General features: G+C 45.1%; 1 long non-coding RNA gene across 1 annotated transcript; it reads right to left on the bottom strand.

Annotated features, from left to right (window-relative positions):
* Window positions 1-12,311: 12,311 nt before the first annotated feature.
* Window positions 12,312-35,873, bottom strand: LOC103656500. The gene is made up of 3 exons (XR_005838901.1): window positions 34,313-35,873; window positions 14,080-14,232; window positions 12,312-12,396 (listed from the first exon to the last, which is right to left on the bottom strand). It is a non-coding gene; the product is annotated as an uncharacterized LOC103656500 (long non-coding RNA).
* Window positions 35,874-72,089: the final 36,216 nt, after the last annotated feature.

Below are 72,089 nucleotides of genomic sequence, written 5' to 3'. Positions count from 1 at the left end.
ATTTCTGTGATATATGACAGAAATGGTGGCTTTGAAAGCTGATATCCAGGAATACCTATGGACAGATATTTTTCAAGACAGCATCCTGTGGTGAACATTTGGCTCATTGTGAAATTGGGGTTTCTGCTGAGATCATTTAGAAAATCATTACAAACTCTAATGGCCGGTGTTGGAGGAGTTTCCACTGTAAACCCACCAGGTATATCATCCACAAAATAAATGATCTGGCATCAGAGAGAGAGCGAGCCCACACCAATGTTCTGATGCTTGTGCCTCCTTTTTGTGGTCTCTTTCCCTTGCCCCCAACCCCCTTCATCCGTCACTACCCCCACCCCCACTCAGTCCTCTCCTAAGGCCAAAGGACTTTTGGGGACTGGGGGGCACATCTGGGACATGCATTCATACCTTGTATAGTGCTGGGAATCAGCATGTTTCTCCTCCAAGGAGAACTTGAACTTCTTAGGAAGACCTACTCCCATGAGGGGCCCTAGTGCCCATGGCCATGATTTTCTAAGACCTGGAGGTGGAGCTGGGAGGGAAGCACATCTGAATACCTGACTTGAGGCAGGTAAGGAGTTGGAGGGATAGAGACAAAAAAGAGTCATGACAATATCCCATTTTTTCTCTCACACCTCCGTGGAGAATTTCTGACGCTCATAAAGAGAACTAATTTTACAGGCAGCAGAGTGACGGGACAGAAGTAGGTGTTGTAGGGATGTCCCCTCATTCAATGAACAAACTTGTAAAGGGTATTGCTCTTCTCATTTCATCACTGAAGAAGAAGCTGGGACTCAAAAAGGAGAATTTTGTCAGTCAGTCTTACAGCTTGTCAGCAAGGGGCAGAGTTCAAGTGCTGTATCTGCCCTGTATCCTGAGCCCATGGGCCTCCGAGCACCCCTGCCTCCTCGCCCGCAGCAACTCTTTCCCTGCTGGGAGCCCCCCCCCCCAACCACCACCACAGCAAAACACCTGGCTTCCTCATTTCAAGTGCTCACAGAGAATGCTTCTTGCTTCTGATCCCAATTGTCTCTCAAGAGCGGAGGTATCCCGAGAGGCAGAATCGTCTTTGCTTTCAGAGAACTACTGAATTCTTGCCAATGATCAAGATTCTCCTGGCAGATGAGGGAGTGACGAGCAACCAGCTGAATTTCTAGTAGCTCAGATCAGTAGTTGCCAGGCCCCTGAATCTATCTTGGTCTGGACCTGAAACGATGCAAGAACACGTTGTGGAATGCTTTGTTCGTGGAAGCAGCGAGAACTTGGGAATGGTAGGTCTACAATGGGCTCCATAGCCTCCCAGAACTTCTCCCATGTTGCAAAAGTATTTTCCCTCTTTATCAAATTCCAGCTTTATCCACCAGCCTTGGATACAATTAAAATGGGATTATACTTATCTCTGCTATTCCAGACAGACTGGCAGAAGTTCATTCAATAAATTCAAGATGGCAGAGAGGCCGTCTCTTTAGAATCTTTATCCTGACAGCACTATCGCAATAACAAAGTCAAGTTTCTGCAGCTGGAGACAGACTAATCCCAGCCCAGCTCAGCTTGCTTCTGTCTGCCCTTGAACAAATGGGATGAGAAAGGCAGGAGGCGGTGGGGGTGGGGTGGGGGTAGCTGGACAAAGGAGAGCCCAGCTACTTCCTGAGTTCTTCAACAGATAAAGCCGTGTGTCCCTGAGAGTCACCATGGGCCTGCCCTACCACCACAGCCACCATCCTCCCCGGATGGTGCCACCCCCAGCAGAGACTGGCTGAGGACCTGCTCAGGAGGGAGGGGAGGCCGGGCTCCGAACCCATGGCTGAGAGCCGCGTGCATTAGCACTCAGCTGGAGAGCAGTAAGGGACTTGCAACCGCAACTCGGGCTTCAAACCAGGACCTCGTTTTCCACTCCTCCCTGCCAGGGTCCCTCAATCATAATCTTGGACACCCCTGCGGAGCCCGCCCGTCTGTGAAGAGCTGTCTGGCTGTGGCCGATTTCATGGGGCTTTAGGAGTGTGGCCAGCAGCACGGAGGGCGAGTCTGTCTCTGGCAGCTGAACTCCGATGGAAAACACCCCACCAGCGGTGGCTTCCCGGGGCCACCAGGCCTTGCCTCAGGTGCAGGCTGTGGGGGGCAAACAGCCAGCTTGCTCAACTCACCCAAAAAGAGGGACCTTCTGGCCTTAATCCTGACCATCTTGGGGGTGGCTGGAACCAGGCAAAGCTAAAGCAGAATTGGCCACCGGGTGGGAACACAGATATTTTGTCCTTGATGAAAAAGAAAATCCCTCTGAAAAATCTCTCCTTGCTGGCAAAGGTGTGCAGCTATCTAGGGCCTTTTCTTCTGGGCCATTCTGAAGCAAAACTTCTAAAGTCCTATAATTTGGTACCAAAGAGGCAGGGAGAACATGAAGCCCAGGAATTAAAGAAAAAACAAAAAACAAAAAAAGAAACCCAGAAGCTAGATACTTTTTCTCAAAAGCAGGGCTTTGCGCACTTTAACAGGCATATGAATTAGTGAGACTCGTGTCCAAATGCAGATCTCATCCTGCAGGGGGTGCCCAGGATCCTGTCTGTCTCTTTCTTTTCTTTTCTTTCTTTCTTTCTTTCTTTCTTCTTCTTTCTCCTCTTTCTTTCTTTTTTGTAAAGATTTTATTTATTGAGAGACAGCACACAGGGGGAGGGGCAGAGGGAGAGAGCCCAATGTGGGGCTTGATCTCACGACCCCAAGATCACGACCTGAGCAGAAACCAAAAGTCAGATGCCCAACTGCCTGCGCCTCTCAGATGTGCCCAAGATGCTGTGTTTCTAACCAGCTCCCACGCGAAAACAAGGCTGCTGGCGCTCAGACCGCACTCGGAGTGGCAAGGGTCTCCCGTACGATGGTTTTGAGCGCAGACCACGTCAGCAACCACAAATGTTCTATGACATACATTAATATCCATTCATTCGTCATCCCTTCATTCTTCCGTTTACAGACCGTGTATGATGTGACTTCTGTGCTAAGCCCCAGGCAAAGAGGTGACCAAATGTAGATCTCCGTCTACCCAGAGCCCTCGTGAACCCTTGGACCAATTTACCCTGCGCGTTCGGCGTGAGAAGTTCTCTGCTCACAGCGGGTCGAGCACGCGTTGTTGGCTGCACTGCTCCCGCAGGGTGAAGGAAAGCAGGTGTCAGCAAAGAGCCCTGAATGTGCGGCTCAACAGGAAGTACCGAGTGAGGCAGCTGCTGTACTTGGGGCTGGACGGAACACCTGTCAGATAGGGCCCCTCCGCAGGTGATGGGGCTGGAGGCTTGGCTGCAGAGGAACTACTAGAAAGAGGGAAGGGAAGGGAAGGGAAGGGAAGGGAAGGGAAGGGAAGGGAAGGGAAGGGAAGGGAAGGGAAGGGAAGGGAAGGGAAGGGAAGGGAAGGGAAGGGAAGGGAAGGGAAGGGAAGGGAAGGGAAGGGAAGGGAAGGGAAGGGAAGGGAAGGGAAGGGAAGGGAAGGGAAGGGAAGGGAAGGGAAGGGAAGGGAAGGGAAGGGAAGGGAAGGGAAGGGAAGGGAAGGGAAGGGAAGGGAAGGGAAGGGAAGGGAAGGGAAGGGAAGGGAAGGGAAGGGAAGGGAAGAGACTGGTAAAAACTGACAGAGACAAAAAGGAACTCCCACCCTGAGGGAGCTATCTTAATTATACGACATTTTATTCCCTTTTTGTGACTAGGAAAATGCCATCTATTCATTGTAACGTAACTGCAGTAATGAAACATAGAAAACAAAAGTGAAAGCCTCCGCACATCCCGGCAAGAACAGGAAGAGTTTTGTATATATTATTCTATACTTTTTCCGTATGCAAACAAGTACCTCCGAGACCCAAGAGAAGCAGCCTAAGGGCCAAATTTCCTTTATTCACTAAGCAGGATATCGTAGGCTTTTCCACAGGTCCATTCTTTCGCTTCTACTTCAGTATTTTTAAGCTTTCCATTGTATTTTATGGCTTCCCACAATTTATGTCACCAATTCCTTATTAGTGACCATTCGTACCATTTCCTTTTTTTTCTCTAGCAAATAATGAAATAGCAGAATCTTTGAGCATATATCTTTGCATGCTTGATTTCCATAAAATAAATTCTCAAGCGGTATTATTGAGAGAAAAGAGACAGCCTCCAATATTGCCAAGTCGCTGGTTACGGAGGCGCACCGATTTAAACTCTGACCAAATATATGACATTACCCGCTGCCCAGATGGTTTCATCTTTGTTAAACTAATAGGGTCTTACTATCATTGTAATTTTGCATTCTTGTATCTTCCTGAGGCGATGGCCCAGGAGCATGTGATCAGTCACTCTGATTTCCTTCTTTTGTGACCTGTCTTTGCTAGCTCCTTGCTTCTCTTTCTGTTCTGGAGTGTTCTTTTTCAGATGGGTTTATAGAAGCTTTTAATAGTCAGGGGATATTCAAACTTTTTAAATTGCCATCTATGTTTTGTAAATATTCTCTCCAAGTTTGAGGAAGCATGAAGACAAAGTCAAGTGCTCGGGCTTTCAAGTTCAAGCCCCAGCCTGTGCTAGAGTCCTGTATGGAGGGCATACAAAGAAGAATGCCTAGAAAATTCTTACTCGAGGGCCTGGGCTTAAGAAATGCTTCAGAGAGTCGCCTTCTGGAAGAGCTGCTTGGGATTTCCTTTATGGTATCTTCCGTACATCTACTGTTTGGGTAAAAGTCCTCTTTTAATATTTTCTGCTCTTGTGACTGAGTGAAGAAGGGTCTTGTTTGCCCAAAGATTATAATTATATTCTCCTCTGTTTACTTCAGGCCTTTCCTTTTTCCTTCCTTAAGAGGCTGTGTCCTCTGCTCTAACCCCGCTCCTGCACACACCCTCCAGGCCTGGCCGCCCTCCCTCCTAGGCCTGGCCTGCTCCCTGCTCACACTCCCAGCTGGAGAGAGCCGCAGCCCTGCGCTGAGCCCGCACCCCACCGGCCTTACTGCCCACTGCCAAGCCTGTCACTACCCAGGCCTGAGACCCTGACTTCATAGTCCCTCCTCTCGCTCTGCCGCCACTGAGAAAATAGAAGCAGTGGGGAGCCAGGCTATGTCCCACCACCTGAGACCCACCCAGCTGCTGTCCGGTGACCGTGGCCACTCAGCACCAGGGGCCATCCCTCTCTGCACCCCACAGCCCTGCACCTCTCCAGAATCTTCAGTTTCGCCCTCACTACTGGACCATCCCCACGCATAAAAAGCTGTCTTTTAAAAGATCACCCATCTTTTCTTTTTTTTTTTTTTAAGATTTTATTTATTTATTTATTTGACAGAGAGAGAGAGAGAGAGAGAGACAGCCAGCAAGAGAGAGAACACAGGCAGGGGGAGTGGGAGAGGAAGAAGCAGGCTCCCAGCAGAGGAGCCTGATGTGGGGCTCGATTCCAGGACCCTGGGATCACGCCCTGAGCCGAAGGCAGACGCTTAACGACTGAGCCACCCAGGCGCCCCCCACCCATCTTTTCTATCGCAGCTTCTCCAAAGTTCTCTCTCCCCAGCCCAATGGGATAGAGCTTCCCTCTCCATACCCACCCTGCACCCCAGACACTCGACCCGCCGCATACTCTCGTCTTCCCTCATGCGCTCAAACCTAGCACCATCCCGCACAGCCTGTCTTTACTTCCTGAAACCCTCTCTTCATTTGCCATTGGGTGATTAGGTTCCAGGTGGTTCTCCTCCTCTCCAGTAGCTCCTTCTGAGTCTCTGCAGATCCCTCCTCTTCCTAACTGCTTGCTACATATGGAGCGGCTGGGCTTACTTCCTAGCCAGCTTTGCTTCCTCGTGCACATCTAATTTCCTGATTTTATACCCTGTACGTGATTGCACCCCCCTAAATTCACATCCCTAGCCCCAGTTGCCCCTCAAAATTCAGACCCACACATTCAGCACGCTACCGTCTCCACCCCGATGCCTAACGGCTATCTTGGAGGTAATATGACCCAGACCATGATCACCAGGCACCGTTGTCCAGCTTGTGCACAGCCTAAGGCAGCCCGCCGGGGGGGCAAGAGGGTCTGAAATCCTGCCCATGTCAGGTTTGCTAAGGCCTGGGCTCTGGAGTGGGCTCTGTCCATCTGCACTGTGCAAGAGGTACCTTCCTCTACAAGGAGTGCCCTTTCTAATATGCACCAAGTTTCCATACAAGTTGGCTGTGGCTGTGGCCGTGGCTAAGATACATCTTTTGATTTCTCCCCAGCTCAGACCCACTAAGCGCAGTATGTGGCACCAGTCCATTGGGAAGGAAGAGGAGAGGGGAGAAACAAACCGAAAATCTCACCTCTTCATCTCTTTGCCTTATCCAATCCAATTCCCAAATGTATCGTGAATCTGACCTCTGGTCAGCTCCGCTTCTGCTACACTAGTGATCTCGGTGCCCATTAGCTCAGGGCTACCCCCGGCCACCAGTCCTGCCTCTCTGCCCAGACAGAAGCTTCCTAAGTCACGAACATTACTTCACCACTCACCTGTTTAAAAACTGTCAGTATCATCCGAACACAACCAGAATCAACCCCAAACCCTTGCCTGCAGATTACAACTTTTCATTTATTTATTTTTTTTTTAGAGACAGAGAAAGAGCACACACATGCACGTGTGCGAGTGGGGCGGAGGGGCAGAGGAAGAGGGAGAGAGAGAATCCTAAGCAGGCTCCACACTCACCCAGGACTCCACGTCAGAACCCTGAGATCGTGACCTGAGCCGAAATCAAGAGTCGGACGCTTAACCAATTGAGCCACCCAGGCACTCCAGATTACAACTTTTTAAAATTAATTTTCTTCCTCTGTAACTCTAGGCCCACAGCTCCAGCCACCCTGGCTCAGATACACTGTGCTCCCTGCTGCCTCAGGACATTTGCACTTGCATACCTTCTCTCAAATCTTCACACAATATTCTCCTTTTTAATGTTCAAGTCTGAGGTATATGTCACCTTCTCAAAAACATCCTTCCATGACCAAACTGGCTGAAACAGTGTTCCAGTGTCCATTTCTCTCATTTATCTGCTTCACAGCATCTCTCAGTCCCCAAATCACCATATCCACCTCTCTGCTTCCTTGTGGACAGCCTGTCCCACCATCTCCCCACCATGTCCATTTTGGAGGTCTGAGATCTTTCTGTCTTATTCCCAGGGCAGCGTTGGGAACAGTCCTGGTATACAGTAGGCGCTCAGTGAGCTGGTTAAGTGGCCTGGGAGGTAAAGGTGGTGTCGGCTGAAAAAATCACAGGTAGAGAGAGGAAAGGAGAAAAGAACAGGAACTGAGAGAGGGGAAGGCAGCAAAATGGAAGAAGGGGTACAGGTTGGAGGAGAAGCGGTCCACATGGATCAGGCCAGGAGAGAGAAGAGATGAGTGCAGGAGATGAGGCCAGAATCCTGCTGAGCACGCACGGGCCCTGCCCCATGTGTGTCCCAGACTGGGTCTCCCGAGCACGTTACTAAGGGGTGCAGTCTTGGGCCCTGAGAAGCAAGTGTTCGGACAGGCCAATGGCCACCGGCACTTACTTCTGCCTCCAGCCCAGGCGGGGGCCGGAAAACAAGATTGGCAACAAAAAGGCAAGGCTGTGAAGAGCTGGGTTTGTGCTGGGCCTCACATTCCTACCTCACTGACCTTCCAAAGGAGTTTGAAGCAAGCCTTGACATTCCTTCCACATTCCTCAGGTCCCCTGGATCCTTCTGGAAGCTTCCAGAATAGAATGCAGGGCCACTGGGGCATTTACATGGCAGGCAAGTGTGCCAGCTGCCGCAGCTGCGACTTGCCTCTCGCATGGGGACAAAGCAAGGTCAAGGAGTCTAGTTAGGAAGTCTCCCTACAGCTGTTTTCTCCACATGCTTGTAATTTCTTAGTGATGGAGGAGTGGAGGCCTTCTACCAGCTGAAAGTGTGTCTTCCTCTTGTAAAATGAAAATGTTTCCCGGTTGTCTTCAAAAGTATATTCCTGACAGGACAACGTAGGGATGGGGCCCCCTGCCTGAAGAGACCCCCATGTGAGATCTCTTTGCCACGTCCACGGTCTCTGTAGTCCCCTTCACTCTGGCATTCGACCAGTGTTAACCTACTGGACACTGGCCCTGCTCAGACTTGGAGGTTATTTTCCTGGGAGGAGGGACTGAACAGGGGAAGGAGGAGGGAGATGGGGACAGGTGGCGGAAACATAAATGCTCAGCCTTGTGCTCAAAATCCACCCCCACCCCCAAGAGGTTTGTGGGGGCTGCTTTCTCCTTGGATTTCAGTCCCCAGGAGCAGCACCGCGATCACAGACGCTCTGCTTGGAAGCCAGCATGCCCCGAGCGTGCTTATCTCAAAACCATCTCGGGCTTGTTTCTGTGCCCTCAGAAAACAGACTGTCATAAGCAGGCGTAACAGGACGTCAACAGGCCTGTCATGGGGGGGAGGGGTATGGGGGCAGGGCTGTCTGCCAACTTTCTGTCTGTTGAAAATAGCTGGGCTTTGCCTGAACAGGGAATTTCGGAGCACAGTATGTTGCAAAGCCCACCTGGATAAACTCGCCGAGAGAGTTCAGAGCGTCTCCCGGTCCGTTTCTCCCCTCTGTCAACCACAGGTTTTATGCATTCACATTTCTTCTCCCGGGAGCAGCAGAACTCTGGGTTCCTTTGAATTGTATGTGAAATCCTGCAGGACCTAGTGAGCTGAAGCTTGGAAACGAAGTAGACACAAACCCTAACCTTGTATGGTCTTAAGCGAGGGCAATGGCTCGCAGAACACTGAGCAGTGACTGCCCGGACAAAACTGATGTGGGTGGCAGAGACTCAAATCCACCGTGCCGCGGGCCACGTGGTTTACGAAGGCGAGCTCTGCTAATTGAACCATGAGGCTCGGCACATGGACCCCAGCCCAGCGCATAAATTTAGCCAGCCTCTCAATCCTCCTTCTCCACGCGTGTGCTGCTGCAGACTGGGGGATTCTCCCCCTCCCAGCGCCAAGTTGGAGAGGAGAAGCGATCAGCGTTGCCTTGCTCTGGAAGATCATCTGCTGCGCCATTAGAGGGCCCGAAGGGTTAAATCCAATCCTTGTCTTGCCTTGCCTGTCTCGAAGGTCAATGCCACATTTCAGAAGAGCTCTCCTCTGAATTCCAGGTTGCCAGTGATTCAAGAACTTAACTGACAGTTAGTTGATATTTATAATTTGTGCACATTTTCCCTTACTCGGATTCAAGGGAGCTTGGCATGAATATTCCCTTGTTCATTCATTGGATCAGCTCATCTGTCTTCTGAAGTGTAACGGGTCTCCCAAGTCACTGGTTCCCGGTGGCTGTGGACCCAACAAGGTCTGTCTCTGGCGTCCGTTTCCCCATTGGTGGTTTGGGTGTATTCAGCTGATCTCAGTCAGGGGTTCCCTTTCTCCTCCCCTGCTCCCTAGGGAATCCTTCTAGAAGCTGTGTTGTCTCTTTCCAGGAGAGTGATGTTCCCAGAGAAAGGGGACAGTCCCTCAGGGCAGCACACGTGTTCAGGGTGAGAACTGTGGCCACCTTACGTGTTGGTCCCCTCACCTGCGTCTCCTGCTCCCTTGACCTCCAACGTCCCATGACATGGACCCCCACATCTCTCTTAGATTACCTTATGCCTTAGTTTACATCTCACAGTATCTGTTAGCTCTCAGACTCACAGCTGCATCAGGGAAATGCTGAGAATAAAATTATTTACGCATTTGGAATGCAATAGGGCTTTATGAGGGAACCACAACACATCGTCTATTCCGGTCCTTTGGGATAAAGTACAGCCACTGTGTGGAAAGCTTTGGGGAGGGGTGGTGTAGGAATAGATGCTATCTTTCACGTTCAGGCTGATGAACAGAAAGAGACGTGTATTGTGTGTCCTAAAATGTAATCAGTAGACACACTAGAAGGAAGCAGGGCTCTTTGGAGGAATGGCCACCTCCAAGTCTAGGCAGGAAACCTACAAGAGGAGCTGAGACGTCGTGTGCTGTAATCAGATAGCAGAGACTTTGGGTCCTATGAAAAGGCTATAGGAGCCAACATGAAAGAAGTCCCATGGGCCAAAGATGGAGCCATATAAGAATAAAAAAGATTAGTGAATACAGTTGCTTGAAACACATTGAATACATTAACAAAACCCAAGAGTTCATCATCATCATTATCGAGAGACAGTCTGTCATCCCCCACTAAAGAAGCCAAAAAAAAAAAACACCAACTAAACAAAACAAACAAAACTCTTTAGACACCACTGGAGTTAGGTAGGGCACCAAATCCTTACTTTGAAAATGAGCACTTAAAGGGAAAGAATTAAACCCCTATCCAGCCTTTCTTGTATGAACTATATTGGAGGATAATGAAATAGCCCTCATTGATGAGGGAAAATCACTTTATGGCAGGAATCTAATAAATGTGAAAAGGTAATGACTTTTTAAAAACAGCCTGTTGCAACCTCTAAGGAAATGATTGCTCCGACTACAGTCGCCCAAGATGAAGGACTGGTGAGGAACTTGACAGTGGAAGACTCGGGTCATTGCCATCTGCCCTTGTCGCTTGATTGCACATCACCCTAGGTGGACAAATGGCATTGGGCACCTGCTGATGAGACGCCACGTGAACCGCCAGCCTATGAAAGTTACAAGACAGGTGCATCCAGACCAAGTCAAGCTTCTCAAGCCAACTTCCCTAGGCAGGAAAGACTAGCCTAGGAGAAAGTAAATAACACCCAAGAAAGGAAACAGACAAACTGAGAAAGTGGGACCTTCCACAAGACTTTCGAGTGTGTTTGATATTTTCATAATGTAAAACCTAAAAATTAAGGGGATTTAAGATGAGTCTTTTCAAAAGTAAAAGTGATACTGAGAGCTAATTGTTAGAGTATCTAGGTTTACGCTTGGCTTTAAATATTAAATTAGAAGCTGTTGGCATTGACTTCTCAGCATTTTCTTTTACGATTTCTGGTAGGGAAGATCCTATAGTGACCAAAACTACAGTAAAAAATTAGAATTCTAGAATATCACTAAACATGTTACCTATTGAATAGTTTATAAAGCTAATGTATGACTTTATAGGCATAAATACCTGTTAAAAAAAAAGTTCTTACAAGACCACACAGATGCTTGCTGGGACAGAAGAGTGAACTGGGAGAGCCTGTGAGAATCCCTTACAGACACTGGTGTCCTCTGTCCGAGGGGGACTCGTGTCTCACTCCTGCTGAACTGCAATGCTGCAGGGGGAGCTTGGTGAGTGTTCCTGGGTGCATGGTGCTTGGTGCGTGCTGTGACGCCCCTGAGGTTTCATAGGGAGAGAGGACTTGCTCTGGCTGCTGGAATATGAGCAGAAGAGGCCCGTGTCACTTCGGGGTGGAAGCATTTGCGAGGCAGTGCCTGCTTCTCCGCCTCCCCTTTCCTCTGCCGCACCTGGAGCTACCAAGAGATACCTCTGCCCACCGGCAGGGTGTGCTAGATGTGAGGGATGGCAGGGAAATCTCTCTCTGTGTCTCTCTTCCTCTCTCTCCCCCCCAATCTCTTTCAGTCTCTGTCTCCTATGCCACTGAGATACGGAGGATTTTGTTACTGCAGCATTGCATTTCTGATACCTCCTAATACAGAGTGCAAATGGAGTTTTTAAAAAGTCCTTGTGTTTGTTCTGCTTTTTGTCCTATGTATTACTACTAGAATAACATTACTAATTCATGACGGTTTACTCTGATCAGCACTTTGCACACACAGCCCTCTTCCAGTCTTACCACAAGCTATGTGTGAGATTCTATTCTTAGCATCTCATTTCATATTTGGGACACACAGAGGCTCAGAGAGGTTAGGTAGCTTGCCCAAGATCACACAGCTGGTATCAGGCCAAGCTGGGAACAGACCCAGGCAGCTGAATTCAAGAGAACAGCTCTTAACTACTAAGCTATGCTCTCTTTTTACTGTATGAAAATCCCATCTCTTGTGTTTGCAGGAGTTCTGTTCCTGCTCAGATTGGTTGGTTAAATACTGCTTAAAAACAAACTTTGTTTAAGAAAGTAATTCAATGAAAAAGGAATTTTGAGGCTGAGTCTTTCAGGTTTACCATTTAGTGTCCTTGACTCAGGGTACAGATCACTGTTTTCTTCTCTGTAGCATCTGTGACACTTTTTTCCAAGAATAAATACCAAAACTCCTTGCAAATTGCTCTGTTTATTAGAGCAAAACTTGCCTTATGGATCACTTCTAACTAGATAAACAATCGCATTAAAGCATCTGAAAACTTCCCAGAACTTTCTGTTTGAGGTTGAATCCATGGGCAGCTTTCTTCCAATAAAGACTGCTGTGTGTAGGAGGAACTGGCCTTGACTTGACCCCCAAACTGGCAGGATCCTTCTTGCTTTCCATCTTCTTGGAGCTACATCTCCTGGGCGTACTCCGTGTTGGGTGCTTTACTAAGTGATTCACGTGTGTTCATCCTGACAGGCACCTATGAGGTGGGACCTGTTATTACTCCTTATTTCACAGTTGGGGAAACTGAGGTATGGGGTGATTAAGTAACTTTTGCAAGGCCACAGAGCTAATACGTAGCAAGGCCAGAGGTTGACCAGGGAGTCTCACCCCGGAAATAGAACTCTTCACCGTGAGAACTCCCTGCCTCATCCCTCACCTATATTTCCAGGGATCCTCCCCCTAGCCACCTGGAATAAAGCAATGGGTACCACAGCTCCCTTCAGAGCCCCGTCACCAACTTCTTTCTTGGGTCTCTCACTGGGCTTTCTCCCCGAGGTTGAATATGAAATTCCTGTGAGAATTTCCCAGCATGACTATCTCAGAGCAGATGTGGGCAACTAAGACAGTGGTTGATTCACTAGAGGTGCCCATAGATACCCCACAGGGAGGGCCTTCCCTTGCAAAAGCCAGCCCCAGTGGACCCAGTGAACTCCTGTCCTTTCTGATCCTTTCTGGGAGTCCCAAAACATTTCTTTTAGCAGTATGCTTAATTTGGGGTCAGAATTGAAAGGTCCAAAAGGACTGGAATAAAAACAGCTTTCTCTGAATATCATAGTAAGGCAAGTCTTTTCCAAGGGAGCCCAAGGCCTAAGACAATTTGCAGGAAAGTTTTTCTTTTCCTGCCCCTCATACATTGGGATAGTGCTGAACCCTGACTAAACTTAGTATAAAAGACAGTCTTGAAGAAAAAAATAGGATATTAAAGAATAGCTTGAGGTGATAGGTACTGTGATGGGCCTTCTAGGTCCTTCTTCTATGAAGGACCTGTCATCCTGCTGCTGGGAGTGCTGGTAGCTGAGCAGCAGCTGTCAGCCACTTCGGGGATCGCCTCGGCTGCAGAGAGAGTGGCCTCACCCAAAATCACACCCTTTCCAGGGTAGCCCACATCCCGTGGCTGATCCATACAGGAGGTCCACAAGCCTGATCACGTTGGTCCAATTCTAGAGAACCATTGTAGCTCCCTGTGGGTTGGGCCAAAGGTGACAATGGAGCTTCATTGCAGCTTGACTTCTCCTTCTGCCCATATCTGCCCCCTCCCATCCACGGGGGTTGATCTCCCATAAACATTCTACATGCTGGCCTCTGTCTCAGAGTCTGCCACTCCGAAGGCCTGATACACTGGGACAGCCCCAACCTGTGGCAGGTAGGATATGTGAAGCAGGTAGGAGCCAAGGTTGCCCTCACGACAAGGACACTGACCTGAGCCTGGGCCTGGGGGCCACACCTGCCAGAGCAAAGGATGCCATTTGACAATTGCACAGCAGGACCATATGGACCCACATGCTCCTGGTAGTGGCCCCTCTATCGTTGCCTTGGAGAAAGTAGTGAGAGGCTTAAAAAGAGTGAATTTCCCCGATTTCCAGTATGCTTTCTGGTTCCAGCTCCAGCAGCCCACTACTACTATTACAATCTGTTAGTTATTCTGGCTTCAGTGGGTTCCCCAGTCCCCGGTGCAATTGGAGTGACTTGTTCTGCCCCCAAAGTCATGGAATCAAAACAGGATCCTTTGTTTGCAGAACTTACTAATGATGGCCATGAGGCAAGATTCGAGGAAGGCACTATATATGTCAAATAAAGCTTTGCGCTTCCTACATCTTTCTTGGATTTCAGAGTGTGTCCTAACTTTATATATACCTCTGGAGTCATTCTAGGCACCAACCTGGACCCTGGACTGTCAGTTTCAGCCACCATCAATGAGAGTGGAGGAGGAGGAGGTCTGGAGCACAGATCATTGCCACGGCTGGAATCACAAGGTTCTTCGTATAACTACACACGTAGAGCTCTCCTCTGTTTCCATTATTAAGAGGTTCTTCTGTAAGACACAAACCACTGGTCACAGCTAATCAAGAAAAATATGCACGTCCTTTGCCAACAACAGCTGCCCACATAACCATTACTCCTAGTCAAATGCTATTCCCTGATCATCTCTCTGGACAGATCCCAGGAAGCAGTTGGCTGAAGAGAAGCTCTGAGAGTCTGAATCCGGGTTCCAGTCTGTCCAGGTGACGCATCGAAATAGACGCCATCCAATAGACACTTTCCCCTTCCACCCAGGGAAAGTCTCAGCCACTCACTTTGCTCCCCAGTGGCGCCTTTTCCTTCCATCCCTCTCCCTCTCTTTCTCTATTTCTTTTGCCTTCTTTCCCTGTTCTACCAGAGGCAGGGGAGTTGAAGATTTGTTTATTGGCACGCTCACTGCCTTGTTCTAGAAAGGCTTCTTAAAAGAGTGTACAAAACACAACAAAATTGTGTAAGTGTAAAGTGGGTCAACAGGAGAAGGGGAAGTAAGAAGTCTTAACAACATAAGGCTCAAGGAATAAGACACAGAAAGATTGATTCAAGCCAAGCCAAGCTCCTGTGTTTCATGTTTCCATGTTCCGGAAGCATTTGCAGCGGCTTATGCTACCTCCTCTCTCTGACCATGTCATTATCCAACACCTCGGCCATAAATACCATTTACACACTGATCATTCTATAGCAGAGACTCCACCCATTATCTAGAAGCCTAGTGACAGATGTTATTAAGGGAGATGATGCACCTATGAAAAGGTTATGTTTCCCACATTCCCCTGCAGCCATGTAATTAAGTTCTGGATAATAAGATGCAAGGGGGGATGTGAGGAAGTCTCCTCAAAGGGCACCGAGTCAACTGAAGGCGCGGCCTTGTGCCTTCCCCCACTCTCCCTGCTACCTAGAGTGTGGAGTTAATGGGGAGAGGTCCACGGCTCATCCTAGACCATGGATGGCCTTGAGGAGAGCAGCCACATGCTGAGTGTGATGAAGCAGGAAGACAGGTGTCTGGGTCCTTCATGGCACTGTGGGGCCCCATAGCAGCCCTGACATGCCCCCTCCAGATGACAGCTAAGTGGGAGAGAAATAAGCCTTGTCATTGTTTGAGCCACTGATGCTTGGGATGGTTGGTTATACGTAGCCATGCATAATTCTAATCTCTCTTTCTCTCTCTCTCACATCTTGTCTCTAGCTCTAATCTTCTCAGCTGCATATCTGACATTTCTTCTTGAATGTCAAATAGGCATCTTAAACTGAGTAAAACCCAAACGGAACAAACTTTTTCCTCCTTTTCCTTCCCTACACTTGGCCCTTCCTGAGTCTTCCTGGTCTTGAGTAAGTGGTACCTCCATATGCCCAGTTGTCTTCCTTGGTTCCTTTTTACTTCATTCTCCCATATCAGCAAATCCTAATGGCTCTACTCCAAAACCCAATCCATGCCCATCTGCTTCTCACCATCCCAAACCCAGCTCTTGTCATTGTAGCCACTGGAGTCTTTCACCTGGAATATCCCACAGCCTCCCATCGGCTCTGATTCCACTCTTTCCCCAACTGTCCCTCCCCCACAGCCACCAGAGTGACCTTTCAGGAAACATATATCAGATCCTATCAGTGATCTGCTAAGACCCTCTTGCAGCTCCCATTGCGATGAGGAGGAAGTCCTAACTCTGTGCTATGACCCACAAAGCTCCAAGGGAGCTGAGCCCAGCCTACCTGTCACCCTGCTTTCCATGAGCTTGGCTCTTTACCCTATCATCCTTAATCCCACCAACAAACACGCTGGGAGTATTTTTCAGGAATTTCCACCAGCCTACCCCTACCCGAAAGCCAGTGAAGTTATCTCCAAAGCTCAGGGGCATCCACAGAAGTCACAGTGCAAATATAAACTTTCTGGTATTTTATCATAACATTTCAAGCAGATTTTGCATTCAGCTTTAGAATATATTGAACCAGAGAGAAAAATGGATGGCTAGGAAGACGCCATGTTCCCTGTGTGGCTCGGTGCACCTGGAGCATGGCAGCGTGTGTGGTCATGTCACTCATCACCAGGGCAGCCGTTCCTGCTTTTACTCGGACGTCAGGCTGGTTGACCGAGTTCACTACCTTCCCTGCAACGGAAGTGCAACAGGAGTCTCTCTCGGAGTCAGCTCCCTCAGAATCATTGCTTGGCATGGGAAGGTCAAATGCCCCCACCCCTCTGCAGGGAAAAAGTGTTTACCATCGAAAACATGACAGAAGAGCCAAAAGTCAATGAAATTAGCTACGTGAGGCAAACTTTTGCATATTCTGCAGCAGGGTTAAAAACAGTAAACCTTCCCTCAATGTGGAGAGTTGTAATCAAAGAAATGAACTGCTGCCTGTAGATGGGCGAGGTACTCCCCGTGGAGGTGCGTGCCCTCCATGCCACAGCGGTGCAGGGCAGACACCCTACCCTCCAGGCCTCCCGCAGCTGGACCCCTGACGGCACTGCTGCCCCCCTCCTATGGGCCTTCCATCTAAAGACCCTTCTGGGCTTCTAATGACAGGAAGGGATGAAGAGCCAACCAGCCTCTTTTTTAATTGGTTGTTGGTTTTGTTTTGTTTTTTAACAGAAAAAAACCTCGGTAAATATGGTAACAAAAGAATTCAAACAGTTAAGCAAGATATACAATGAAAAATAAATGTTTTAGTTTAAGATTCGGAATACAGACCGCAGGCAAACTGCCTGGGTTCAGACCCAGCGCCTCCACTGCGGCCTGGGTGACTGTAGGCAAATTACTGAAGTTACCCGTACCTCAGTTTCCTTGTCTGAAATACAGAGAGCACAATACCTACCCCGGAGAAGTGCGGTGAGGATTGTAACTGTTAATTCAGGTAAAGGCCATACATTAGCTCTATAGAAAAACAGATGGTATTATTGTCACTATTATTGATTTCCTGCGACTTTGAGGTAACCAGAGGCAGCAGATCTTTATGTATCCTTCTGAAAAGTTTTTATGCACACATAAGCACATGCCCTGTTTTTCACATGACAGGTAACACGTTATGCATTGCATAGCAGCTCACATGAATCTCTATCTCCTTCCCTTCATACAGACCTTCCTTACTTGACCAGTCCCTGCTGATGGACATTCACATCGTTTCCCCGTTTGTAATCACAAATAGTACCGGGATACACGCTTATGCGGGTACTTGGTGTGTATTCGTAAGGATATCTGTAGATTAAATCCTTGGGGTTGAATTGCTGGATCAAGGCTCTACACATTTTAAACTTCGTTACGTGTTATTGAATTGTCCTCTAGTCCGTTTTCCATGGGGATATCTCTGGGACAGCTGAGATGGGTTGTCTAGCGACACAGGAAAGTACTTTCTGTGCAAGAAGTTGTTCGTCTCCATCTGGCCGGTGCCTTCCAGAGGGTCCCCAATACCACACTTCTCACATCTGATATGTGGGCCTTCTCATCTCTGCCTTATCGTACCTGGAACACGTATCTTAACTTTTCTGCCCACTTGCACATTACCCATTTCTAACTCAACCCTTTCATTGTAATGAAATATCTAAACTCACACCGTTCAGGTCTAACATGAGAATTCTTTAGCCACCTTGCATCTATTTCCAAATTTCTCTCATTCCCTTCTGACTTTATGACTAATTTATTTGGTCCCTTTTCTATGAGTTCTAAGACCTGGAGAGTCCATCATGTTTTTTACTGATGGGTTATTTGTCCTTAAGGGGTATCATTTGTGTTAGGATTCCAAAAATCTCCATTAACAGTCTCTCTCTCTCTTTTTTTTTTTTAACCTCAGGTGCTCTCCCATGACTGGCCTCACTGCTGTGCTACTTACTCTCCATTTCCTGCCATTGAACAGCACATGTGCTTGTAAGTAGATTTATTACCTGGCATTTTCTTGAACAGAGAATGCTCCCTGGTGTTGGAATTTTCCTAAACCAACAATCTCCTTCAGAGTCACAGTCAATAGCAGACTTTAGCATACTGTGGGGTTGTGAACAGTTGCACCGGCTACGCATTGGAAACCTGGACTGTGGGCCCCATTCAGCCGGCACCTGGGAGCTCCCCAAGATGCTTAAAAGGCCTCAGTTTCCTCATCTGCAAAAGTAGGGCCAGATCATCAACCCCTGCCAGGACTAAAACTATGTGATTTTCATGCACTTTTCCAGATGGACTCTATCTACCAGTAATGTTCGTGACTATTCCTTCTCTGGAAAAGTCCTTCTTTCCAGAAAGACATACAGAAACAATTAAGAACATGTTTTAAACACACTTTAGATTTGCTCATTTATTCCCCTCAAAGACTGTGTCTTTTGAAGTAAAGAAGAAGGAAATAAGGGGACATAGAGGTAGTTGCTACCTAAAAACAAAGGCAACAACAATCTCCATGCAAATTTTGAGGCCACCTTTGAGGCTGAGGTGTTTTTAGGGAGTGATGAGATTAAGTTGGGGTCTACAATAAAATTTTACCATGGGAAATAAGAATTACTGAAAAGAAATTTAAATCCTTTAAAAAAAAAGATAAAAAGGGAATCTGTCATTGTTTAAACATTTCCTCCGTGGTTTAGCATAACTTTCCAAGATTTATATTATAGATTGTGAAACTCCTTTCTCATGGTCAGAAATCTCATCACCCTGCATTCTGTAGACCCATAAAACTATTTACAAGTAACTGGACAAAGAGAAAATAAAAAAGTAACAAAGAAGATGGGTTTGTCTTTATAGACTGCCAGAAGCATTTTCTTTTTTTGGCATTTAGTGGAAAGATTAGTCAATGGCACTATGCACCAGAGCAGTTTTGGTTTGCTGTAAACAGTGTAACCTTGAGACGAAAATAAAAATTGGAGACAGATTTCTCATTGAACAAGATATCAATTAATGTTGTATTATCAAGTCTCTTCTTAATCTAAAGAACAATGTTCCCTGCTTGACCCTTTTAGTTGCTCTGTTTCTGAAATTATAAGTTCCTCACTGTCCACCATTTTTACCCTCATTGGCTACTTCTGTGGGTAATATCCAGAAAATTGGGTGTTTCTCCTGATAACTGGATCAAGATTTCGCTTTTACTCATTTCACATCAAAGCTTTTCTACAAAGTATCTGTTCATTTATTCAACTGCCTAACAAATACTTACATAACATTAGCAAAACTCCCAGCTCTAGTTCATATACTCCAGGGGGAATCCTATCTGCTTTCCAAGGATTTATGTGCTAAATTTTGCCTTGGGAAGATACACATATCGGAAGTTACCATATGTAATATGATTCAATCCAGCAAATATTTATTGAAAGCCCACCATGTGCTAGGCACTGGGAGCACAAAACTCAATAAGATGCAATGGGTCTCCCAGTTCAGTGGGGAAACAGATGTGGTGTAAGCAGGCAGTTCTGCTACCATGGACTCAGACCCGTGACACAAAAATGTACACGTTTCAAAGAGAAGAGAGAGGAACACAGAAGGGAATGATTCATTCTGCCTGGAAGGGTCATAAATGTCTAACTAGAAGGTGTCACCCTCGTGAGACTTGAGGTCTGATCAGGAATTTGCTAACTGGATATGGCAGTGAGTTGGTTATGAGGCAAAAGAAACAAAGCAGGGAGGAAGCATGGTCCACTCAGAGAAGTCAAGTAACTCCTCACATATGGACTATCGCATGCAGATGGACAGCAGAGCAAGGGGACACCAGGCATGGTGGCCAGGGACAGATCACGTAGGGCTGCTGCTCCTTACCAAGGAGTTCATTTTATTGTAGTGTCAGTGTTGTTCACATTGATGGGTTAAGCAAAAGAGTATTGATAAGACAACAAAAAGAGATGTCACCAAGTTGTGAGAGGTGGGGGTGGGAGCAGTTTGGACAGCAGTTGTCTGTTAGGGTTCAGATCATAGCCCCCAGCTTACCAGCTGCATGACCTAGCACAAGGTGCCCAAGCCTTTTATGCCCTTGTCTCCTCATCTGTGAAACTGAAGATCAAAGTTATAGAGAGGACACATGGGTTAAAAAAGAAAGTGCTTAGTAAGGGTTCANNNNGTGGTACCCATTATTAGAAGCCGCATCTTCTTTGTAGCTTTAATATTTAGGGGACCGCAGAGTTTTGTCTCAAAGCAAGTGGGATTCGAGCTGGAGTTCCCACCCACGAAGACGAGCTTCTGAAGCAACAGTTGAAGCCAGGGTTGGTGTTGAGTCTTGGCCTCTTACAGCATCAGCTGGGTTTTGTGAACCCTGTTTCTCCCCATTTCAGAGCTGTGGGAGGTGGTTCTTGAGCATGGCTCCGCAAGATATGGCATCTTCCTTTTGCTGTGCTGGGTCTTCACAATGACCAGAGTCAGGAAATACGGATCCAAGAAAGACCCTAAACAAGTCAGTCACTTTACAGGTGGGGAAACTGAGTCACAGTCTTCAAAGTCTTCTCTTGTGGTCACGACTTCAGCTAATCTCAAGGGAATCTGGTCAGGGGCCTGCTGCCCGAGTTAGTTTTCTTCACAGCATTCCATGCCGGCTGGACCACGGAGGCTTCTTCACCTCAGTGTTTTATTGCTTTCTTCTGGGACATCTCCCACCTGGCCTAGTGAATAAATGCTCTTTGTATGACTCAGAGTTAGAAAAAGACTTTTTTCCCAAGCCAAAGTCCTCCCAAGACACCTGTCTCTTTTAAGGAAAGGAAAAACAAACTTGTTCTTTGCCCAGAATCTTTGGATCCAAAGAATCTCTCTCAAATCCTTCCAATGACCCCTTCAGAAGACTTTCCCTCCTGCTTTCCCTAGCACGGATTGCTTGGATTTTTATCTTTTCCCATCCCCACCACTTCTTACCTCCACTGCTCCCTGTATCCACCCCTCACCCCCAAGGGTTGCCCTTCGAGAGTGTACCCATCTCCAAAGCAAAGCCCTCCACAAGGACGGGTAGGTATGGGGTGTCTTCTCACACACATGTTCCCCATGTATGGCAGGAGGGAAGGATGCTGGGAGGAGAAGGGACGGATCGGTGGCCTTGAGCAACCCCTAGTTTTCACACACATCAACAATGACACTGACTTTTTCCTTCTCCTCCAGAAAGATTGTTGATGATAACACTTCAATATATTACCGGCAAGCCCAGCCCTGGTTTTATTGTCAAGCTGGATTCTGTTTGTACTGGAGCGCATTCCATTCTCAATTTAGTTTGGGACAAACCAGAAAGGGAATGCACCTCAAACATAATAAAATGTGACTCTCAGGAGAAAAGAGACTTAGTTCTAGGCCTCTGGCCAAATTAAACGCATTCTTTGCTACCACCACCTTTAGATTATGCCTGACTCATTAACTGTTTGTTATATTCAGCTTTAAAACGGTAAAAATGGGCAAAGTTGGAAACCCAGCTGTAATCAGGCAGCGTCTTGGTAACTTGCACATTCCCCTTGTTTGGTTGGGAATGATGCAAGCCAAGATCATTACCAAGAACATAGCCTTTTTTGTAAAATGTAAGAGAAATTATTAAATAATAGATAAGCATCATTATCACTAAACATATAAATAGATGTTTGTCTTGCTGTCTGACATTCCATGCACAGAGAACTTGAATTGCATTATGTGGCTAATTCTGTCTGAGAGTGTGGACAGCCTTATTAGGAAGAGGTAGTGCTTTGTTGCGAAGGGTGAAGTCAAAGGAACACAGTTTCTCTCTCTCTCTCTCTCAACCTCTCTCTCTCTCTCTCTCTCTCCAAACCCTTCAGCAGAGAGAACTATGGTAAAGTGAAGAGGACATTAATTAGTGAGCAGCTCCTAGCAGTCCAGCATGACAGTGGAGACGTCACATATTTTGTGGTTCCTGAACCAGGCTTAGGTTTGAAATAACAAATAAAAGCCATGTGAGGTTATTTATTATTATTATTTTTTTTTTTTTTTAGCCAGGGCCAGTACTTCCCACAGCTGTGAATTCTTTTTCACAGCTGTCTGCTTAATTTCAATGCTGAGCCCATCTTTGAAGACAGTGCTTTAAGCTTAGAGCAGTATTACGTCACCTCTGAAAAAGATATGTTAGCAAAGAAGACCCTTTTCTGGGCCAGTTGGTCCCCCCAAACCCCAAAAAACCAAAAAACAAAAAACCCTACAAACGTTCTTTTCTAGTTCCCTCATATGTAAGACATACTTTTAAAAACAGTTTTTAGATTTTGAAACAATCACAAACTTACAGAAAAGTTGCAAGTACAGTACGAATAACTTCTTCCCCTAGATTGTTTGAGAGTGAGTTCTTAATCTGATGCCCTATCCCCTCTGAAAAAGGACAAGAACATTCTCCTCCATAACCACGATATAACCATTCAAAGCAGGCAATCAAGTGATACATGACTGCCACCTAATCCTCAGACCCCATGAAAATTTCACCAATTTTTCTAATGTTTTTGACAGCAAAGGGAGTGTGTTCAGAAGCACACATTGCTTTTTGTCATCATATCTCCTTAGTCTTCTTTAGTCTGGAACGTTCTTCAGTCTGAAAGTCTTTGACTTTCATGGCCTTGACACCTTTGAAGATGACAGATCAGGTATTTTATAAAAGATTCCTCAGTCTGGGTTTGTCTGATTTCTCTCATAATTAAATTCAGGTTATGTATATTTGGCAAGAATATCACAGAAGCGATACTGTGTTCCCATCACGGCATCCCATCAGTGGTCCACAGTTTCAATTTGTCCCATTACTGGGGATGTGCACTTTCATCACACAAGGAAAGCAATGTCTGCCAGTCTCCATCCTCTTTGTAGTCAGTAAGTATTTTAAGGGGAGTGACTTTAAAATTAAAGACATATTGTTTTTATGTTTAACAAAGAATTGGCATTTTAACTCAGCCAAGACTTTGGAGACATAAGTTTCAGATCTGGTAGAAAAAGAGCCAAAGTAGCTCTCCCAAAAACAGAGTCCCATTGGAAAGGATGTTAGAATAGTTTTACCAAGAAACTCCTAAAAGTGGTGACAGATAAAATCCTTTGAAGTAAATAATGCAGAGATTTTTGTAGGAGATGGAATCACTGGAAACCTTTTCATCACCTTGTCATTTTAGTTTCTGCCTGGACTTGTGGTAGAAGATGAGAGACTCGCTCTGAGAGTGGAGTGCAACTAGTTTAAATGCATCCTGTTCTTACAACAACAGCCTTCCAGGAGTTAGAAACTAGACTTGAAGAATTTCAGGAGTATGTCTGAAATCAGAAGGCCAAGAAATTGGTGAGTTGCCTGGCTAAGAATGCCATAATGAGCTCTATGTGGGATATCGCTCTACTAGGAAGCAACTAGATATTGGATACAGTGGCGTATTCTAGACATGGGAGCCAGTGGTATCGTCTTTAATGTCCTACCCCACAGAGTATCCTAGATAAAGGTGATGCTAATGTTATTTTCATTTCAGAAATAAGGTCCATAGATGTTGAGTGACTAGCCCTTCAGCCCTAGAGCCAAAGCCAGAGGCCAGCTCTTGGGAAAGGTCATGACTGTGGGAGTCAGGGAGCTAGGAGACCCGCACTCATACCACCACCACTTCCTCTTGAGGGAAGATTTCCTTGTTCTCTCTGAACTTGTTCCCATGTCCATACTTGCTATAGTCCCCTGAGAGCATAATTGCCCACCTTGATACCTGGTGTGCCATATATAATGGAGCCAAGACCCAAGCTTAGTCATCTCTGTGAATAAGACTGACCCTCAGAAAAATATACTGCATATGACGGATAAAATTTATTAAATATAAGCCATCTTATTTAATAAAATGCCTTTAAAACCCAGAACCATATTCCCCAGAATTTATCTTCTTTTCTTAGCTATTTTTCCATACAAAGATATTTTGATAGGCCTATAATTTCTAAAATTTTCAGGGGTTTCTTTACCTGCTATCTTATAATAAAAGGTAAAATATTGAAACTTTCCTTGTTTTACCAGCCTCATTGGTCTTTAGGAATACTCAGTATCTAATTTTAGGGGTTTCGACTTGGTTCAGATCATTTCCTAAAGATCTTGAACAAATTGGAATAAATAAATAAATAAATTGGAAGAGCTTTGCATATTTTCTTACTTGAAATTATTTCTTCCATCTCCAGACCACTCTATGAATTCTACTCTATAATGTGTATATATATATATATATATATACATATATACACACACACATGCTGATATGTATATGAATATATATTTATAATATTCTTTTATTTTATTTTATTTATTTATTTGGCAGAGAGAGAGACAGCCAGCGAGAGAGGGAACACAAGCAGGGGGAGTGGGAGAGGAAGAAGCAGGCTTCCAGCAAAGGAGCCTGATGTGGGGCTCGATCCCACAACGCCGGGATCACGCCCTGAGCCAAAGGCAGATGCTTAACGACTGAGCCACCCAGGCGCCCCAATAATATTCTGGGGAATCTAGAAAAGCACCAACAACATTTGCTAGAAGGAGGTATCATCGCCAAACAACCAAAATTGAGGGGGTAAGGGGGCACCAAATTTCAAACATCATGTTCCCTTGTCCAATCAGTTCAAGTTTTCCCCCCAGAAAATGCAATTTTAAGCATAACATCAGAAGGATGAAAAACATATGACACCCCCTTTTTCTTTGGAACTGTAGAGATAATTAGGAAGAGGACTGGAACAAGTAAAGAGCAGTGGGGGTCGGGATGAGTAGTCATGAAGAAAGGAAGACACATGGGCTGACAAGTTGAAACAGATCCGACTAGGGATGGCGAGGAGGAGCGGCTGGGCAGGGAGGCGTCTACAGAAACAGAAGTAGGTGCCAGAAAATCAGAGTTGGCGAAGCTGGAGTTGCAAAGAGAATGAGCAGGGACCTTCTCTGGGCAGAATCTAGCTGGACTCCTGGCTGCTCTTCCTGCTGACTTCTATTTATTCTCCCCTAAATTTTGTCCTCTTACACACACACGCACACACACACACACACACACACACACACACATATTCATCTTAAAGGTTTCCCTTCAAAAATAAAATATTCTGAGCTTAGGGTAAGAAGAGAAATTGACTAAGCAATAAGACCAACTGAACAACAACTTCAAGGGAAACACAAACCAGGAGCCCCTCCAAAGCTGTGCATAATTACCCTGCATAAGTGCCTTCCCTCTGACAGGTACGGAATCTCCAGAGTCACACAACGAAGGCAAGTGGAAGAAACAGGTCATGCTCAACGACTTGCAGCCAAAGGGTGAGCTTGCGTTTTACAAGCTTGGGTGCAGTTATTATTAAAGGTGATCAAGACACTTGAGGAGCTTATAAAATGTTGCTGCTGAGGAAGGAGTTAAATACCCACATGGAAGTAATAAGCAATGATAAACAATAGGGCAGAAGATGGAAAGTTCTACAAATGACCTGATTTCTTCCACAAATGAATGGGAAAAATAATAGGAGGAATTGTTATAAGTTAAAGAGTCCTAAGAGAGCTCTCATCCAAATATAATATGTGAATTTGGTTTGGGTCCTGATTCTAATCAATCACTCAATCCATCCAATTATAGAAAGACAATTTTGAGCCAGTCAGGGACATTTGAACATGAGGTTAGTTATTAGATAATATTAAGAAGGAATTATTGTTAATTTTATTAGGTATGATAACAGAATTACGTGTGTATACACAAACACACACACACGCATACACACAAGCATGGCCCTTACTGTTAGAGATACATACTGAAGAATTAGAGCCAAAATTATGCCTGGAATTTGCTTTAAAATACTCTAACAGCAACCAAAGAAGATGGAGAGGACAATAGGTATAACAGGATTGGGGGAAATATTAATAACTATTGAACCGGAATGATAGGTACAAAAAAGTTCATTATAGTTTCTCTCTACCTCTGTGTGTTTTTGAAATTTGACTTTAAAATTATTTAACAGATACTGATACTGATACTGATCCCAGGCAGACTAAATAAATTAGTACTCTGGTTGAGGAAGGAAGAGAAAGCCCTTGGAGTCAGTATTTTTTACCCACCATCCCCACCCCAAGTGATTCTAATATTGCAGCCAAGATTGAAAACCACTTGATTATTAGGCATTGTTTTTAATTCTACCAGAATGTTTAATCAATGACACATATGGTGTCCATACATCTTATTTTGGGCTTTTAAAAAAACTGCTTGAATAAAGCAGCCCATAGAATTTTCCCCCTCCTTCATCATATATATTTTTTTAATTAAACTTGTTATTTTGAGATAATTTTAGAGTCACACACAATTGTAAGAAATAATAGAGACATCCCCTATACTTTTTACCAGTTTCCTCCAATGATAACATCTTGCAAAACTATGGTACAATATCATAATGGGGATATTGACATTGATACAATCAAGATACAAAACATTTCCATCACTACATGAAAACTTCATGCCATTCCTCTTATAGCCACACCCACTGCTCTCACATTCCCACCCCTTCATTAACCTCAAGCAACCACTAATCTGTTCTTCATCTGTACAATTTGCTCATTTCAGGAATGCTACGTACATGGAATCATAAAGCATGTAGCCCCCCCCCCCTTTTTTTAGAGAGAGCATGCATGCACAAGTGGTGGTGGGGGGAGGGGCAGAGGAAGACAGAGAGGGAAAATCCTAAGCAGGCTCCACGCCCAGAGCGGACCGAGACTCCGGGGCTCAATCTCACAACCCCGAGATCATGACCAGAGCCCAAATCAAGAGCCGGATGCTCAACTGACTGAGCCACCCAGGCGCCCCAAGCACGTAACCCATTCTGATCGGCTTTTTTCCCCACACAATGTAATTCTCTGGAAATTCATCGAGGTTAGGGCATGTATCACCAATTTTTAGTGCTGAATAGTATTCCACAGTGTGGCTGTACCAGTTTGTTTAACCTTCATCTGTTGAAGGACTGCTGGACAGTTTCTGGGTTTTGGCTATTAGAAGTAAAGCTGCGATAACCATCTGTGTACAGGTTTTTGTGCGTAGACTTGTTTGATTTCTCCAGAATAAACGTCCAGGAGTATAACAGCTAGATAAATGGTACTTACATGTTTAGTTTAAAACAAAAACAAAAACTGAAACTGTTTTCCAGAGTAGCTATACCATTTTACATTCCCATCAGGAATATATTTGTGATCCACTTTTTCACATCCTCACCAGCATTTGGTGGTGTCACTATTTTTTTATTTTTATCATTTTGGTAGATGTGTAGTGAGATCTCACTGCAGTCTCATCGCATTTCTCTGATGGCTAATGCTGTGGAACATCTTTTTTTGTGCTGATTTGCCATCTGTATTTACACTCCAGTGAAACGTCTTTTCATATATTTTGCTTATTTTCTAGATGGATTGTTTGTTTTATGCTGTTCATTTTACTAGACCTTTGTTGGATATTTGGTTTGCAAATATTTTCTCTAAGTCCGTAGCTTGTATTTTCATCCTCATGACAGGCTGTCTCAAAGAGCAGAAGGTTTTAATTTTGAGGAAGGCCAATATATCAATTTTTCCTTCTGCGGATCAAGCTTTGGGTTGTTAAGTCTACGAAAACTTTGCCTAGCCCTAAGTCCCAAAGATTTCTCCCATGTTTTGAAAAAGGTTTAGGAACTTATTTTAAATTCCCATGGTTTGGAAAAATTATAGTTATATGTTTTACACTTAAGTCCATTATTCTTTTGGAGTTGACTTTTGTGTAAGACGTAATTAGGCGGACGTTCAGCCTTTTGTTTTTGGATACCCAACTACTCAGCGCCATTCGTTGAGAAGGCCAGTTTTCCCCCACTGAACTGCTTTTGCACCTTTGTAAAAAAAATTATATTTGTATGAGCCTATTTCTGGGTACTCTAACATTGATCCATGTGTTTTTCTCTCCGCCAATATCACACAGTCTTCATCTTTCTGTTTCTACATGGTAAGTCTTGAAACCAAGTAGATTGATTCCTTCTGCTGTATTCTTTTTTTTTCAAAATTATTTTAGTTCATCTGTTTTCTTCGCCTTTCCATATAAATTTTAGAATATAGCTACAAAAAAAATCATGTTAGAAAACTAACAGAATTAACATTTTTACTGTGTTGAGTCGCCAAACTCAATATAGGATGTATCTCCATTTAATTAGATCTGTGATTTACTTTATCAGCAAGTTATAGTTTTCAGCATGCATAGCCCATATGTATTTTAAATGTACTTTAAATATATACCTAAGTATTTTGCTTTTTTGAGCAATTGTAAATGATATTGTGTTTTTAATATCAGTGTTTATGAATCCATTGCTAGTATATTGAAACATAATTTTTTTAATGTTTTTCTTGTATCCTTCGGTCTTGCTGAACTCATTTATTAGTTCTAGGCATCTTCGTGTAGATTTTTGGTCTTTTCTGCGTAGACAATCATGTCATCTGGAATAGAGGCAGGGTTTTGTCTTTGCTTTGTTTTTCAACTATGTAACTTATGCTTTCTTTTCTTGTTTTATTGCACTGACTAGAATGTCCAGCAATATACTGAATAAAAGTGGTAAGAGTGGACATCCTTGCCTGGTTCTCAAACTTAGAGGGAAAACATTCAGTCTTTCCTCATTAATATAATGGCATCTGTAGGTTTTTTACAGATGTTCTATCAAGTTTAGGAAGTTATTTATATTTTTCTGAGCATTTTATCATGAATGGGTGTTGAATTTTGCCAAATATGTTTCCTGTATCAATTAATATAATCATGTGATTTTTATTCTTCACGCTGTTAATATGGTACATTACATTGATTGACTTTTTTTTAAAGATTTTATTTATTTGACACAGAGAGACACAGCGAGAGAGGGAACACAAGCAGGGGGGAGTGGGAGAGGGAGAAGCAGCCTTCCCGCTGAGCAGGGAGCCCGATGCGGGGCTCGATCCCAGGCCCCTGGGATCATGACCTGAGCCGAAGGCGGATGCTTAACGACTGTGCCACCCAGGCGTCCCTCACTGCTTGATTTTTGAATATTGAACCAGCTTTACATCACTGGAATAAACCCCACCTGGTCATGTTGAATAATTCTTTGTATATATTGCGGAATTCTATTTGCTAATATGTGTTAAGGTTTTTTGCATTTATATTCATGAGGAATATTTGTCTGTGGATTTCTTGTAATGTCTTTTGTTTTGTATCAGGATAATATTAGCTTCATAAAATGCATTAGGAATGTTATTTTCTATTTTCTGAAAGCGATTTCATAGAATTGTTGTTAATTCTTCTTTAAACATTTGGTCTAATTCTTAAGGGAAATTATCAAAGCCTGGAGGTATTTTTTTAAGAAGTTTTTATTTAAAATTCAATTTCCTTAATAGTATAGGGCTTTTCAAATCATCTATTTTATATTGGGTAAATTGTGATAGCTTGTGTTTTTCAGGAAATTGACCCATTTAATCTAAGTCGTTAATTTTATGTACATAGACTTGTTCATAGTTTTCTCTTATTTTTATTGTTTTGATTTCTGAGGGGTCTGGAGTGATAACCTCTGTTTTAGTCCTGGTATTATTAATTTGTGTCTTCTCTCCTCTTTTTTTCAAGGTTCTTAACATTGAAGCTTAGATTATGATTTGAGATATTTCCTATTTTTAAGGTAAACATTTGGTGCACTGTTTTAACCGTATACATATTTTGATATATTTTATTTTCATCTCTATTCAGTTTGATGTATTTTTTTTTTATTTCCCTCGAGACTCTCTCTTTAACCCATGCAATATTTTAAAATGTATTGTTTAGATCCTAAGTGTTTGGAGATTTTTCTGTTATCTTTCTGTTATTGCTTTCTTGCTCAGTTCCATTGTGTTTGGAAGACATTCCACATGACTTCAAATCTCTTAAATTTGTTTTGTGACCCAGGATATAGTCTATCCTTGTATATGTTCCTTGGGCACTTGAGAGAATGTGTATTATACTGTTGCCGAGTGGAATACTCTATAATTGTTGATTAGACCCTGGCAGTTGACCCTGCTGAGTTCTCTACTCTTGCTGATTTTTCTGTCTGGTTGGTCAATCCATTGTTGACAGAGGGGTGTTGAAGATTCCAACTATAATTGTAAATTTGTCTATTCTTATTTCAGTTCCATCAGTTTTGCTCACGTATTTTGTAGCTCTGTTTCTTTTAGCATACACATTTAGGATTGCTGGGTCTTCCTTGTTCATTGATCCTTTTATCATTATATAATTTTCTTTGTTCTGAAGTCTGCTTTATCTAATATTAATATAGTCACTCCTACCTTCTCTTTATCAATGTTTACATGATATATCTTTTTTTATCCTTTTACTTTAAACTTGCCTATATCACCATATTTCTATTATACTATATATTATTAAGTGAGCTTCGTATAGATAAAATATAGTTGGATAATTTTTTAAATGTACTTTTAATTGTTATATTCAGTCCATTGATATTTAATGTAATTATTGATACATAAAAAGTAAATCTGCCATTTAAGTTTTTGTTTTTTTGTTTGTTTCCTCTGTTTTTCTTTTATTTTCTTTTTCCTTTCTTCCTACTGGTTACTTGGATGTTTTTTAGAATTCCATATTGGTTTTGATATATGTATAACATGATAGAATCATATTTATTATTCATATATATGATATATAAATATATATGAAATATTAAAATACTAAATTTATATGAAATATATATGATATAAATTATTACAGTCTACTGATGTCATCATTTTCCCAGTTTTAGTGAAATGTAAAAACCCTTTTTCCCTTTAGGCCTATTATCCTCTCTGTTTATAATTATTTTAAATATTCACTGTATGTCCATTCAGAATCACATCAGCCAATGTTATAATTTTTGCTTCAGCCATAACGCAGAATTTAGAAAACTCAAGAGGAGAAGTCAATTGTATTTACCCATATTTTTGCTTACCATGTTCTTTGTTCTTTCCTCATGTACCAAGAGTCTTGCTTTTATCATTTCCTTTCTGTTAGGCGACTTCCTGCGGCTGTTCTTTTAGGAATAGTTCTACTGATGATGAATTAATTCTCTTAATTTTCCTTTGTCTGAAAATATATTGATTTCTCCTTGATTCTTGAAGGATACTTCTGCTAGATTTGGGATTCTAGGTTGACAATTTTTTTCTTTCAGCATTTGAAAAATGGGCCATTTACTTCTGGCCTCAATGGTTTCTTGTAAGAAATCCACAGTCATTAAAATAGTTTTCCCCTGCAGGTAAGATGTTGTTTCTTTCTCACAGTTTTCAAGAGTTTCTCATTGTCCTTAGTTTTCATAAGTTTAAATATGATGTGTCTTGTAGATTTCCTCGGGTTTCTCCTGTTTGGATTTGCTCATCTTAAATTGTTAAGTCTGTATCCCATGCCAGATTCAGGACACTTCAGTCGCTAGTTCTTCATTTTTTTCTTGTTTTCTCTCTGTTGTTCAGATTGCATAGTTTCTTTTCTTTCTTTTTTTTAAGATTTGTTTATTTTAGAGAGAGAGAGAGAGAACAAGCAGGAAGGGCAGTGAGAGAAGGAGAAAATCTCAAGCAGACTCCATGATGAGCACGGAGCCTGATGCAGGGCTCCATCTCATCACCCAGAGATCATGACCTGAGCTGAAACCAAGAATCAAATGCTTACCCGACTGTGCCACCCAAGCGCCCCAGATTGCATAGTTTCTAATCTCTCTCTTCACTGAAACTCTTCTCTTTCCCTTCCATTCTGCTCTTAAGACCATCCATTGACTTTTAAAATTTTGCTTCTCGTATTTTCTACAAAATTTTCCATTTGGTTTTTCTTTCTTTCTTTCTTTCTTTTTTTAAAAAAGATTTTATTTATCCATTTGACAGAGAGAGAGGCAGCCTTTGAGAGAGGGAACACAAGCAGGGGGTGTGGGAGAGGAAGAAGCAGGCTCCCAGCAGAGCAGGGAGCCCGATGCGGGGCTCGATCCCAGGACTCTGGGATCATGCCCTGAGCTGAAGGCAGACGCTTAACGACTGAACAACCCAGGCACCCCTTGGTTTTTCTTTCTATCTTCGATTTCTTTGCTGAGATGTTCTATTTCTTTGCTAGACTTTCTATTTTTTTTTTCATTTGCTTCAAGTGTGTTTGCAATTACTTACCGAAACACTTTTATGATGACTTCTTTAAAAATCTTTGTTAGATAATTTGAACATCTCTTGTTTATCTTGGTGCTGATATCTGTTGATTGTCTTTTCTCATTCAGTTTGCAATCTTCCTAGTTCTTGATATGAGAAGTAATGTTCTATTGAAACCTGGATTTGGGGCCTATTTTGTTATGAACCTTATTTAACCCTTCTGTGTTTGCTGACTTTTTCTGACATGCCCCTGGCAAGAGAAGGGGTGAATGCTGCCTTGTTATGGCCAGTTGGGAGCCAAGGTCCAGGTTCCCCACTTGGTCTCTGTTGACAGTGGACGGCAGGTACTTCTCACTACTACTGGGTGCGTGTAGGGGTTCTGCTTCCCCCCCAGGCCTCCACTGATACCTCCCTGACTGGGAGGTGTAGGAATCTTTCATTTCTTCTCCCCATGTGGCCTCCACTGATGCCATGGCTTCGTTACCCCTGAGCAGTAGTAGCAGGGCTAACACTCCGTTAAGTCTCCTCTGACATCTCCTCAGTGCGGGGGTGGGGTTTGGGCATGGCACCACATTATTATTGGGTAGGGGGTGAGGAGGAAAAATCCAGGCTCCTCAGTCAGACTTTGCTGGCATAGGTATAAGTGGGGTCACAGTCTTTTCTGTGGGTTTGGCTCTATTTGAGTGATTATTGTCTTAAAGTTTCCTGTCTTCCGAGGTTGCCCATTTCTCGGTCCTTTGGCTGGAGAGAGCAGGCTCTGTTGTGGCTTACTTTTGTTTGTGCCTGTTGTCATTTTCAGATTGCCAGATTCTTCAGCTCCAAGTCTTGGAAATATGCAACAGCAGACAACCTACAAACTTACTGCTGTACTATTCTTTGGGTCTCAAGGTCTCCAGCCTGTCTGCCTTCTTTCCACCTTTCAGGTTCTTCTTTTATATGTTTTATATGTTACGTCCAGACTTTTTAGTTGTACTTAATGGGAGGAATAGGAAACATATGGCTTCTCTAACTTCCCAGCAGCTTATAATATTTTAATACCATATATGATACTTAGAAAAGATGTGTGTAAGGATGCGTGTGTATTACAAAGCATAATAGCATGAACACTAAATCTTTTAAATGTTAAATATATAATAGCGAATTGGACTTTTTCCTAGCGAAAAATGAAAACCACACTACTCATTCCCAAACTAGCTCCCTTTGGCTGACAATCTGTTAGGCATTTTTGTGCTCTGAAATGTCCTTTGATTCTCAGAACCTGCTGAGGATAGACTCTTGGCCTCATGACCTAGTTAGCATAGCTCTGTTGTTGCTGTTGTTGTTGTTATTTAAAAACCACCTTTCCTCTGTTCTGAAGTTTCCTGCCTCCCAGCCCCATGTCAACATGGAGAGTGACACAGCCTTGCAGCTGGGAAGCCTGTGAAGCTGATGACTCAGGGTGACTAAAATAAACACACTTCGTAGCTGAGGACTCTCCAGTCCCAGGCTACTCTGACCCACTCTCCACTCCGTCCTGTGCCTTCTTCGTGTTTGTCCTTCTCCTGGATCCTTTCTTATTCCCCAGTGTAGCATGGTGTAGCTATCAGTCCATTTGCGTCCTGTATAAATGAAAGTCAGTTATGGAGGAGAAGCGTGCCAACAGCTGTTCGTTCAGAAAGAACCAGAGCAGGCACACAAGGAAGGAATTATACAAAACAGGGGGACCCTGACCGGGAGACAGGATCTCATAATTAATTGAAGATTACTTGGGAGGGCTCCAGGTTGGCCACCACACGCTCTCTCTTCTCCAGGGAGAGGTTTGATAGCACATGGATTTTCCCTTCGCTTCTCTTCTAGAGTCTTTTCCTTTCTCCTGGCAGTGCTCACCAAGCTTCAGGAAGTGATGGGGTACAGGAAGTGGACCTCATGCTATTATTGAACAGATGAGAGTCCCTGAGATCCCGAGAGCACCACATGGAGCCCCTCCCTCCCTGACAAGCCGTGTGCACCTCCAAGCACCCCAGCATACCGGAAGGCTAAGCAGCAGGGGCTGTGTGTTCTGTCTACAATACACTGTTTGGGTTGATTCTGGGAAAAGATCTAACCAGTCTCACCAAGAACAAAGGGTTGCAGCTGTAATATTTTACCTTCCGAGAAACACAGCAGCTGGATCTTGCCTGTGAGGCTCTGTTTCTGCTCCCCGCTTCTGTTTCTCTGGCATGGGAGCTGGGATTGTGGTCAGAGGAACCCAGTGTTGGTGCAGTGCCCTTCTGTAGAGCCATGTGATCTTGGACTAATCGCTTTTGGCTTTAAGCCTCAGTTTTCTTGTGGCTAAAAAAAGGACAATGGGTAAGGAGACTTATTCTACAATCGACTATTTCTTACTTGATATAAAGGCATCATCTATAATTTTGTTGGGTGTGATCATGGCAACATGAAAATAATATCATTAGCTTGGATTTGCTCTAGAATACTCCTGTGAAAAAGAGAAGGAAGGGAGGTAGAGGACAAATGCCACAGGACTGGCAGAATGTGGATAATTGTTGAAGGAGAGTGTGGGGCTTGGGACGGTTACAGTCGGCTGTCTACTTTTGTGCTTGAAATTGTCCATAAGGAAAAATTTAAAGAGTAATACCCAGCTTACATTCCAATAAGATCAACAAGGTAATGGATAGAAGCATCCTTTGGAAACAGTGTCTTACAGTAGAAGAAGTGGTCTCTACCTGGTGCTCTCACGGTGGGAATAACTGTGTGAGGGTGCACCTCTCTCACCGACGGAGTCTGGCTGTAAGAGCTGTAACATGGCAGGACAGCAAACCCATGGAGGATTCGTCCTCACCGCCCCTGTCACCTGCTGTCCACGTAAAGGAAGATCAAGAGCATCCTGTGGGCCGGAAGGTGGAGGGGTGTGTCTGCTGCAACTTGGTGTTCACTGCCTCTCACTCTTTTCCCTCTTTCGTGTGTTTCCTGCTACAAGTTCATTGCTGCCCGTCATTTCCTCTTAGATCTTTGCCTCCTCTGCTCGGGGGAGGTTTTTCCCATTTCCTCTTCTTCTGGATTCTCCTTGCTTTTGTCTTCAGATCCAAGAAGAGGCCATGCAGGTGGACAAGGAAGAGACTCAGATATGGAGAACTGAGTCAGCCCGAGGGCGGGGGTCAAGGCCGGATAGCCCGTATGGGGCGGACACCCCTGGGCTGCCGTCAGGAGCGGGTAGGTTGGTTGGCATCCCTGTTTCTGAGCTCTGGGATGGCATCGTGTTGGGTGCACAGCTGACAAATTCTGATTCATGTCCCAGGGACCCACGTCTAGTGGCGGAATAAAGCAGATAAGCACAGGGTTATGAAATGAATTCAATTTCAGACATACGTATGGAGGATTGATAGGGTCTCAGAGAAGATGTGCTAACCTTACGTCTGGGCATTTCGATGGTGGGCGGGGTGGGGAGTTGTGTTCTCAGGAAGGATGAGTCCTGAGCTCAGTGTTGAAGGCTGAGGAGGGGCAGCAAGAAGGAATCACAACAAACCTATGGACAGAGGCTCTTCTCCTCCTCCCGTTCTACAGCCCTCCTCTCGGGAGAATTCTAAATCAAATCACAAACCCGTGTCAGCTGCAAAATGACTAACCCACTGGCTCCATGTAGATAATACTTTTATTTATTTGATGTTTTAATTTTTAAAATTCTTTTTTTATTTTTATTTTTTCATACGCTATTCCTTCTGTTCTTTTTTTTTATAATAATATTTTTTTATTATATTATGTTAGTCACCATACAGTACATCCCTGGTTTTTGATGTAAAGTTCGATGATTCATTAGTTACGTATAACACCCAGTGCACCATGCAATACGTGCCCTCCTTACTACCCATCACCAGCCTATCCCATTCCCCCACCCCCCTCCCCTCTGAAGCCCTCAGTTTGTTTCCCAGAGTCCATAGTCTCTCATGGTTCATTCCCCCTTCTGATTAAAATTCTTTATTTAAATTCAGTTCAGTTAACATATACTGTTATTATTAGTTTCAGGGGTAGAATTTAGTGATTCATGAGTTGCATATAACACCTGGTGCTCATTTAATGAGAGCTTATTAACAAGTGACAAAGGATTATAAAACCACGAAGAGGCCCAGGTAGGTTTACAGAAAGAATGAATTTTTTCCACACCGATCAGGAAGGAACTGGATGGCCCTCAGACCGTACGTACCCTGGCTGGGTTACTGAACCATACCATCCGTCCAGGACAAAGGTTATTTTCAAACATGTTTGGTTCTTTTTGTTACTCTCTTCCACTAACAGGAAACTGTTTGTTTTCTGCATCCAATTTAGTGCCCATTACTCCTATTTCCTGTGTTTATTTTTGGTGATTGAGTCTGATGTTTCTCCTTGTTACAATTATCTTTTACTGTGCAGTCTCGTAACTTGGCCACAGGAGCAATGCTAGTTCATTATTCATAAGTTTTATAAACGACAAGCCAGAGTCATTAAAAATATTCACACTTAATACCAAAATACGGTCCCTGCTTATTATCCTGCCCTGGGATAAGGTATGTTCACGCAGAAGATGTCTTTCCTTCCTGTTCCTGAGAAGCCTGTCCTTGGGCTGCCCTGTCTACGCCCAACCAGAGTGGTCTCCTCTACTCTCCTGACTTCATCAATGTCTCCCAGTGATAGGCCCTCAGCTTCCAGAGGTAGTGCCTGAGCTCCAGGCCTATCTGTCCAACTGACATTGGACATCTCCATCCGAATGTTCCAGGGGCTCCCCAGACATGTTTGCCACCTCAAACTTGCTCCATTGCTTCTATTTTCCAGTACCAGGTATTCAGCGCCCATGCAAGTCATGTAGGAGCCATGTTGAGCTGCAACCCTGCTGCGTGTCCCCCTCCCCTCATCCAGTCCCTCACCAAGGCTGCCCAGACGCTTCAGAATGGAGTGACTTGCCCTTGGGCAAAGATGTCTCCTCCTTCTGCTTTCTGCCACTCATCTCTCACTCCTTGAAGTAATGGCTGCCCCTGCTTCCAAAACAATTCCTTAAAACTTCTGTATTACTCTCATGCATTAAATAAACCCATTAGCTTTTCCACTGCTTCAAGATGAATCCAAATTCTTTACCGCTATGCAAGGCCTTTCACATGCAGGCACCAATCCGCCTCTCCAGGCTCACCTCCCACCTCCCCCCTCCCCCCTGGGAAGTCGGTCAATACCGTCCTCATCTTCAGCTCTCGAGCTGCCCTGCTCCTTCTGACCCTCAGCCATTACACACGTTTCTCGCTCCTTCTTCCTGGAACGCCCTATTCTTCTCAGTTTTGTCCCTTCGTAAGAAGAAAAAGTTACACTAGATAATCCCAGGACTCCTGCCTATTTCATTCTTTCATTTATTCATAAATTCAACAAACGCGTACTGAGCATCGACTCTGCCAGGTATAACTCCAGGGAGCAGCAGTTACCAGGACAGAAAGTGCCTGCCCTCACGGAGCTGAGATTCTAGTTGGAGGGGAGACAAAATCAAGCAAAAAGAAGAACAAGTAGTGTGTTGGACTGTGATGAGTGCTGTGTAGCAGGGGAGGCAGAGGAGAGCAGTTTTATTATTTCTCCCCTTTTCACAAAGTGGGGACATGCTGTATTTTTCTGTCTGTACTAGTTTCCCAGGGCCACCATAACAAAGTGCCACAAACTTCGGTGGCTTACAGCAGCAAAAATTTATTCTCTCACAGTTCTGGAGGCTAGAAGTCCAAAATCGAGGTGCTAGGAGAGCCATACTCCCTCCGAAGCCTCTATGGAGGTACTTCCTTCCCTCTACCAGTGCTTGGTGGCCCCAGACATCCCTTGACTCGCTGCAGGTGACACGACTCCAGTCTCTGCCATCGTCTTCATGTGGCCTTTTCCCCACTTCGTCCCTCTGTGACCTCTCCTCTTCTTATAAGGACACCAGTCATCGGACTTAGGAATCAATTTCATCTTGGGATCCTTAACTAATTACATCTGCAAAGACACTACTCCAGATAAGGGCCCCATCGGAGGCTGCAGGTGGACATACATTCTGGACACACTGTTCAACCCACTGTACTGTCTAAGCAGTGAGTGAGGCGTGGCTTCTTCTTACCTGCACAAAGGCAATATCGAATTAAAGATGAACTTAAGCATAAACATGACCCAAGGGGATCCTGGTGTCAATTCAAACACTCCCTCGTCAGGCAGGAGCTGTTTTCTCTTTTCTCAACCACATTTTGGCCCACGGAGGGAAAAAGGAGGGTAGAAACAACTCAATAGTTAACGGTGGCTGGTGGGACCTCAGCACGTGGCTCTGGAAAGGCTCTGAACTCTTCTGCTTCCTTGAGCATTGCTGGGATGTCTGTTAGAACAGCGGCACTTTTCAGAAGCAGTCAGAGAATGGCGTTTGCGGTGATCACAAGCCGATTTTTAAAAAATTTTCTCTCTTCCATTTTTACTCCAACCACGAGTTCAAAAAAAAGTCTTAGGTAATAACAGGTAACCAAACATAATAATTGAGCACAGCTCTGTGTTTTATATGCCTTCTTTAATCCTCACAACAAATTTATGAAGTAGGTATTATTAATATTCCCATTTAATAGGCTGGAAAAAATACTGAGACTCAGATAAGAGCTCATGTGATCATTCCCACCAACGAAGGCACGAGCCCGGGGGCGGGGGGGCGGGGAATCACCGTGGCTGTTAATTTACAAACCGATGACTCGGGCGTAGTGGTTCATTAGAGGAAGAACTTCTCTTTCGAAGCATTTGTTTACTTCACATTCTTTAATTATAGAATTTCTACAACACCCATTTTCAACTTAATGCAGCTCAGAAAAGTGTTTATAATAGTTGCACTTGTTTCTTTTTTTTTTTTTAAGATTTTATTTATTTATTCGACAGAGATAGAGACAGCCAGCGAGAGAGGGAACACAAGCAGGGGGAGTGGGAGAGGAAGAAGCAGGCTCATAGCGGAAGAGCCTGATGTGGGGCTCGATCCCATAACGCCGGGATCACGCCCTGAGCCGAAGGCAGACGCTTAACCGCTGTGCCACCCAGGCGCCCCGTTGCACTTGTTTCTGAGCACTTATTTGTGTAATTGGCAACTTTTACGCATTTTTTGAGTATGTGTTTGCTTAAAGGTTTAGAAGTTGTTTTTTTTTTTTTCAATGTAAACTTGGTTAAACAATGCTCAGGCCTCCAAGGAACGGTAGAGGAAATGCCTGCGAAATCATAGAGGATGATAAGATAGAGACCCAGACCAGCAAAGAACACAGAAGAATGAGAAGAAAAATCAGAAATGAGGCCAGGAGAGCAACATGATCCGAAATGATGGCAGGCAAGTTTCAAGGAGAACAGCCAATCAACAATCTCCAGCCAGGAAAAGCCCTTGCTTAGGGACTGGGGACTCTGAATGTGAGATCACACTGGGAAACATGAAGAACAAAGATGAACAAGTTGCAGACGCTCATTATAGGCCATCCTGTTGGCAAGAATTCACCCACCCCTGGTTTGAGAACATCTGAGAGCTGTTTATGCATCAAGCAACAAGAATAACAGCGATGATGGTTCTCAGAAGTCCCCTTGGGACTGGCTTTCACCTCGAAGACACCACTGTGGTCCTCAGATTCTTTCCGTGCTTTATCTGAGAAAAATGTGTTTCTTGTGCTTGTGACAAAATAAATGAACATCGGTTAGGTGCATTAATACTTTGTTAATACCTGCTGGACCATCCTATGCTAACGTATGTAGCGTGGTCGGGAGTTTTCCACCTGCCCTTGACCAGGACGCCTTGAACTTGGGGGTGATGTCTGCCGGCACTGAGGCTGAGAGTCCTCTGCTCGTGTGTCTATTTTCGATGTGTCTGCTAAGTCTGCTTCCCTCCCTAGATAAATTTAGTTAGCCTGATTGAATAATCTCCCACCTCCACAATTCAGATAACTGGCAAGATTAGTTAACTTCTTAAAGTATTTTTTTTTGTAGGAATATTCCTGGTACAGAAAAAATGTCACAAATTTTCCAAAACCAAAGCTTTCTGCTTTTAGCTACCTACATAATAATCTATTTTTTCAAGTTCAGTTTTGCAAAGAAGAGAGCATTCTACGTGATAGGAAGCATGACAATGCATCTAAAAGTAGTTTAAAAATAAAGCATCCCCTTCGCAAAGGAAGAGACGCTTCGTTAGCAATATTAAGCATTTTAAAAACTTTAAAACTACACTAATATCTGAAGGCGTGTGCTGAGTCATCTCATCCTGAGGGGTGACAGGTAGCACAGATCACCCATAGCTCCTTTGTGGGTACCCTGCCCATACCTCCTCGTATTGCAAAGGCCTGACCTCCAGCTGTCAGCCTCTGCATTTCTTTGCCTGAGGGATTTCTGCTGTCCTTCCACGAAACAGGCTGTAATGTCTGGAGACTTAACACCTGTGGGAACAGCCCTCAACCAACCACTGATAGGAGTTGCTATATAAATACCCCAGCTCCCTCGCCCCTGGGATGCTATTACTCTGAGGAGTGTGTCTTGCACTGGCTCCCAGAGTCCCCGGTAGCATCATGTCCAACTACTAAGAGTCATGACCTGCCTGATAACACATGCTTTCCCTCTTCTCTCACTTTCCTCTAGTCCACTGGTCTCTCCTTCACCTCCTCAATAAACTACCTGTCCTCAAATCCCTGTGTTTCAGGTCAGCTTCGGGAGGAAACCCAACTGAGACAACACAATATCTCTGGTAATTAATATTCAAGCTGAAGTCTAAAAATGTCTAGTTCTTATAAACCTGTAGACCTAAGTGATTTTCGGTACCCTCCATTTTGGCAGAATTCTCAACTTCAATGGTCACTCACAGCTCTTATGAAAATGTAACTGTGTCTGCTTAGACATTTCCATGTTTTCTTCCTGACTGAGTCCTTAAGTACCTCTGAGCACTGAAAACTCTGCTCACGCTACTTGCTGTCTTCACTGGTACCGCAGCAACCGATCGAACAAAAAAATCGGTGCATAATTACATGGCTTCATAGTTAGCAGGAAATAATGATTGCACAGGACACAGACCTCTTGAGATTGGCTTACCTCTTTCCCTCTCTCTCCGCCTCCTCCCTGCTCTTCCCTTCCCCTCTCCCTCATCCCTCCCTCTCTCTGTTAGAACCAAGGCCCTATTCCTTCAGACCTGCACAAAACACCACGTCACAGGGCTGGGATTTGGCTTCTGAAGTAGCCATGAACACACGTGACAGTGTAGGGTATAAGCTGCTGGTGGATGAGATGGTGCCCATGGGGGATAGGAGGGAGCTGGGCAGACAGTCCTCTTCCCTGCCTCTTTTCTGTGGCCCACGCTGGGCTGTGGTTTCTTTCTTTGCAGAACCTTCCAGAAAAGTCCAAAATGCTGGTGAGCGGGCTCCCCTGCTACCCGCTGTGCAACGCCCCACATGACTGCTCTGCATCCTTCACTGTGTTACTTCCCTTCTATCTCACCTCCCAAAGCTTGGGGTCTGCACCTTTCACCTGAGTGTCAATACCTTAATAATCCTGCCTCAGGCTCTGCTTTCTAGAAGATCCAAAGGCTGCAGTGATGATCCAACCCCTTTTCATGGGTGTTTTTCATGTCTGTTTTAGACATGTTTTGTGCCCAGAATTAACTTTATCATGCCCACCACTTGCTTCTGCACGATTTTTTTGGATCCTAGGTTTATTGGGGTTGAAGCGTGGCTGGAAGGTACTTCAGACACTCCTAGAAGGTTTACAATGATTCTGATTTTCAGAAGTCTGGAGTCCTTTGGCCACGTGTTGTCTAGGAAGTTCAGATTCAGACCCACTGACCAGCTGACTACTGACCAATGTTTGGATGGTTGCTGATTCAATAGGAGTCTGTGTGGGAGCTTCAGATTCTCATGTAAAGTGAGAAATGGGATCATCAAATTTACTGGGAGAACCCCCTCTTGCTGCTGTGGGGCTCAAATGAATTAAATAGCATTTTAAAAATACATAAACTGAGTTTCATACGCACACGGGGTTGTTACTGGCATCGTGAAATATGTGGCAGCCCTGTTTGCAAATGCAGAGAAAATCTTCAACGTTTCATTATTACGTCTCAGCAACGTAAGAAGGTGTCAGAAACCTGTTTGAAAACGATCAGCTCCTGCTTTGAGTCTCTAGATGATTTCTACTCTGCTTTTTTGACAGCATTCTCTAACTGAGGGTGTTAACACCCTGATCCCCTCCCCCATCTGGTCATCCTGCTGATCCGGGTCCTCTGGCCTTTTGCCCTTTACCTTTATTCTCCATTTGTGCCCTTACTACTTGTTTGGAATTAGAGTAGACCTCATTTCTTGAAACAATGGTAAAGAGCAGATGATAGGTTTTATTGATTTCTTTAATAAAAAAAATTCAATGTTGCCAATCCTGTGCTGTCTTCCCTTTTTTTAATGAATGTTTTATTGGGCGTGAATGTCCGGGGATCACAGTTCTGGCTTTCTTCTTCAAATGGTGCCTCACGTACTGGTTTCCACTGCTGTCAATCTGTCTGGCTGCCCATACCACTTAAGGGTTGTTGGCTTTGTGATAAGCAAGCTTCCCACAGCTGGTTCAAGAGTCATCTTTTGCGTAAGAGGCCCTGTGTGAATTTCTGCCACTCAGAATGGCTTGTTATCTCTCATCAAGGAATGTATCCGCCTTCAAGATCCAATGATTTGAATTGATTGAATGCTACAAGGCCTCCTTACCCCAAAGCTCTCTCTAGAGCCTGTGTCTGTGCCTGAAAGACCTGCTGTTGGAGTTCTTTCCTTGGATGAAATCATTCTGGCTCACGGAGTCCAAGTAGAAGATACAGGAACAACACAACGTTCAACCTACTTCTTAAAATTTTGAGATGACCTTGCATGCTGAGCAATGAACATAAAGGTTAAAGCATTGAGAAGAGGTTCCATGCTGAAAGTAAATAAAATTTGACAGTTAACTCTCACACAATCCTATTTTCTGCATGGTGGTGTAGAAAGGAGGAGAGAGAGGCTAGTCTTGTACCCTGTGCCAAGTGAGGACAGAAGGAAGAGAAAGGCCTGGATGGGGACCTTCAGAGTCTCAGGCCCTAGAGATGTTGTTGACTCAAGAAGGTGTCCTCTTGGTCCAGCCTCAGGGGCGGGCTGCCCACAGCAAGACCATTCTCAATTCAAGAATGGGCATGAGAGGCCTCCTCCCTTCACAAGGAGAGACGCTTGGCCATGCTTATGGTACACAAAAGCCACCAAAGTTGTGTGCAAGTGCCTCCATCCCTAAGCTCCCCTTCCCTCCCCAGCTTTTTATTTTGTAAATTTTCCAACTTATAGAAAGGTTGTAAAAAAAGTAATACAATCAACAACCAGGTAGCATCCCCATAGATTTAACCTAGAACAATGCTTCACCTAGGTTCTACAGTTGACACACTTGCCACGTTACTCTCTCTGTCTCACTCATATCCTCTCTCGTCATTGGAAAATTGCCTGTATGCATCATAATGCTTTACTCCTAATTACTTTGGCAGATATTCCCTGGGAACAAGAACATTCTTCTGGTAACCGCAATGGCTTTATCGTGCCCAGAAAACGTAACAGGAATTCCATAGTTATCACCTAACAATCAGCCCCTGCCTCAAAGTCTCCAATTGTCCCCAAACGTCTTTCATGGTTGTTCTCCGTTACTTTTTTGAATGAGGATCTAATTGAGGTTGTCACCTTGCTTTTGAGTTTATGTCTCTTTAGTCCCTTTTCATCTAGGACAGTCTCCCATTTCTTCCTAGAATGTTGACTTTTTGAAGAATCCGGGCCAGTTTTCCTGCAGAATGTTTCATCTTCAGGAAATAGCCCACAGCGTGCATCTTGGTGTTCTTTACCTTCCTCGTCCTCTATATTTTCTATACACTGTAAGTTGGGTCTGAGGCATAAGGTCACCTTCAATGGTATTGAACCTGTGCTTCCGGGAAGTATCCTTCAGTCACATTCCCAGGTTACATACCTCCTATGAATTTATGATTTGTTATTTAACCAGCACACGCATGGTAGTTATCTCCGTCTTTCGCGGCCTCTGGGAGGGGATTAACTCTGCATGAGATGGAAGGTACCCTATTAGAAAAAAGTGATCTTGGGACTGTGGAACATGGCACAAATCACTGAAAAGGATCCTTGATTTCTGCCTCCTCTCCCTCATTACATGAACACAATAACAGCTGGAGCTTCGAAGCAAAGGGGAATACTGGATCTTAGAGGAAAGTCTAACTCTTAATCTCAACCTGATCCTACCCAGGGAGGAGGGCTTACCCCCCCCACCACCCTGTTCCCATATCTGGACACCATTTCCTCTGAGCTGCTTCAGGGGTGTGGCTGTCCTGAGTCCACAACCACACTTGGTGGGCAGTGTAGGAGAAACTGCAGTTGTGTGCCGTGTTAGAATCCATGATACTACGCAGCTGAACCTCGCACCTTTCCTCATCAGTCCTGCTGCTAAAAAATTGAATATTCTATATGAAAAGTGGTGAGGCAATAAACGAGATAAAGTAGGTCAAGAAAGACAAAGGTGGGGGGAGAGATGATTTCTGATGAATCTTGGAGTTACTAATTCTGTGTCACTCAGATCTGAAAGCGGAACATAGATTTTCTGTATCAGGAGAGTTGGAGTCTCACCAGCCAGGTGTAATAACAGCAGTCCAAGTTTATTGAGCGGATGCTTTAGGCTAAGCACTCATCTTGTAGATGACTATCCCATCTGAAGCCTTGTAGCCTCTGAGTTAGGTATCATCTATAAAATTGAGGCACAGGGAGGTTAAGTAGTTTCTCCAAGCCACACAGCAATTAATTGGATGAACTGAGATTCATGAGCCCGACCATTAACCACTATGCCGTGATTTTTCTATGTGGCCCAAGAAAAGCATCTGGGAAGAAAGAGGCTGCTGAGCCACTAGATATGCAAGACCTACAAAGGATCTCAAACACGCCTGTTGTTTGGTGCCCTGACCCGATGGACCACCTTTAAACTGTCCTGATACAGCTGGAGGCATGTGGGTGAGCAAGCCCTTTGGAAGGAAAAGTGGCCTCCAAAGATGACCAAGGGATGTGTCAAGCAGTTGGAAATCTGTGTGCAGATTGACAGGTTCATGTTCCTCCCCACTTACCCCTTCTCCTAGATCTGCTTCTTCCGCACCTGCTATGGCACCCAATAGGCTCTCTCGGGGGGCAGGTGCAGTAAGATACAGAAAATGAGCTCAATGTGAATCCAGTCCTTATTTATGAAACTCCGAAGAGTTGGTATCCTTTCCAGCCCCCCCAAAAAGCGAAAACAAAGGTCTGCTTTAAGAGTGTGTACATCCGATGAAACTGGCTTTGCTCAGGTGCTAAGGCCAGGTCAGTACCGGAAGCAGAGTGTTCCAGCTGTTGAGGACACCCATGCAGTCAGCACCAGTGGGGACTGGCTGAGAAGGCAGCAGGGTCAGAGGCGTGTCTGGACACTGTTTCTCCACCACCACACTCGTTTATAAATAACCCGTCTCTTACCCTGCCTTTGTGGGTCTTCTCAAAAGCTACCTATTCCGTGGAAATCTCTGAACACTGGAAACAATTCGGTAAAGGGACAGAAAATACTGCTGAAAACAAACAAATCACTCCTTTTGCAGTTGCAATGATCTCTGCATGACATCCTTCGCATTCTTTTTGCTGAAAGATTGAAATGGAGGCACTTATGGAAGAAATGCTAATTGAAACAAAAAGACACTTTGTTTTTTTAACATATCAGATGGGCAAAGACTCCAGGATAGGTGAGGATGTAGGGAGATAATCCCGTTCACACGTTGTTAGTCAAGTATAAAGACCTCTATGGAGGGCATGGTAATATTTGTAAAACAATTTTTATGCACACGCCCCTTGACTTGGCAACTCCAATTCTAGGAATTTATCCTGCAGATATGGTAGCACAAGTGTGCAAAAAAATACAAATAAAAAAGTTCACTGCAACATTGTAATTAAAAAAAATCTGGATATAACTTAAATGTCCATCAATAGGTGACTGACATAGAAAATACATCTATAAAAACAATACTATGTAGCTATTAAAAAGAATAAAGCAAGCTTGCGTGTATTGAAATAAAATATGCTAGGATATATTTTTGAGTATATAAAAAATAATCACTTAAAAAGCATGTTTCATAATAGCGTATGCAAATGTTAAAATATGTATTTTCAGTGTTTGTGCATGCGTGGAAAACTCTGGAAGGATATATAGGAAATTGGGGTTTGGTTTTTGGTTTTTTTTTTTAAAACAAGTCTAGTTTTTATGACACAGTTTTACACAAACATCTGTTCACAATCTGCAGTTTAAACATTGTACATTCACAGCTATTCAATTACAAAATCTTCAAACAACGGATATATAGGAAATTGTTAGCCATGGTTACCTTTAGGTAGTGGGAGCGCGTGAGGGCAAATTTGTTTGTTTTTCATCTCTCGTATCCTTCTGTACTGTTGAAGTTCTTAAAGGGGCATGTGCTACATTTATAATTTTTTTTTAAATTGGCTTCCATTTTTTAGAAATAATGACACTGCAAATTCCTGGGTCATGCTCCGAATTCCCACACTCCTCTTTTCTATAAAACATAGGGACCACAAACACCACCCAAGGCTGAAGGAAAACAGTGGCAAGAAAGGGAAACAGAACATAAGCCATGTCATCCATGAAGGCCTGTTTTCCTACTGTCCTCAAAAATCCTTCCGTCCTTCTGGTTTTTCTCTTTATTCCAGAAAGTTCTGCTATCCATTTATGATCACCACCCCACTCCACCACCCCAACACCCCCCACCCCACCACCACCTTGCCACTACCACACCAAAACTCTCTCTTCCCTACCATAGTAAATAACACCACCAACCACTTGACTGCTCAAGCCAAAATTCCAGATTCATTTCTGTAGCAGAGATAATATTCTATATTTCAGCGTACCCCATTTCATTTTAAAAAACATTTTTAAAAAGATTATTTATTTGAAAGAGAGAGAGAGCAAGCATGCTAATGCATTCGGGCAACAGTGGGAGAGGGGCAGAGGGGGAGGAAGAGAATCTCAAGCAGACTCCTCACTGAGTGTGGAGCCCATCACGGGGCTTATCATGGGGCTTGATCCTACGACCCTGAGACCATGACCTGAGCCAAAACCAAGAGTTGGACACTCAACCAACTGAACCACCCAGGCACCCCTCCCATTTCATTTTTCAATTTCTGGGCACACAGAAAAGTTATCTTTTCTGGCTTCCCTTGCAGTCAAGTAGGGGCCATGGAATTATGGGTGGAAACTGCATTTCCTATTTCTGCTTCTTTTGTGCCACGTCAATAGTCACATAGACATTTTGTTCTGAATGGTAAAGCCACAAGGTGAAGGAGGCTCCGTCTCCCTGGGTCCCTGCACGATTGTGTGGAACAGAGTGCCTCCCCACACTACTTACCAATGTTGGGAGACATAATGTGAGCTAGAAATGAACTTTAGTTGGATTAAGTCGCTGAGATTTGGGGTGTGGTTACTACATGCTAGCCCAGCATTAAGTATTTAATATATTGTCTTTTCCTCACCCCAGATGTTTCACTAATTCACAATCCTAGAGACTCTAAAACATCTCCTGAATGTTCCCAGCCTCCGGCAGGGCCACTGCCACCACCACAGCATGCCAGGGACTCTTTATGACCCACCTACTAACAGCACTGGTGTCTTTATTGTCATATAGTCCCAACTTGTGGGATATCAGTTTCTAAAATCTCATTTTAAAGTGTGCTTTCTTGGACCATTTTTGGTGCCAGTCCTCAGAGGCTGGGTTTCCTGGGAAACTGATTCGGAGATGGAAGTTGGCACGTGGGAAGTGTATTAGGGAGTGATCACAGACTCATACCTGTGGGTGAAGGGAATAGAGCAGGATTGTGTGTCTAAGGGACCAGCCGTGTTCTGCTTAAACTGAGTGATAGATAGGTGGGTATTCATTGTATTAATATTCCTTAATCTGTACATTTCTTTTACATACGCTATCATAAATAAATGATGCATTTCACAATTTTCAAAGTTTGTGTTTTGTTTTTACGTCTTAAGAGAGGTGGATCACAGTGGGTACTCTGATAAAATGTCTTAACATCAGAATTCCTGGCACTCCTGGTTTGTTACCTTGGGCAGCCATTTAAGTTCTCTATACTTCAATTTCTTCATGTATAAAACGGATGTTGTAATAACATACTTCACATAGTTGTGGTGAAGAATCAATGAGATTATTCATGTAATAGTGGGTTAAATAGCATCCCTCTAAAATTCACATCCACCTGGAACCGTACTTGGGGGCGCCTGGGTGGCTCAGTTGGTTAAGCATCGGCCTTCGGCTCAGGTCATGATCCCAGGGTCCTGGGATCAAGCCCCACATTGGGCTCCCTGCTCAGTGGGGAGTCTGCTTCTCCCTCTGCCTGTGCTTGTGCTCTCTCTAAATAAATAAATAAATAAATCTTTTAAATAATAATAATAAGAAGAATATTACCTTATTTGGAAATGCAGCCTTGGCAGATGTAATCAATTAAGATGAGGTCCTACTAGATCAGGGCAGACCTTAAAGTCAACAACTGCTGCCCTTGTCAGAAAATGAGAGGACGCAGAGATCTGTGCCTGCGCAGATCTTAATTAAGATCTTCTTAATTAAGCTGCTATGAAGAGGGTCGTGTGATAGAGGCAGAGATGGGAGTAGAGCAGCTGCAAGCCAAGGAACATGAAAAACTGCCAGAAACCACTAGAAGCTGGAAGGGGAAATAGAGGAGTCTTCCCTAAAGCCTTCAGAAGGAACATAGCCCTGCTGAAACCTTGATTTTGGACTTCCAGCCTCCAGAACTGTGAGAGAATACATTTCTCTTGTTTCCAGCCACCCCACCGTAGCCACAAGAAACGAATGCAACACGTACCAAGTTGGTCTTTCGCCCGGGGAAAGTATTCACTAAAAATTAGCAATTAGTAGATAAATTCAAACACCTGTGCCAATTGTTGGGCCTGAAACCTTCTCCCTTCTGTTCCAATCCTGTTCAACATTTAAGCTAATATTTCACACTTTTCCTTGCATTATAGTTACGTGAGTGTTCAGCTGTCCTGCTGGCCTGCAAGCTCCATGAGATAGAAGCCAAGATTTAGCCAGTGTCTGTGTCTCTTACAGCTCCAATCTCTGCAGTAATAATGATTTGAATACTTACTATGGGTTAGAAGCAGTGCTTGGCACAGGAATTACAAAAAATAAATGTGCTGCTGGCTCTGCCCTCGATAAGCTGGACATTTCTGTGGAGAGAGGGTCAGATCGTCGAGTCACTGTGGGACTGTGATAAGTCCTGTAATAGAGACAGGTAAGGAATTGAGCAAGGAGGAGGGCTGACTCATGCTCACCTGGGAGTGCAGGTCAGAGTTCACACACAAGGGCATGTTTTAACTGAGTCTTGAAGTGTTACCAAGCAAACGAGGACAAGTGAGGGCAGGGACCTCAAATGCAGACCATGATGGCCTGGTGGACAATGCTAAGGAGTTTGAACTCTACCTTGTAGAAATAAGAAATAACCAAAAGTGTAATCACATTTAAATAGATTATTTTGGAGCAAATGGCTGGCTGCTGTTCTTTGAAAGAAGGTTTTACTGTGAAGTCTCAATATGACAGGCATTGCCCTGGTGGCTGCTGTCTCATGTGGGGCTATCCCAGCCTTTCCTGAGTTCCTGGGTCACTGTGAAAGCAAAGGGAAAGTCCTGATTCTTCTCCTGTGCTATATCCCAGTGACATTGAGGCATGGACTCGAGGGATAGGAGCTAAGACCTGAAAAGACAGAGAGGTTCTAGCAGAATCCAATAGAGGTAGGATGTGATTTGGGAAGTAGTGAGGGGGAAAGAAAAAAATGGCCAATGAAGGCAAAAGTAGTTACATTGCCTCTCTCTGTGAACTTTGAAAAGACTTCAGCCTCAGATGAGAGTTGGCCGGGCAAGCGTGAGCTTCTCCATACCCTGGGAGCTTGGAGAAGAGAGGGAACAAGAGAGGGCAGCCTACAAAATCAGGCATCAGACCAGAGCTAGGAAGAGGGGGCAAGGTCCTTCAACCAAGGGCCAAAACAGAATTCCCAGGTCATCCCATGACTCCGCGCAAACAATGGTGTCTCACGGTGGCCAAGATGCTGCACACCAGGTCGGGTTCCACAGCAAGCCCCTGAGGCAGCTCCCACAAGCCCTTGGGGTCATCATCAAGGTGAGCACCTTTTGCAGGCTGGGGTTTCCCAGGAGTTCCTCTCTCTATGCCTACATGCAGTCTTCTCAGAGTTCAATATTTGTGTAGCGTAGTATCTTCCACTAACCGCTTTTTCTCTGTTATGTCAACTGTGTTGAGGCATAATTTTAAATCCATAAATGTACCTTTTTAAAATGTACATTTTGATGAGTTCTGACAAGTTTATACACCCAAGTAACCAGCACTACAATCGAGATGCAGAACGTTTGCTTCACCTCAGAAAATTCCCTTGTGCTGCTTCCCGGTCAATTCTTCCACCCCCAGCTCCAAGCAACCACCGATCTGCTTTCTGTCACTGTAGATTAGATTTGTCTTTTCTGGAATCGCATATAAATGGAATCATACAGTACATACCCTTTGGTGTATCAGGCTTCTTTCTCTCAGCATAATGTTTTTGAGATCCAGCCATGTCACTGTATACAGCAGTAGTTCATTCTGTTTTGATGGCTGACTGACATTTCGGTGTGTGAATATACCTCACTGTGTTTATCTAGTCACCTATAGATGAAATTAGGGTTGTTTCCACTTTTTAACTATTATGAATTAAGCTTCTAGGAACGTTCGTCTACACATCTTTCTGTGGACATATGTTTTCATTTCTCTTGGGTAAATATTAGGAATAGGATTTCTGGGTGTTATCCTTTAAAGTGTGTTTTTATAAGAAACTGCCAAACTCTTTTCCATAGTGGTTGCACAATTTTGCTTTCCCACCAGCAATGTAGGAGAGTTTCATTGCTCCACATCCTTGCCAACACTGGCTTCCGACTTGGTATGTCTTTTTAATTTTAGATATTCTAATGGGTGTGTAGTAGTTTCTCTTGTGCTTTTAATTTGCATTTCCCTGCTAATTAATGATAATGAGCATCTTTTCATGTGCTAATTGGCCATTCTTGCAGGAAATGTCAATTCAAATATTTTATCATTTTTTGTTGGAGTGTTTTCTTTTCTTTTTTTTTTTTTTTAAAGATTTTATTTATTTATTCGACAGAGATAGAGACAATCAGCGAGAGAGGGAACACAAGCAGGGGGAGTGGGAGAGGAAGAAGCAGGCTCATAGCGGAGGAGCCTGATGTGGGGCTCGATCCCATAACGCCGGGATCACGCCCTGAGCCGAAGGCAGACGCTTAACCGCTGTGCCACCCAGGCACCCCTGGATTGTTTTCGATTAATAAGTTTGAAGTGTTCTTAAGTATTCTGGTATAAGTACATTGTCATATGTACTGCAAATATATATATATATATGACTGGAATTCCCATTAAATTACATTGGCATTTTGGTCAAAAATCAATTGTCTGTCTAAGTGTGGGTCTATTTCTAGATTCTCTTCTGATTCTTCAACTTAGATGTCTGTTCATACAGCAATACCAACTTGTCTTGATTCCTACTGTTTTAAGATAAGTCTTGAAATTATGTAGTGTATGTTCTTTAACTCTGCTCTTCTGTTTCAAAATTGTTTTAGGTCTTACAGATCTTTTACATTTCTATCTAAAGGTTAAAATCACCCTTGTCAATTTATATATTTTAAAAATCTGCTGGAATTTTATTGGGATTGCATTGATTCTATAGATCAATTTGGGAAGAACTAATAGGAAAACAATCTCTTCCAATCCAGGGACATAATATTTCTCTCCATTTATTTAGGTCTCCTTTATTCAGCAACATTATGTAGTTTTCACTGTTCTGATGTTGCATATATGTCACTAAATTTGTACCTAAGTGTCTCATGGTTTTTGATGCCACTGTAAATAGTACTGTTGATGGCGATTTCAATTACCAGCTGCTCATGGCTAGTTTAATAAATGTTCTAATATGACTTTCTGCTGAAATTGTCCCATTTTGCTGTCATGAACAAAAGCACTGGGCAAAGGGTACATGCTATCTGGAAGTATTCTTGAAACTATCTGAAGAAATTCATGAAAAGTGTGTGTGGATGGAAATGCTGTCTAAGCCATGGCTTCCTCTAAGAGCTGGTTGTCGAACAGAAGGTAGCCAAGATCACAGGGGGTCCTGCATGGTAATTCAATCATTCTGGAGAGCTAAATTTATTCTGACTCTGTAGGAAGAAGAATTAAGGGCTCTTGAGCAGTGACTCTCAAACCTGGGAGGAGAAGGAAGAAAAAAGTTCTTCCCCTAAACTTCTCAGAATCCTCTTGGCAATTTTTCAGAATCCCTGGAAGTTTTGGATACTCAATCCTCAGGCATGTATCCTCCCTTCTAGTCCCACTTTGATAACCACTGTGATCTCGAGCCAAGTTATTGATGGGAAGACAGTGTATCTCTGTGGGGGGAGGGGGCGGAAAATAGCTCTAAATGACATGGGGTCATTTGCAATATGGGTACTTAGTGTGGGGCCCTGAAGAAAGTCCTTCAGAACCTGTAATTCCTGCTACAAAGCTCTGGTAGGAATGCTTCAATCCCTCATTACAATGGAAATGCCCCAGAGGTGATAACCTAAGTAAGTCTTTATCAAACAGTTAACACCTGCCCAACAACTAATCACCTTGGAAACAGTCTATAGTGCCCCTATAGTTTTGGGGCACTTTTGATGGGAGGAGCATTGCAGGAGAGAAAGAAGAAAACTCTGGAACATTCCTGCATTGCAGATAAAGTTCAAAATATACCCAATAAGGGAAAAGGGCAAAGAAAGACCATTTGGAGGACCAAAAATGCACTGCCTTCTTTCTGCTTGTAGAGACCACATAGTTGACTAATAGCCACTGCCCGTTAGGAGGATCTGTGAGGCTGACCTGCTTATCAGTTAAAGAAATATAGGAATATTCATGCAGATTGTTCAAAAATTCCTCTGCACTAACCCAACAAACTCCTGTCCATCCTTCTAAGTTCATCCACACAGCACTTCCTCTCTGAAACCCATTCTCAGTTCCCCACATTAGTAGCTGCCCCTGCTTTCTGCTCACACAGAACTTTATTCATCACTCAAGTTTTATACTTTCTAGGATAAATCACAACTATTGGTTTGCCTCTCTCCCTCACGATTCTGGAGACAAGCTGCTTCAATGATCATCATTTATCTCCATCTCAGACTTTGCTTCTGAGCTTCATTTCCCTAAAATCCTTTTCTGACATCAACATTGGGTCCGTCAAAGGGAACTCAAACTCTCCCCAAGGCTGAACTCACATCTCTACCTTTTTCAAGTGTTTGCTCTCTCTTGGTGAATAGCTTCTCTATTTCTTTGGTTGGGCAAGCCAGAAATGTGCAGTCATCCTCGACACCCACGTCCTGGTCGTTCTCCACACCCACATCGCTTCATGACTTTACTTCCTAAATACCTCTGGACTCTCCTCATATTCATCCACTCTTGCTGTCATCACTGTAGACCAAGCTGGCAGCAGCCTCTCTCTTGCACACTTGCAATATCCTGTTACTGATCTCCCCATATATCCTAGTCTGCCTCTCACCCATTTACCCCACTGCAGCCAATGTGATCTCTGCCCTGCCTATAACCCTTCAATGTCTTCCTTTACTCTTGGGGTAAAGACTCAATCTCTAATGTCACCTACAAACAAATCCCTGTGTAGTCTCGAGCTGCCCACCCCACCAGCCACTTCCCATTTTCTATGCTCCAGCTGCCCTACCCTTTTTCCTTTAGCTCCTTCTTTCCTTAACTTTTTATTTTTAAATAATTTCAGACATACAAAAAAAGGTGCAAAAATAGTGCAAAGATTTCCCATGTACCCTTTGCCCAAGCTTCCCTAAATGTGAACATCTTACATAACCAGAGCATAATTATAAAAAACAGGAAATTAACGTTTATATACAATACTAGGAGCTAATCTACAGATCTTACTTGGATTTCCACAGTTGGTTCAGGATCCAAACGGTGACTCCTCATTGCATGTGAGTGTCATGTCTCCTTCATCTCCGCTCTGGAGCAGTTCCCTGTTCTTTCTTTATGGTTTAAGACCTTGACAGGTCTTGAAGGACACGGGATAGTTATCTAGTACCATAATTCTCAGTTTGGGTTGGTCTGATGTTTTCTCTTGTTAAATTCAGGTTATCCATAATTTGGCAAGACTATCACGAGGTGACGTTGTATTCTTCCCAGTGTATTATATCAGGTGGCATGTGATGTTCATGTCTCATTGCTGGCGATGTTAACTTCGAGCCCTTGTTAAGACGGTATCAGCCAAGTTTCTTCCTTGTAAAGTTACTCTTCATTGAGGGGAGGGAGGGTGGAGAGAAGAGAAATTTTGAGTCTATGTAAATATTCTGTTTCTCATTATACTTTTACTCACCAATTTTATCATCAGTTGATGATTCTTGCATGCAATCATTATTACTGTGGTGTTAATGGTAATTTTCCATTTTCATCATCCGTTTTACATTTATAAGTTGGGATTCTACTGTAAGGAAGAGCCGTTGCCCCCTGTTTATTCATTTATTTAATTGTTGATTATCACTGTGGACTGATGGATATTTTTTTCCTGTAAGTTATAATCTATTGCTATCATTATTTATTTTGTAGCTCCTATTGTCCCAAATTTTGCACTTGACCGTTGTCATTGTCCTGAAAGTAGCAAGTATGCATGTGCTACAAGGGCTTTGAACGTGCTCTTCTGTTAGCCTGAAATAATCTTCCAGCCTTGCCCTGTCATCAGTGTTCCATCCCCAACTTCTTTGTTCTCTAATTCCCTTTAAAGCCTCGAGATTTCAGCTCCAACCCCATCTTCAGGAAAGCCTTCCTTGAGCCTCCCAGAAGCGGTTAGGGTTCCCCTTATAAGTTTTCAAAGCACTATTTACTTTTTCTTCATAGAAGTTAACATATTTCAAAATTAAACCCTTCTTGTGTGAACATTTCTAAGAGCAGGGATTGTATCTGGTTTAGCCCGGCACATTAATAAGCCTTCAGTAAATTATTAAGATTGAATTAATGAATAAATGAGCTAATACCTGAAAGTAAATAGGTTGAGATCTTTGTAGAAATGCCATAACAATGATTCATTTTTACTCCAAGAGAAGTTTTTTTCTCCTGAATCTCATAGATCTGGAGAAGATATGGTTGACAGTTTGACACAATGAAGATTCATTTAAAAAAAAAATCACTGAAGTCTGACTCAGTGACTTGGATCTTGGGTCTAACGATTATTGCCTGAATGGGCTCAATATTATTTTATTTTATTTTATTTTATTTTATTTTTTTTTTAAAGATTTTATTTATTTATTTGACAGAGAGAGACAGCCAGCGAGAGAGGGAACACAGCAGGGGGAGTGGGAGAGGAAGAAGCAGGCTCATAGCGGAGGAGCCTGATGTGGGACTCGATCCCGGTACGCCAGGATCACGCCCTGAGCCGAAGGCAGACGCTTTAACGACTGCGCTACCCAGGCGCCCCTCAATATTATTTTATTTGTCTTTGTTTCTTGCAATGGTAAAAATATACTTGCATCCATACCCCATGTATGACTTGTGATATGAATTGTGGAGGAAAATGTGTGATTGGGTGCAGAGAGCTCTGTACAACCCATTGCAGTCTGACTCCTGATTGTCTGTCAAAGTTTGTTTCATTCAGGACATGGCAGGTGACATATTTTAAGTTAGATGTTGAAGCTTATACCAAACACTTAGAGTCGATTTCACTCTCTGTTCAAATAGGATTCTCACTGAGCAGATTTCGTTTCCAATTTGGAAGCTTGAAGTGCCAAGGTCTCCTGATATTTGGAAGCAGAAAGCAGGGACTACCAGAGTAGGCCTTCCTTTGGGCGCTCTGGGAGTGACGCTCTGGGGTAGCGTTCTGCTTTATCTTTACAAGCTGGCTGCTTGGGTTCTCAGGTGGATGTCAAGATTCCGGAGAAAATTCTTCTAACAGGTGACAGCAGGTGAGAGCAGCTGAGCACATCTGCAAACCAGCCCAAAGGCCATACCTGATCTTGGGAGTTTGAATCATCTGAGTCTGCCAGGTTTAAGAAAGGAATATAAAGAATATTACTTGGAAAGTAATGAATTTCTCTGGGCAAAGTCTTCATAAGCAAGGTTTCTCTCTAATGTCTCTTTCTATACTTAATTTGGAATGTTACCTGTTCCTAAACTACCATATATGAGATTTACCCCACTTGCAAGCTAACAAGTTAGCTTACCACAGTTCTGTGAGTGCTTCCAGGGGACATGACACTCCTGGGTCAGAGACAAAGGACAATCTGTTACCCATAGCTATTGCAGTAACTAGCATATCAGAATTTTTGCACCACAAGCATTCATTCCCACAAGGTGATGATGGCTACACACATAGGGGATTGCATTCCTGGAGAGGAACCCTGTGCTTAAGGAACCTGACTCTTTTATAATGGACACTAAGCACACCTACTTTGCTGCTGGAGGGAGATGTTATCTTTATTGTACTGTATTGTAAGTAGACCTGCCTTTGCTTCAGGGAAAGATACTATGTCTATTTTCCTGGTGGTGCTCTTTGCTCTAGAGAAGACATTATCTCTATCCTCCAAACTGTTTGCTATAAAAATATTCTTAGAGATAGTTGGAATAAAGTGTAGTCAGTGCATTGATCGTAAGATGTGCGGAAACAAAAGATAATTTTATTCCAACAGTGTATTTTCCCCTCTGTCCTCTTATTGAAGTCCCACCCTGTGTGTATACCTGACTGTTCCTGATCTTTTTCTGATGACCCCTAGATACACACACACACCCCAAAACTCATTTGTTCTCTGCCCCCAAATCCCTAGGACAATTATCCATTGTATGGTGGGGTAATCCATACTTAGGTATGTCCTAGGTAAGAGCCAGTTGGTACAAATGCTTAGGAATAAAGTCATTTTGGGGTTGTGGGTAAATGGATGGAGCTTCCACCACTCCCAATTTCTCATATCCATAGGAACTAGTGCTAATGCATGATTACATGCCTGGAACACAGTAAACACTGAATGATGCTAGCTATTGTATCCAGCAAAGTACACACGACTTTTGCTGTAGTAACAAATTAAGTCAAATATCAAAACGTGTTTTTTTCTTTGTCATACCACTTGTCCACTGCAAGTGGCCTGGAGCCTCTGCTCTGCACTGTCCTGACTCCGGAACACAGGCTGGCAGGGCAGCCGTCGTCTGAAGTGTTGCTGGTCCTGGGGGAAGAGGAAAAGAACTATCGGGAGAAAATGGTACAGACAGTTAAATGCTCTGGCTCAGAAGTCAAACATACCACTTCAGTTCCCAGGTCACTGGCCAGATCTGGTGACATGGCCCCACAAGGGAGCCAGGAAGTACAATACTGCCATGTGCTCAGAAGGTAGAAAGGCAGAATATTCGGGGATAGCATGATGATTACCATAGCTTTTATTACAGCTACTAAAAATTATAATAACAACAACATATCCTATGGCAGAGGACATCAAAACTGCCTATTCAAGGGGCGCTTGGGTGGCTCAGTCGTTAAGCGTCTGCCTTCGGCTCAGGGCGTGATCCCGGCGTTATGGGATTGAGCCCCACATCAGGCTCCTCTGCTATGAGCCTGCTTCTTCCTCTCCCACTCCCCCTGCTTGTGTTCCCTCTCTCGCTGGCTGTCTCTATCTCTGTCAAATAAATAAATAAAATCTTTAAAAAAAAAATAACTGCCTATTCAACATTCTTTCCTTTTCTTTCTTTCTTTTTTTTTTTTTTTTTTGGTACTAGAACGCCAATTTTGTTTGGGTCTCTCTCCTTCTTCCCAGAGTCATGGAGCTCCAAGGAGAACATGATCGACACCCTTGACATGAGGGGTAGGCTTGACTAGTCAAGGGGCACGGCCACCTTTTTTGCTGGTGACTGCTTTAGCAACGAGAACAAATAATGTGGGCCATTGGCATGCAAACAGGGGTTTTTAGTTCCTGGGGGCTTAGGGGAAACTTATTTCTGAGTCTTCTTAAAAAGCTTCTAGAAAAGACTTCTCTTTCTTCTTTGGCTATTGTCCAGCACAGCTAGGAGGCTTGGAACCAGCTGCAGCGTCTTCTTGCCACCGACCTGCAGATGAAGCTCCCAAAAGGAACCCCTGGGGCAGCGGACCTAGAGCCACTGGACAGAGTGGACGTCCCATAACGAAGCCGCACCCCTGAAGCTAACAGGGAAAGAATTTTCTGCTGCTTTTAGCTGAAAGCAACCTAACAATACTGCTGCCTTCCTGTTAGCAGTGTGGAGTGGGGCAGGAGCAGAGTGAGGACAACTAGCCCCTCGGGTAGTAGCAGAAACCAGCAGTGGCAACAGTCAGAAGATGTGCATAACGTTAGTCTGTCTGCCGCCAGGCCGGTCTGCCACCCCCCAAAACCCTAGCCATGAGCCCTGGCAACGTGGGCATTTTGCTGGCCGGCTCTGCAACTGTAGCCTTCGTCTCCTAGGAGCGATCTAGCCCGCTGTCTGGACGAAGGCACTACCCTTAAGACCTGTGATTAACTCCGGATTTTGATCTTCTGTGCAGATTTCCTGCTAGTTCTCTCTGAGTCCTCTTGAAGGCTGTGCCTCCGGGTTTAACTATAAGTTCTAAGACCAGCTCATCAGGCGGTCCTGTAACTTGACTGCAAACCTCGAGGTTGTGTCAGCTGAGCTGCTACCCACAGATGGTGTCAAGTGTCATAGGAAAGGTCTTTTGATTGCCGTAGGATCAAGTCTGGTGTTTCCAATGCACTTCATGTCATGTCAAGCCTGTTGGCTTTAATTTACTGGAGTTTAGTTTCTTTACGTCTTTTCTCAGGCCATCTTCTCGAAGGCATATCAGGTTAGAGTCAGAAGACACGTCTTAGATCAATATTCCCAGCAGGAAAATGCTCTGCGAGCCTCTGACCGTGTGGCTAGTCTTTTATTTCCTGTGTTGTCCTAGTTCATCCTGCGGGGAGAATTACTTGTTTTTTCCCCTGCCGTATTAAATAAAGTCCTCGTTTAGAGCTAGGCGAGGTTTTATAAGGCAGATAACAGGGCTGTTTTTAATGAACAGGGTGGTATGATACGAAATGTGTTTTCTCTGCAGTGGTTCACTAACACGATAGAATCCCGAGGACCCCCAGCTCCGTGAAGGATCGTCCACAGCATTGATCAACAGCCAGCTGTTTGCTGTCTCACCCAGAAAGAGAACTGGCGGGAACAGGCTTGGATTGTGGCATATAGGCTCTGGGTGAGATCGGGTTTCAACAAAGTTCAGGAAAATTGCAAAACAGTATGGGGTGTTGCTGGGTTGGGGTCTGTCCCCTAGGCTTGCAGTGAGTGGACCATGCCAGGGCTCTCATCTGTCTTGGGAAAGCAGAAACAACCACCTGACCAAGGCTGTAGCAGGTAGAGAGGGTATTTTCAAGGTCACTCAAGTGGTTTTATGCTGCCATAAAAATGAATGTTCACTCTCCGAAGCAAACAGTTCATCTAAGAAGACCCTTGAAATGCTAGCAGAACAGCTTCCTGAGTTTTCTTTCTGTCTTTCTTCACTGGCTAATGTCTATTGCAACTGTCACAACTTCACCCCCCCCTTTTTTTTATTATTTAAATTCAATTAGCCAACATAGAGTACATCATGAGTTTCGGATGTAGTTCAATAATTTATCAGTTGCGTAGAACACCCAGTGCTCATCACATCACGCGCCCTCCTTAATGCCCATCCCCCAATGACCCCATCCCCCCACTCTCTTCCCCTCCAGCAGCCCTCAGTTTGTTTCCTATAGCTAAAAGTCTCTCATGGTTTTTCTCCCTCTCTGATGACTTCCCATTCAGTTTTCCCTCCCTTCCCCTATGGTCCTCTGCACTATTCCTTATATTCCACATATGAGTAAAACCATATGAAAATTGTCTTCCTCTGATTGACTTATTTTGCTTAGCATAATACCCTCCAGTTCCATCCATGTCGGTGTAAACGGCAAGTATTGATCCTTTCTGATGGCCGAGTAATATTCCATTGTGTATACACCACATCTTCTTTATCCATTCATCTGTTGGTGGACAGATGATGGCTGAAGATTTCACTTACAATAACTAAGAACAATAGTTGATATTTGTGCACTACTTACCGTGTTTGAAGTATCATCCAAAGTTCTTTACAACAGTCCTCGGGGTTGGGGTTAGTTCTCTTATTACGCCAGTTTGTAGGTGAGGAACAGAGAGGTTAAATAGCTGACTCAAAGTAACACAGCTTTGAACCCCACTGGGCTGGCTCTGCAACTTTCAGGGGCTGGAGAAGCAAGTAAACGGAAATGCTAGATGGGGAAACAGTCTGCAGCCAACAGGAGATCAGAAAAAGGAAGTGACTGGTGAGGCCGAGAGGAGGCAAATACAAGTAGGCAAAGGATCAAGGTTCACTCCAACCTGAATCTTTAAAAAATAGGTGCCAGTGTCCAAAGAGGCAGCAGCATAAAGGACCTATGCACGTGGCCTCCTAGGGCAGCTACTTTGAAGGAGGTGAGCAACTTCTAAGCTAGATCTGCCCCACCTCTATTTTCAATTTTTACTGGAACCTTCGGTCACATACTCCTCTTCTAGTAATTACCCAAACTACTGTTAATTTTCAAGCTATTAAATACGGTTTTGTTAACTGTAAAATTACAAAGGACAAGGAAGGGGGGATTCAATATAGAATCTTCTCTGTATTTCAGGGAGAAAATTCAACTGACATCCATCTAGTTGCTTGGAGAGTTGAGACATGGCTAGTGTTATAAATAATATCAAAGGATATTTCATCCTCCAGGAATTTTTCAAAGCCACATTTTCTTTTCCCCAATCCATCCTGCTGTGTGTGTGTGTGTGTGTGTGTGTGTGTGTGTGTGTGTTTTCTCCCAAAGCCGAAGAAGTAGAATTTGGAACCGATCTTAAAGTTTTGTTATAACGCATACTTGCCACAGTCTGATTTCTTTCAGATTTTGTCTATCTTCTGAACTCAAAATATAGTTCTATAATAATGTTCATGGCCAAGTGTATTTCTCCTTAGAGGTGAGAGAGTTAGAGAAGTTGTCCTCTAGAATTTCTTTTTTATTATAATTTTGGCTATCTCTGGTCTACCCTGTTTGTCTCTCCTTTTAAATATCTTGTCTATCTTCTCCTGGCCCAGATTTTTATTCTTCTATTCTGCCCAGGCAAGAATGACTTGAGCAATGAAAAAAAAAAAGGAGTAGAAATATGTATTCTTTATTTACATGGCAACCTTCTTCTACAGATTCTAAACTTTAGACCAGGGAGTGAGAACATTGCCTTCTAAATATTTGTGGGCTGGAGCTAGGTTCCTCGGTTAAAGGCATTCAAAATGGATGGAAATACTTGGCATAACTCTCAAGGTTATAGTTTTATAAGGGCCACTTGTTATTTTTCTTTGTTACATAATCCTATCTCATTTCTGCCCCTCTCTCAATAGGCTTTCCAGACTTGTGGAGTATCGAGATGAGAAAATCCGACTCTCAAACTGAACAGGTTGCTTTGAGACCAGCAGATAGTTCTGCATGCCTTCTATTTCCACCTCGAGCACAGAGAAACTGGTGCTTTTATTTCAGCAAAGGCTCAGTTAATAACATAGTTCTGATTTTGGAACATTTGGGATGAAAACCGGGTTAGGAAATCCCATGTCACAATACCTCTTGCTCATGTCTGGAAACCTCAGGGAACACCAGCAATGTCTGGCGACCAACCAGACCTCTCCCCTCTTCTCTGTGACACTGATGTCATTTCTTCTTACTCCCTGTCAGACTCCAGCCAAGAGAACTTCCCATACACATCTTGCACCGTTTCGCCCATCTCCACGTGTGCGCCATCAATAAAAGCATTTACGAGGCGCCTACTATGTGCAGAGGGAGGACTGTGTTTCACTCTCCACTCTGCCAATTCCTTAATTACAAGAGTGGCTCAGAATATCCTTCCAGAAAATGTTCTATGCTTAACTCCACCCTCTCTAACGTCTCCATAAATGTGTCCTCTGGTGAGCACAGCTCCAGCACTGCCTAAGAGAGTGTTGTGCCAATTTTTTGACCATGACCCACAGGAAGGAATAAATTTGATGATACGTCAACCCGGTACATGTACACACACACACACGCATGCACGCACACACACACCTTGCAAATACAGCTAACTCAAACAACAGTTTCGTGAAAATAATGTTTACTACGTAGGATGCACGTGACTGTCTTAATTCTACTTTGATTTCATAAAACAAAGATACTCATCTTTGCCCACAAAATTGATCTCCTGACCGGCAGTTTGAAAAACTCTAGGGAACCTTGGTTATTTAGGAAGCACAGAGGTTAATTAGAGATTCTAAAGGATGACTCTATAATTCAAACAGGGGATGATTTAAGAATGTTTACCAAATATTGTCAAAAAAGCGAAGGTTGCTCCAGATAAGGTATTTGCAAGCAAATGTTAAGTTTGACCAGATCCTCTGAATTCCTGAGAATTAATTCATTGCTCAAAGCAAACATTTTTCCAAGCATCGAGTTCAATCTAGACTTCAAACATACAAAAAATGGATGAAGTTTTAGTCCTCCAGGTGCTCATGGTTTAATGGAAGACACAGAAAAATGACCTGGTAATTTTGCCCCTGAGCTATGCCTGAGACCCACATGGGGTGCTGTGAGAGGAGCAAGGGGGCCCCTGATTCAGAAAGGGGTGAATGACACCTTCTCTCTAGACCAAGAAAGTCCTAAGTTTTGTGTTCAGAAAGCGTGGAACCTCTTGCATCTGCAGGGCATTGTGAGGGGTCCCCGGGTGCAGGGAAGGGCCCCGATGGGAAAATGATCAAGGATGAGCCTGTGGAGGGAGGTGAGCAAAGAAGCTTGAGTTTTCTCCGAAACATAAAGGGACTCCACTGAGAGGTTTTAAGAAGGGCAGAGGATAGCCAGGTTACTGTTTTTGAAAGATGCTTGAAGAAGCAGTGTAGACGATGCTGGCCAAAAAGCCACGTGGAGCAGAGGGTCTAGTTATGAGTCTGGTGTCAAACACCAGATGAGAAATAGTACAAAAGGCCTTGGCTGAGGCAATGGCGGTGGGAACGAAGAGGGGAGACCTCTGAGGAACATTAAGGACAGAGTAGCAGGTGGATTCAAGCAGGTCACGTGTCGGATGGCTCCCAGGTTTCTGGCTGGCATGATGGGAGTGGTGTTTGAGCCATGCACTCAGATGGGGAGTGCATGCAGGTGGAGGACATGGTTGGGGGGAAGAGTTCAATGATGGACATACTGGGTTTGGAGCGCTACGATGATCTGGTAGCCATTTGGATCTGGGGCTTGGGGAGAAGTCTGGCCTGGTATTAGACAAAGCCACAGGCAAAGATATGACGTAGGACAAAATCAGAAGAAGACTGGGGATGAGGCTCCAAATTTCGGGCAATTACTGATTTACTGGAGATCAGTCATTCCCATGACTCTGGTTAGTGTGGGGTCAGGGCAGACAGCCCTTGTCCTTGCTTCCTTCCTGTCTTCTCCAGCTGTAAGTGCTGCTGGAACTCTCACAGATAGCAGGAGGAATGAAGAGTCTTTAATGTATTTATTGAATACAGTCCTTCCTTCTGGAGCCTTCTGGAGGTGACACGGGTGCTAGGTGGGAGTCACAGGACAGAAGTAAGGGGTACGTGTACCTAGTCAGTAGCAAAAAGTAAAGGGCAGGACAGAGGTAAGGGGTACGTGTACCTAGTCAGTAGCAAAAAGTAAAGGGCTAGTTCTGAAATGTTTGCTGAGTAAGGGGCCCAGATTCCTAATAGATTCTCAATATTCATTTCACACATTGGGTATTGTCTTCCAGAGGACCATATGCTCAGTGGAGGGGGTGGTTCTTGAAGCCCTTCCAGCCTGGAAGCGCAGCACTCAGGTGTTGGTATGTGAGTCCACAGGCCAGCCTACGCAGAGGGCATAGGGATGGGAAGGCAGAAGCTCAGTTTCTGCTCTAGGCTCTTAGGGGCAGGGGAGCTCCCCGTTGCGCGCTGAGTTGTATCCCCTCAAAATTCATCTGTTGAAGTCCTAACTCCCAGCACCTCAGAATGTGGCTGTGCTTACAGATAGGGTCTTTAAGGAAGAACTTAAATTAAAATGAGGTCATATAGGTGGGCCCTAAAACTCAGCATGACGGGTGTCTTTAAAAGAGATGATGGCCATCCACAAGCTACGGAGAATGCAATAATCATGCTGACTCCTTGATTTTGGCCTTCCTGCCTCCAGAACTGTGAGAAAATAAATTCCTGTTGTTTAGGCCACCGAGACTGTGGTGCTTTGTTATGGCGCCCTGGCAAACCAATATACTCACCTTTTGCTTCCTGATGGGGGCTGGTATACACAGCTCAGTGCATACCCAAGAGGAAAAATAAGTCTAGCATTCGGAGGAAAAGAAGCCAGGGTTGGAACGAAATGAAACGCGAGCACTAGCTACTGAAACAGATAAATCTCACGAGCGGATTTAACAAGTGTACATGTATCTACCGCTTTGCAGATTATCGAGACCTTCACAAACCTTAACTGATCTGATGCTCACCACTGTCTCAGCATCACCTGGGAACTTGTTGGAAACGCAAATTCTCAGCCCCTGTTAGATTAAAAGAATCAGAAAGGGGAGGAGGAGGGGTGGGGTGGGGGAGGGAAAAACAAGCTGTGTTTTAACAAATCTCAGGGGACTGTGATTGGCTGAAGTGTGAGAACCACTGAGATAGGGCAGGTCCGCTGTCCAGATGGGCCCTTGGGTGGGGGGGGGGGGGCGTGACAAGACTTCACAGTTGTGACTGGGCGGGCAAGGGCGGTCTCCTTGACGACTGGCCTAGAGCGCTAAGGACTGCAACGTTCGCACGCGTTGGTGGGTTTTATCCCGCGAACGGTTCAAACTCAGAGCGGCCGCTCCGGGTCTCTAAGGGTAAGTGGCGCCCCTCCGGCCCTCCGGCTGCGCCGCTGGAGCCCAGCGAGAGTCCCGGGAGCCCCGGGAGCCCCGGAGCCGCCAGGCGCGTGCGCGTGCGCGCGTCCCCGGGCCGGGCCGGGGCGGGTGCGCGCCGAGGGGGTGGGTCCCGTCGCCCCGCCGGCCTGGCGCGCCCTCCGAGCCACTCAGAGCGCCCGGCGGCCGACACCCGGGGGCCCTACAAGTAATAGCCGGCGCCCGCCCGCCGCGCCGGGACTCGCGCACCCGCACTCGGGAACAGAGGCTCCCAGTCGGCGCTGACCTGCCTCGCAACTTGCTCTGCTTCGGCTGCGGCGGCCACTCTGCCGGGCCCCTCGCGGAGAGCACCAGCTAGTGTGGGGACGGTGCCGCCGTCGCCGGGGTCCCGCGCCAGTGTGCGTCTCCCCTTCCGGCGCCGCTGCGGGGCGACCGCCGCCTTCGTCGCTGCGGGGAACTTTGTGCGGGGGGGCCCGCCCGGCAGGTGGGCGACCGCGGCCGGCGAGCCGAACGGGTGAGTGGGGTCGGGAAGTTGGGGTGTGAGTGTGCAGGGGCCCGGTGGTAGGACGCGGGCCCTCGCGTGTAGGTATCCTCTGCCCCTCCTCCTAGTCCCCCTGCGGAGTATCACTCGGGACCGGCCGGGGGCGGGGGAGGAGGGTAGGCTAACCTGCTGCTGATGTGTTTACTCCGGCGAAAGCGCGAGTCATTCGGACAGCCACTCCTCCCAGCCGGGTGAGTGACACGGCCGCCCCGGCCTCCAGCCCCAAGCCAGACCCAGGGCTCCACCGGCACCCAAGAGCCCCGGTAGCCCGGGGCTGCGGATACGCCTGGAGTTCACCCAAAGCCAATTCCTAGTCCTAGGACCGAGGAGAGTGGGGGGAGTGTGACGGGCCCCCGCCCTCCCCTCCGCCTCTTAAATTCGAGCAGGAGGCTACTTTAGATACAAGACACAAACTTTGTTTTCACTCAGTAAAAGTGCCTTTCCAGTGTTTTAAAACCAGACGTGCAGACGCGATTCAGGGTGGTTTCTTCGGGACATCCCCGGGGGCGGGGCTGGCCCGGCTGGCCCGCAAGTGGGGGACTCCGGGCGCGTCCAGTGGCCCCGGGGGCGCGAGGACAGCTCTGGTCCTCTTCCCTTGGGGTCTGGCCTCAGCACTGGCACGGCAGCCAGGATGGCCCGGCGCGCTGGCCACTGCTCGGGAAGGGATGACCATCGGTGGTAGGTTTGGGGGTCCTGCGTTCCTGTGGGCTCCAGGTTCGGACCCTCTGTGCTGCTCTTCGCTCAGTCCCGAGGGTGCTCCCGCTGGTGGCCCGGCAGAGGGCGCCAGCTCCCGATCGCTGCGCGGGCCGGCGGAGGGGAGGGGACTTGTTCGAGCCTCCAGGTAAGGAGCGTAGTGAATCATCCCGAGAGGGGGGACCCGATCCTCGCTCTGTGAAAGGAGGCAGGGAGTGGCCGTGGCGCTGTTGAGAAGCGGGGGCTGCCAAGCCGCTGTCCGCGGGGAATCGGCGATTCTGCCACCCAGAGGTCTGGGGAAAGCCCAGAAGGTGAGGAACGTCCCTCCGCGCGGTGGCCCCAGGGCAGGGAACCGCAGCGTAGACTAAGGCCGGCAGACACTAGGACACGCCGCCGCGCGCCCTTCTCGGGGCCCGGAGGTGGGGCCGGTTTTACTCTGGCTCTGGGCGGTCCTGCCCCGGGCGGCGACCGGGACGTGGGAGTGGGCGGCCGAATGCCGGGCGGCCGCGATGGGGTGCTCCCGGCGGCCCGCGGGGTCCCGGAGCAGTAACAAAGGCGCGGCGCGGCCACTGCTCCCACCCACTTCCGTCGCCGGCGCGCCCCGGCGCGCGCCCGCCCCGAGGTGCGGGCCGGGTCAGGATTTCCCTCTGCGGAGTTTCGGGAAGTTAGCTCCGCGGCCCGTTACGCTGGGAGGTGGGGCGGGGAAGGGGGTGACCCGGAGAGGTGCACACGAGTGTTGGGAATTGCGACACTGCCTGTTTCCTCTCCCGACTGCACGGGCGAGTGGCGAGAGCTGCTGTGGCTCCGCGCCCCTCCTCCGGTCCCAGGGTCGCGCCTCCGCAGGGCCCGCGCGGGTTTGAAGTCCCCGCGCGGCGCGCGCGGCCAGCCCGCGGGTCCACGCCCCTGCCTGCAGATTCGGGTGGCTTGCTGGCTCCCGGAAGGGAGTGGTTTAGGCCCCGGGGACCGCCGGCAGCCGCCGGCACCCTGAGCCGAGCTCCAGAAGGCAGTAATTGCATTAGTGTGAGTTAGCGGCCGCGAGGCTGCCTTCCAGGCCGCAATCTGGGTCAGGTGCGGGGTTCAGCGCTTCTGGCGAAGGCATTACAGCTCTGGTGAAGTCCGACAGTTTATTGCATCAGGAAGTTCCTCGTGCGATAGGGGAGAAGTCGGCAGGAGAAATTAAGAGAGCTCCTTCCCGTAGGTTGTGGGAACTTAGGCAAACCCAGCCTGTGCACTAGTCCTGTCACTGAAGGGGCCTGGGCAACATCTCCACCGCGCACCAGACTTTCAGGGCTCTGGACGCCAGACGAGGAGGTGTGCTGAAGAAAAACCCAGGGCACTCTGCTCCCATGTGAAACCATATCCCCCACTAATCAATGGCTAGAATTCACATGCTTTCTTATCTGCCTCCACTCCCTTCTGTAGTAAGGAAAGGGCAGGAACTGGTTTTTATAAAGTGCCCGGTGGATGACAGACTCTTCACACACACTTTGGAAGGATCTTCACCATTCTCCTCCTCAGAGGCAGTTATTTTTATTCTACAGAGGAGTAAACTGAAGCTTAAGGAGTGTGGCTTGCTCTAAAGAGTACTGTTTGCTCCTCCCAGTGTCTTTGGCAGAGGCCGATATTATTGATTGCTGATTAAAGAGCCACGGCATGCGCTCTAAGCCCAGGTTGGGGTTTGTGATGTTAGGCATCAGGGTTTGCCGGACTTTCTACATCTTGCGGGCTTTTGTTAGGGCCAGCACCCAAACTAAACCAACTCTTCAAGTTTAAGGTGTATGACAACAACTAAGGCGTCTTCCAAACCCTTAGAATTTTCTGACAACTCCAAAGTGAGTCAGAAATAGCTGTCTCTTGCATTTTGTGGTGTCTCATGAGGCAGGTGGGCCTGAGGTAGGAGCTCCACATGGCGTGAATGTCTGTTTGCCTTCCCTGGTGCAAGGAGCTGCAGTTCCTACCCTGCTTAAGTGATGTGACTTGGCCACCGTGCTGGATACGTGTGTAACATTATGTCTGCCTTGGAAATATGGCCAACCTTAATTGCCTAATGAGCTAAACCTCAAATGCCTTTTCAGCATCGAACAACAGGATTTTATCTGTGCACATTTATGCATCCTTGAGCTCAAGTTTGTAATAGGGGCTGTGGGTATATTGCCTTGAATGTACTTAAAATGCATTGCCTTTAAGAAAGTTGTTGTTTTAAACTCTGGAATGACAGTCGGTGACTCAGAACGTCCCCGGGCAATGCCAGTTGTGGAGACAGCGAGGCATGATGATTAAGGGCAAGCATCTGAAGTCACAGTGACGGGCTTGAAATGCCCCCTCCACCATTTATAGCTCTGTAATATTGGTCAAGTTGCTCAGCCTCTCTGAACTCTGTTTTCCTCTTCTAAGACAAGGATAATAATAGCACCTCCTGGTTTGAAGCTCTGAGGGTTAAATTGGATAATCCCTATAAAGCACTTCGTAGCACAGAATCTAGCGCATAGTAGCCATTCAACAAATGTTAAGTAATAACCATGATGCTTAAGAACAGATTCTTTTTCCTTTCTTGTCTCCTCCCAAGAGGTAAAATAGTTCATTGATATTTGCCTTGAACTTGCTATTCTTCTTAGTTAATACTGCCATGCAGGGCAGCGAGTGATTCCTCTTTTGGAATCAGCAGTGGGGGAGCGGGGTTGGTAGTGCTGGAAAATTCTGTCTAGTTGCCCAAGGAATTTACAAGGGGCTCCGGAACCGTAGGGCTTTCTTCCTAATTTTACCACTGTATAATTTTGTGGTCAGTTCTCTAGCCATTTATCTTTCCTTTTAATTTGAAGCCAGTATCCTAATGGCCAGGATGACAGGACTTAAAAGAAAAAAACAAACTCAAAACCAGACACACTGGAGCAAAGGAAGCACGTATGCTCTTTGCTCATTCGCTAGCCATTTGTAACGCTGAAGAAAAATATCCGCTCTGTGAAACTGGTGCTGGCCCAGTCTTGGCCAGAGGGAACATTTCTCTGGAAAAGAGGATATTGTTCTGGAGTCTCTTTAAAGGTGAGCCACCCGATTGGTGGAGAAGGCAGGAGAGTTTGAGATAGACCATTTCAAAAGTAGTTGCTTAAATATGATAAACGATGTATGATCTGAAGACGGCTGAACTCTAACTTGGAAGCTGATACAAGGAAGGAGGACCATGTTCAGGCTGAGCAACTAGTAAACAAGCAGTAGACGAATTCCTATGGTATAAAGCCCAAAGCTTGAACCTTAGCAAACACAAGTGGAGAAATCCTGTTTTACGCCAGGTTGTTTTGGGAAGACCTCGTTAACATCGCTGCTTTGTAGCTGTGGGTTTTTCTTGTGCATTTATCTTTTAAAACAATCAGTCATGGGCAAAAGCACCAGAAGCCCTATAATGTCATCAAACGCCACCCTCCTGGGAAAGTTGTCACCAAGAAGTGCATGGGTCTGGAGTACAGGGAGGGGTTGCCATTTAAAGCATCAGAGACGTTTTCCGTTTCGGTATAAAATGCAGCTTTCGCCCACACTGGAACACGAGCTGCACGCCTAACTCCGTGACAGCATGCAAAGGGTTAGGAGCAAGGTTTCAGCTTTTGTGCATCTTACTCCATTTGTAGCCACTTGTTGGGCCCCTGCTGCAAAGAAAGAAGCAGCTGCAGGGCATGCGCCAGACCTGCCCTGGGCTGTCGCTTCCATTGTATGGAAGATGAACAGGCAGTGCGTAATTTTGGATCACATAGCAGCTTGTTCAAAAGCATCTTGCGCTCCCCAGCTGTTTCACAACTTCTTCGCATGTGGGAGAGAACTTGCCAGCTGCTGGGGCAACTGTACTTACATTTGCTGCTTTTGTGCAGTAACCAAGGAAGGTAAAAAGCCAGACGCCTTTGTTACACTGTAGCCGTTGTCAGTAGTCTTATTTGTTTCCATTAGGTCAATGTTATTCTAGGTACAGTCTTTCAGGGGAGAACGTGTAAAAGGAAATGTTGGAATTAACATTTTTTCTGAATAAGTTTTTTCAGCGATAACCAGTATGTATAGTTTTTTTTTTTCATACTTAAAACCCACACAGCTTTTGTGTGTCATTGACTAACAGAGGGATGGGTTGAATATTAAAAATGTTTTTTGAATTCGACGTATGAATCAGGTTTAATTACATACATATTCCTTTTGCGTGAAGTACATAAAAAAGACAATGAGTATTCAGACAGTGCTTTTTCGTTTTGTTTTGTTTTCAGAAGATTGGGCTATTTTGCATTGCCAGAGCTGGTTGGTGTTTTGCCCCCATCCCTTACCTTCTCCATGACAAAACTCGAGTTTCTCAGAAGTGGTTACTTATCCAAGATGATCTGGCTCTTTGGTTTAATTCAGCAAGTCTTCTGTTGAGTGTTTACAGTGTGGCAGGCCTGGAGAACCTATGAAGACGAGGCAGGGCTTGAGCCCCGCCCTGGCTGCATTCACAGCTCGGAAACAAGGGACGGAACCGGTGCCTTATGCGGGCCATGGTAGAAGGCAGCACCTTTTTGTGTAATCGTGTCAGTGTTGCAATCATGGCAGCTCAGATAAAGCCAGAGTACCAAGTAGATGCACCGTTTAAAATTGCGAAGGGGAGTCGGTGTGCAGGAAGGTGGACTAGGCATTCTGTGGTTTATCACACGGGGAGGGCATGTCCTAGAGAGACAAGGCCTTGTGTCTGTGGAGAGCGCCTCCCTGTGCCCTGACTCCTGCCCGGGACTCCGGAACCTTCTGCCCTCCTAATCACTGTGCATGGAAGGGAATAAATGCTCTCTGGGAGCAGCAGCATAAATCACAGCCCTTTATGAGGATCGGTCAGCTGCAATCCCTTTGTTCTATAAAAGGTTATAAAAAAAACCCGTGTTCACTTGGACATGGATAAAACCCAGACTGAAGCTCTTCTAACTCCTAGGGGCCCTTGCACTGGAAACCACTGCTGCTTCAGATCCCCAGTGACTCGTACTTGCTGAGTTGGACCCATGGTTCTAAGCCCTTCGTCCCCTCTGTGCTCCATTTACACGTCCGCGTATCTCTCTTACTTGGTCCCTTTTCACAGCAATACTCGACCTGGGCAGTGTTTCAGCTTTCAATTGCTTTTACTGCCATTTGCACTGGGATTTCCAAGAGCTCTGTTTCGTTCTCAGGGCTGGTGGCCGGGGGGCTCTGTATTGCAGAAAAGGAAACTGAGGCTCAGTCGTCAAGGGCCTTGTTAAGAACGGAAAGTCTCCTGACTCGCAACTCCGCACTCTGACTGGCTGAGCCTCAGAAGGATCCACTTGTACCAAGCTAGAGGCTGAGCCACCCCCCGCGGCCATGGTCCTCACTGGGCTTGTCACTGCGTTCTTTCCCTGGGGCGACTCTCTTCCTCATTACATTTTGCTGCATGTTATAATCGTTCCTCTATTGTGGTGTTAAGTCTTGGCTCTCAGGCGCAGCTGCCAGCTTTCTGACACGTGCATCGCTCTTACCCACGTACCCACGTGCACACGTCCACAGACACACAGAGAGGCCCTCCGTGGCCGTTGGACCCATTATCTGTCTTCAACCAGCCCCGCTCCTTTCAGAAGATGACTGTGGCCAAGTCGTTCTCCCTGTTGCATGGGGTGGA

This window comes from Ursus maritimus, unplaced genomic scaffold (genome assembly GCF_017311325.1).
Source record: "Ursus maritimus isolate PB19 unplaced genomic scaffold, ASM1731132v1 scaffold_31, whole genome shotgun sequence".
Lineage (NCBI taxonomy): Eukaryota > Metazoa > Chordata > Mammalia > Carnivora > Ursidae > Ursus > Ursus maritimus.
The sequence above is the reverse complement of the archived record's forward strand: the minus strand, read 5'-3'. Positions and strand labels throughout refer to the sequence as shown.